A 63,328-nucleotide genomic window follows, 5' to 3' on the forward strand; every position below is an offset into this window, starting at 1 on the left:
GCATTCATTCATAAATTTTTCTGCATCATTTTTGGACAGAAAGTTTCAGATTTTTGCAATGTTACGTAGATGGAAAAAAGCTGTCCTTGAAACAGTCTTGATATGTTCTTCAAAAGAGAGATCAGGGTCCAGAGTAATGCCGAGGTCCTTCACAGTTTTATTTGAGACGACTGTACAACCATCAAGATTAATTGTCAGATTCAACAGAAGATCTCTTTGTTTCTTGGGACCTAGAACAAGCATCTCTGTTTTGTCCGAGTTTAATTGGGGACCCCTTCGAGATAGGATCCCGTTAACGGGATTGTTTGACAAGATAGCATGGCGCGAAATTCAAAACAGCAAAAATCTAACAATTTCAATTTCTCAAACATACGACTATTTTACACCATTTTAAAGATACACTTCTCCTTAACCTCTATGGGCAAGGCGGGACGAATTCGTCCCACCTACGTAACAGCCACCTGAATTCAGTGGCGCGATTTTTGAATCGTTTGAAATACTATTACTTCAATTTCTCAAACATATGACTACTTTACAGCTATTTAAAGACAAGACTCTCCTTAATCTAACCACACTGTCCGATTTCAAAAAGGCTTTACAACGAAAGCAAAACATTAGATTATGTCAGGAGAGTGCCCAGCCAGAAATAATCAGACACCCATTTTTCAAGCTAGCATATAATGTCACAAAAACCCAAACCACAGCTAAATGCAGCACTAACCTTTTATGATCTTCATCAGATGACACACCTAGGACATTATGTTATACAATACATGCATGTCTGTTCAATCAAGTTCATATTTATATCAAAAAACAGCTTTTTACATTAGCATGTGACGTTCAGAAAAAGCATACCCGCCGCAAACTTCCGGGGAATTTACTAACAGTTTGCTAAATTACTCACGATAAACGTTCACAAAAAGCATAACAATTATTTTAAGAATTATAGATACATTACTCCTCTATGCACTCGATATGTCCGATTTTAAAATAGCTTTTCGGATGAAGCACATTTTGCAATATTCTAAGTACATAGCCCAGCCATCACGGCTAGCTATTTAGACACCCGGCAAGATTAGCCTTCACCAAAATCCTATTTCCTATAAGAAAAATGTTCTTACCTTTCCTGTTCTTCGTCAGAATGCACTCCCAGGACTTCTACTTCAATAACAAATGTAGGTTTGGTCCCAAATAATCCATCGTTATATCCAAATATCCTCTGTTTTGTTCGTGCGTTCTAGACACTATACGAATGGTAAATAACGGTCGTGCGCATGGCGCATGGCGTGACAAAAAATGTCTCAATATTCCATTACCGTACTTCGAAGCATGTCAACCGCTGTTTAAAACCAATTTTTATGCCATTTATCTCGTAGAAAAGCGATAATATTCCGACCGGGAATCTGCAATAAGCTAAACAGCCGAATGAAATTTCTCCACGGGGGCGAATCGTGCACGCGCCTCATTCAATGGTCCTCTGATCGGCCACTTGGATAAGGCGATAATCTGTTTCAGCCAGAGGCTGCCTCGTCATCGTTCAGGTTTTTCCCGGGTTCTGAGAGCCTATTGGAGCCCTGGGAATTGTCACGTTACAGCTAAGATCCTTACTCTTCAATAAACAGATGCAAGACGCACGACTCCTTGTCAGACAGGCCACTTCCTGCATGAAACCTTGTCAGGTTTTTGCCTGCCATAGGAGTTCTGTTATACTCACAGACACCATTCAAACAGTTTTAGAAACTTTAGGGTGTTTTCTATCCAAACCTGATAATAATATGCATATTCTAGCTTCTGAGTTGGTGTAGGAGGCAGTTAAAAATGGGCACATATTTTTTCCAAAATTCTCAATACTGCCCCCAAGCCCAAACAGGTTAATGTAACCACATTGTCCGATTTCAAAAAGGCTTTACAGCGAAAGCAAAATATGACATTATGTTAGGAGAGTACATAGACAAAAATAACCACACAGCCATTTTCCAAGTAAGGAGATATGTCACAAAAACCGAAAACACAGCTAAATGAAGCACTAACCTTTGACGATCTTCATCAGATGACACTCCTAGGACATCATGTTACACAATACATGTATGTTTTGTTTGATAAAGTTCATAGTTATATCCAAAAACAGCATTTTACATTGGCGCGTGATGTTCAGAAAATGTTTAGCCTCCAGAACTTCCTGTGAATGAGCACAAATATTACAGAAATACTCATCATAAACGTTGACAAAATACATAACAATTCTTTTAAGAATTATAGATACAGTACTCCTTGATGCAACCGCTGTGTCAGATTTTAAAATAGCTTTTCGGCAAAAGCACATTTTTCAATATTCTGAGTACATAGCTCAGCCATCACGGCGAGCTATTCAGACACCCGCCAAGTTCGGGGCAACCTATACTCAGAATTAGTATTAGAAATATTGTATTACCTTTGCTGATCTTCGTCAGAATGCACTCCCAGGACTGCTACTTCCACAAGAAATGTTGTTTTTGTTCCAAATAATCCATATTTATGTCCAAATACCTCCGTTTTGTTTGTGCGTTCAGGTCACTATCCAAATGCATAACGCGCGAACGTAATTTGAGACACAAAAAGTCAAAATGTTCCATTACCATACTTAGAAGCATGTCAAACGTTGTTTACGATCAATCTTTATGGTATTTTTAATGTAGAATTGCAATAATATTCCAACTGGACAATAGCGTATTCATTTCAGAAGAAAAATAAGGAAAGGCGCGCTCGCATGACCGTGCATTTCCAATCCCTTTGTTGCCAGGCAGGCCACTCAGTAACTGAGCTCCTATATTCTGCCCGGTTACTGGATACGGATGAAACAACTTTCTGAGGGCTTTTGACAGCCAATGGAAGCATTAGGAAGTGCAACGTGACCCCTAAGTATTTGTAGTTTCTCTAGGGATTCAAAAGTAGAACTACAATTCTCAGACCTTCCCCTTCCTGGTTGAAATTTTCTCAGGTTTTTGCCTGCCATATGAGTTCTGTTATACTCACAGACACCATTCAAACAGTTTTAGAAACTTCAGAGTGTTTTCGATCCAAATCTACTAATAATATGCATATTCTATTTTCTGGGCAAGAGTAGTAACCAGTTTAATTTGGGTACGTTTTTCATCCGGCTGTGAAAATACTGCCCCCTAGCCCTAAGAGGTTTTAAAAGTAGAAAGTTTGCAGCCATCCACTTCATTATGTCTGAAACACAGGCTTCTGGCGAGGGCAATTTTGGGGCTTCACCATGTTTCATTGAAATGTACAGCTGTGTGTCATCCGCATAGCAGTGAAATTTAACATTATGTTTTCGAATGACATCCCCAAGAGGTAAAATATATTGTGAAAACAATAGTGGTCCAAAAACGGAACCTTGAGGAACACCGAAATTTACAGTTGATTTGTCAGAGGACAAACCATTCACAGAGACAAACTGATATCTTTCCGACAGATAAGATCTAAACCAGGCCAGAACTTGTCCATGCAGAACAATTTGGGTTTCCAATCTCTCCAAAAGAATGTGGTGATCGATGGTATCAAAAACAGCACTAAGATCTAGGCGCACAAGGACAGATGCAGAGCCTCGGTCTGACGCCATTAAACGGTGATTTACCATCTTCACAAGTGCAGTCTCAGTGCTATGATGAGGTCTAAAACCAGACTGACGCGTTTCGTATACATTGTTTGTCTTCAGGAAGGCCGTGAGTTGCTGCGCAACAGCTTTTTTGAAACATTTTGAGAGGAATGGAAGATTCGATATAGGCCGATGTTTTTTATATTTTCTGGGTCAAGATTTGGCTTTTTCAAGAGAGGCTTTATTACTGCCACTTTTAGTGAGTTTGGTACACATCCGGTGGATAGAAAGCTGTTTAATATGTTCAACATAGGAGGGCCAAGCACAGGAAGCAGCTCTTTCAGTAGTTTAGTTGGAATAGGGTGCAGTATGCAGCTTGAAGGTTTAGAGGCCATAATTATTTTCATAATTGTGTCAAGAGATATAGTACTAAAACACTTTAGTGTCTCCCTTGATCCTAGGTCCTGGCAGAGTTGTGCAGACTCAGGACAACGGAGCTTTGGAGGAATATGCAGATTTAAAGAGGAGTCCGTAATTTGCTTTCTAATGATCATGATCTTTTCCTCAAAGAAGTTCATGAATTTATTACTGCTGAAGTGAAAGCCATCCTCTCTTGGGGAATGCTGCTTTTTAGTTAGCTTTGCGACAGTATCAAAAATAAATTTCAGATTGTTCTTATTTTCCTCAATTAAGTTAGAAAATAGGATGATCGAGCAGCAGTGAGGGCTCTTCGATACTGCACGGTACTGTCTTTCCAAGCTAGCCGGAAGACTTTCAGTTTGGTGTGGCGCCATTTCCGTTCCAATTTTCTGGAAGCTTGCTTCAGAGCTCGTGTATTTTCTGTATACCAGGGAGCTAGTTTCTTATGACAAATGTTTTTAAATTGAATTCCTCAGTTAGGTTAGGCCTGATTGGTAGAGTGCTGCAGAGTTGGTTGTTCTTTTGGAAGGTTCTCCCATTTCCACAGCGGAACTCTGGAGCTCTGTCAGAGTGACAATTGGGTTCTTGGTCACCTCTTTGATCTAGGACCTTCTCCCCCGATTTCTCAGTTTGGCCAGGCAGCCAGCTCTAGGAAGTTTGGTGATTCCAAACTTCTTCCATTTAAGAATGATGGAGGCCACTGTGTTCTTGGGGACCTTCAATGCTGCAGAAATGTTTTGGTATCCTTCCCCCTATCCTGTCTTGGAGCTCTACAGACAATTTCTTCAAACTCATGGCTTGGATGTTGCTGTGACATGCACTGTCAACTGTGGAACCTTATATAGACATGTGTGTGCCTTTCCAAATCATGTCCAATCATTTGAATTTACCACAGGTGGACTCCAATCAAGTTGTAGGATGATCAATGGAAACAGGATGCATTATAGCGAAGGGTCTGAAAACGTATTTAAATAAGATATTTAGTTGTTTTTATTTTGATAAATTTGCACAAAAATTCTAAAAACCTGTATTCGCTTTGACATTATGGGATATTGTGTGTAGATAAATTAAGAAAAATGTGGTTTTAATTAATTTTAGAATAAGGCTGTGGAAAAAGTCAAGTGGTCTGAAAACTTTCCGAATGCACTCTACATCAGGATTCACACCAAATTAATCTCAGGTGCATCCAATTTCCTTTGATCATCCTTGAGATGTCACCACAACTTAATTGGAATCCCCTGTGGCCAATTCAGTTGTTTGGACATGATTTTGAAATTACCACACCTATCTAAGGTCCCACAGTTGACAGTTCATGTCAGAGCAGACACTATACCATGAAGTCCAAGAAATGTCCGTAGATTGAGATAGAATTGTGATGAGGCATATATCTGGGACAGTGGAGGCTGCTGAGGGGAGGACGTCTCATAATAATGTCTGGAAAGGAGCAAATGGAATGGCATCAAACAAATGGAACCCAAATACAGTGGCAAGAAAAAGTATGTGAACCCTTTGGAAATACAAATGGAAATTGGTCATAAAATTCGGTCTGATCTTCATCTAGGTTACAACAATAGACAAACACAGACTGCTTAAACTAATAACACACAAACATTTATATGTTTTCATGTATTTGTTGAACACACCGTGTAAACATTCACAGTGCAGGGTTGAAAAAGTATGTGAACCCTTGGATTTAATAACTGGTTGATCCTCCTTTGGCAGCAATAACCTCAAACAAACCTTTTCTGTAGTTGCGGATCAGACCTGCACAACGGTCAGGAGGAATTTTGGACCATTCCTCTTTACAAAACTGCTTCAGTTCAGCAATATTCTTGGGATGTCTGGTGTGAACTGCTCTCTTGAGGTCATGCCACAGCATCTCAATCAGGTGGAGGTCAGGACTTTGACTGGGCCCCTCCAGCAGGTGTATTTTCTTCTGTTGAAGCCATTCAGTTGTTGATTTACTTCTGTGTTTTGGGTTGTTGTCCTGTTGCATCACTTAACTTCTGTTGAGCTTCAATTGACGGACAGATAGCCTAACATTCTCCTGCTAAATGTCTTGATAAACTTGGGAATTTATTTTTCCGTCAATGATAGCAAACTGTCCAGGCCCTGAGGCAGCAAAGCAGCCCCAAACCATGATGCAACCACACTACACTTTACAGTTGGGATGAGGTTTTGATGTTGGTGTGCTGTGCCTTTTTTTCGTGCAGAAATTGTTTTTTTGCACAGCAGTGGCTTCTTCCGTGGTGTTCTCCCATGAACACCATTCTTGTTTAGTGTTTTATGTATCGTAGACTCGTCAACAGAGATGTTAGCATGTTCCAGAGATTTCTGTAAGTCTTTAACTGACGCTCTAGGATTCTTCTTAACCTCATTGAGCATTCTGCACTGTGCTCTTGCAGTCATCTTTGCAGGACGGCCACTCCTAGGGAGAGTAGCAACAGTGCTGAACTTTCCAATTTATAGACAGTTTGTCTTACCGTGGACTGATGAACATCAAGGCTTTTAGAGATAATTTTGTAACCCTTTCCAGCTTTATGCAAGTCAACAATTCTTGATCTTAGGTCTTCTGAGATCTATTTTGTTCGAGGCATGGTTCACATCAGGCAATGCTTCTTCTGAATAGCAAACTCAAATTTTGTGAGTGTTTTTTTATAGAGCAAGGCAGCTCTAACCAACATCTCCAATCTTGTCTCATTGATTGGACTCCAGGTTAGCTGACTCCTGACTCCAATTAGCTTTTGGAGAAGTCATTAGCCTAGGGGTTCACATACTTTTTCCAACCTGCACTGTGAATGTTTAAATTATGTATTCATTATTGACAAGAAGAATACAATAATTTGTGTGTAAGCACACTATGTTTGTCTATTGTTGTGACTTAGATGAAGATCAGATCAAATTTGATGACCAATTTATGCAGAAATCCAGGTAATTCCAAAGGGTTCACATACTTTTTCTTGCCACTGTATTTGGGTTATATCCTTCAATAATCAGTGGGTATATATCATAATATTTCATTCAAAAAGCAAAAAACAAATGACTGGAAGTCTACCAGAACGGTAGACATAAAAATAGTATCAATGAGTTCATCTGGCTCTGGGTAAGTATAAAAAGGACTTAATTGCCAAAATCTTCCTCTGTTTTTATCCTATTCTCTTCCTTCTTTCCACCTTCGTCATCGGTACTTCCTTATGTATATATATATCAGCATGCACCCCAGTTAGTTAATTAGCCTAGCATCAGTCCAGAGCCAGACAGGGAGGGCCCCTCTCTCTATGAAGTCAACTGGCAGTGTTGTTACCCCACTGTCTTCATAATGGCATGCCTCTGGGGAGAACAGAAACTTAATAGAGCCCAATGTGCCCCTCTATTTACCTGGTCTCGCTCAAATAGCTCCATCCATACTTAGAATTGTGGGAATAGTTGAAAGAGTGATGACAACAGGGAAAAGGAGGAAAGGAAAGTCTGTGAAAGAAAAATAAATCAGCTTCAGCCCCCACTGTTGAAGATGTTTATTCAGCAATGTCCGTAGCTTGTTACCGTTGCTTCTCTCTGTACGCGCTTGCTTCATTAATCAGCAGACTTTATTTCCAGTCTCTTTATTAAACATGCACTTGTCTCTGGGGCCAGACCCTGCCGCCCCCCGTTCTAGGGCTGGCTCCTCAGTGGGGGACTGAGGAAGTGGGGGTGAAATCAACCTATCCTCAGATCATTCATTGAGTGTACTAAACATTAGGAACACCTTCCTAACATTGAGTTGCACCCCCTTTGCCCTCAGAACAGCCTCAATTCATCAGTAAATGTACTCTACACGGTTTCGAAAAGCGTTCCACAGGGATGTTGGCCCATGTTGACTCCAATGCTTCCCACAGTTGTGTCAAGTTGGCTGGATGTCCTTGGGTGGTGGACCAGTTTTTGACACACTCAAACTGGTGAGCCTGGCACCTACTACCATACCCCTTTCAATGACACATCTTTTGTCTTGCCCATTCACCCTCTGAATGGCACACATACACAAGCCATATCTAAATTGTCTCAAGGCCTAAAAATCCTTATTTTACCTGTCTCCTCCCCTTCATCTAAACTGATTGAAGTGGATTTAACATCAATAAGGGATCATAGCTTTCCCCTGGTCAGTCTTTACCATGGAAATAGCAGGTGTTCCTAATGTTTTGTACACTCATTGTATACCTTTAACATTCAAGTTCAGCCCTGGTTTGAGACAATGACTTCCACAGCCAGTTGAAATTGAGCTGGCTGTATCTGGTTGTGTGAGAGTTGTTGCTGTCTTTAGGACATGAACCCTATGATCCTGTCATCCAGTGTTGTACTGCGTCTGTAGAAAGCATCGGTCCATCTCTCCCTCTCTCTATCTCCCCCCCCCTCCAGCTCTGCTCCAGATGCTGGCAGCTGCCGAGGCGGGCCGAGACGTGGCCTACTTCACCTTCGGTGACAGCGACCTGATGACAGACTTCCACACCATGCACTCCTTCCTCACATGCACTCCTTCCTCACACAGAGACAAGTCAGCGTAGGTAAGACACACACACACACACACACACACACACACACACACACACACACACACACACACACACACACACACACACACACACACACACACACACACACACACACACACACACACACACACAGTCCTTCTCTATATCTGATGTGTACTACCATGTCCCTAACCCTCACATGGTTGGTGCTCTCTCTATACTGTAATACTGAAAGGCATTTGATTATTAAAAAGGCTGCGTATCTGACTTATCTCAGACATTTTTATCCTGAAGCTTCTACAGGTGTTTCTTTACCTCTACTTTAAGCACATAATTGTTGTGGTCTCCTTCCCTTCACTTTAATTGATAGTTCTTCAAGTGTTACAGGTGAAACGCCCATGTAGCATCTGCACACCAACCATTGGGGTGGCAGTGTATCCTAGTGGTTAGAGCGTTGGACTAGTAACCGAAAGGTTGCAAGTTAAAATCCCTGAGCTGACAAGGTATAAATCTGTCGTTCTGCCCCTGAACAAGACAGTTAACCCACTGTTCCTAGGCTGTCTTTGTAAATAAGAATTTGTTCTTAATTAACTTGCCTAGTTAAATAAAATAAATTTGATCTCAATCAGATTCATGGGGATATGCATTTAGATCTTCTTGAGTTATACAGTGTAGTTTTGAAGTAATCTAAAGTGTTGTTTTGAATGATGTACAGTGAGCGTATTTTAGAGCAGATGGTGTTCTGTAGCGTAGCCTACCTGTCTATTTTGCCTAGTGGTGCACGCTGTTGAGTTTTGGCCACATGAAAGAAAAATGCGGTGTTGTTGTCTTACAGTAATGTTATACTATGCTACTAAATTCAGTTCTGTTATGTAGAATACATTGATTCAGCCAGACATTGATTCAGTTTGATCTAACTTTATTAAACAAGCACCATTCAACAGAGTAGCCTGTTCTATATGAGTAGAGAATAAACAGGCGCAAAATGTGATCCAGAACGTGATCCACAACGGGTTCCGCACATACGCAGAAGCTTCCGGATCTTTAGTCCGGGGAATAAACAGCCTGGAGTAGTCTGATCTGGGAAAAGTCTGATCTGCAGCTTCTCGTATTAAAAACACATCTCCCTCTCAAGCATTTCTACGGTACTCCCTCGGCTCACATCAGACCCTTTACTTTGAATGAATGAATGAATGAATGAATGAAGGAATGAATGAATGAATGACTGAAGTTTGTACTGTAGTCTGTTGTTTTTTGCTCTCCATGTCTAGTGTAATCCCATGGCTCTTTACATACAAAACTGAAATGCATTGGAGGATTTTGCACATTGCAAAGTCAAACACCTCGTGATGATATTGACTATAGTATGATGTATTTTTGGTGAACAATTGGTTTTACTAAATCACATAAACTGTACAATCAATAAAAATGACAATACAATGTTTGAACGTTTGTCCTCTGTTAGATGCTCAGCTGGTCTTGCATTAGGTCAGACACTTTGGTGCTTGGTGAATGGTATTATTATATATATATATATTATTATGTATATATAGTATTTTAATTTGATCACTCTATTGATGCAGTAAGAAATGCACAGTAGGAAATGCAAACTTGTAGTATATTCAAGGTTTAAAAAGGATTCTAATTTACACTATAAAATGTCAGACTTGATTTTCCCTAAAGAAAAATGTATCAACCCCTACAAAAATGTCCATGAATTATAATCTACACAATAATTAATATTTCCTTTTGCTGCAGGATTATTTTCCTGCTGTGGGAAACTGGTCAAATTAAGATCCAGCATTTGTATCTGTCTCTTGTTTTTAGGGATGTGTTTGGTCTCCTGGGTCAGTACTACAGCTCAGTGTGTCAGAGCTGCCTCACCCGCCATCCTGACATCAGCCTCTACTCCTTCATTTACCAGGAGGTCGGCTCTGGCTCCCCCTAGACCATAGACACACACACACACAGGCGCCACCCCCTATACCCCCCGTGCCACAGAAGCCAGACAGACCGTCCCCACAGACTGCCACTAAGGTCAGGTGGACGATGAGTCACCATCTCTCCCTCACCATACTGAAAAGCTACAGTAACACAGGTCCATAGATGATCTATTACCTTCTTGTGATTCATACATTTCTATTTATGACCATAAAAGTAAATGGAGGAAATGCCATTTGATACGTCATCCGCTGTCCACTGTTGGCTGTTAATTTCGAAGTTCATGGAGAAATACATTTTAATAGAATGGCAGAGGAAGTGTTTCAGTCCGCTATTCCCCGCGTGACATTCCAGTGAAAGTTAGTCTTTTAATTCTGCTGGTAGTAGCTAATAAACAAATGGATGGAGCTTCGATACGGTGAGATTGTGATTTTTAATGGTGAAGCAAAGGTTGCCATCCATCTTTTGAGTCTGTCATGTTTCCTTTTTTTTTACGCCCACACATATCCAGACTAATTGAATTGGTTGTCAGAAATCCAGTAAAAGGAAATAATGAATAGAGCAGTTCTCAGAGAGGAGAGAGCTCAGAGCAATCTCTAAAAGAGATTTGGATTTAAAGCTAGATTTTTCCAGTTGCTCTTAGGGAAATGATCATCAGTCTTTGGCTAGTTACCCTCTTTTCCACACTGGATAGAAGCTTACTGTATGCGGGAATGATCATGTGTGTGTGCCATGATCATTTATTTTCTTTAAAATATTTCAGAATATCTTGACCATGGACCTCGTTTAAGTAGATTAATGTTCAATAATTATATGTGATTTTTTTCAACTAAAAACAGTAGGTCTGCTGCGTCTGCATCTCAGACTGTATTAAAACATTCTTTTATTAAGATAGATAATACTGTATATCTCAACATCTTGAAACATTGAAAAGTGAGAAACTGGTTTTGAAATGTTTTGTGCGATTGATTACAATTTTTTACAAATTATTTCGGACAATAATTGTTTAATAATAATTGTTTCTGTCTTCAGTTTGTAGTATGATCCTAGGCACCAATACTGAATATAACATTGTACTGTCTTTCAAATGGCTTTTTTAATACTTCATAAGGTTTGTAATTTACACTATAAAATGACTTGATTTGCCCAAACAAAAAATGTATCAACCCCTACAAAAATGTCCATGAATTATATTCACAGAAACAACGGCACAGGTTATAATGACACCTTAACAACGTCAATGACTGACGGTTCTATTCCGGTGGACATTAGGTTATAGACAGGCCGAGTCCCAGGTAGTTCCAGTCCCCATACAGCTCAGCTTTAATGTTTTAAATCCTCTCAGAAACATCGTCTTGCCCTTTCACTGTTAGTTTAATAAGGTCATACCTTTTATATAAACTGTACATGACACCTCATTAAGTAACGACAAGATCTAGTCAGTCTCAGTCAGGCTGTTAGCTAGAGGGAGGATGAGGGTTGATTTCCCTGCCAGCTACAAATGTGTCTTATTTTCATATGAATCAAGAGCAGGACTGCATCCCAAATGACACCCTATTCCCTATTATGTGACCGACAGGCACAATTCGGTCTTATGTAGCAAAATTTGACAGCGTTTTTTTACATTGGATAAAAGTAAAGACTCAGAGCTAGAAAATGGTATATCATACACTTCAGTTGAGGAACAATGGGAAAGTAATTATTCTTTGAAAGTTGAAAACTTGTAACTTAACTTTTGAGAAAATGGTCCTTGAATATTTTGGTACTTACTGGAGAGCTCTTCTTTGTCTACACCCATTCAACATCGTTCACACCCTCTTAAGCTTTAGCCCCACCCATCTCTTTAAGGATTCACATGTGAGGCAATGTACTAAACAACCAAAGATGTCAAGACTAAAGGCTGATTTATACTACGGGTGTGTCGTAAATTTAATCTAGAGCGCCAGAGTGTGCTCTGCGTGTTTGTAAACTCAGAGAGTTGTCAGATTTTCTGTTTGTAAATTCAGAGCTTTTCGCTCTCGGAGTGTTCAGAGCGCACACTGGACGCTCATATTGAAGCTTATAGACCCCAACTGATGTATAGAACAATCTTAAAAGTATCTACTTTGGTTTAGACGCAAGCATCATGAAACCTCAAAACAAATTGATTTGACTTGGTGAAAATAGTTTTTTTGTACCTAACTTGCCTACTACTTTTTCCATGTGGTTTCTTCCTTCACAGACTCCATGAAATGATTACCTCTTCCTAAATATTTGGTCAGATGGTTCATTTTGTGTATGGTTTCCTAGAAACAAGGGTGCTCAATTTACCCCTTTGGCTCAACTTACCCAACTCTCCCCTACAGTGTGTGAAGTGTCTCTCAGTTTTTTGATAAAAGATGTTCAAAGCTGTCAAAGATAACAAGAGCTGATATTGGTGATGTTTTGTGAAGAAAGACACAAACACGACTCTTTCTACAGTTTTTATTGATTTTGGTTTAGTGTCTAATCAGTTGTGAAATATCCAAACACTCATAAAAGGATAGTATTATCAGAGAGGAAGAGGCAAGTGAGAGGTTTTATTCAGCCCAAAATCTGTCCACGAAAATAAGCCCACGAAGTAATTAATTTTTTTATGGAGGTCAATGAGAGAGTGGCGACAACAAAAAATGTAATTAAACATTTGCTACGTGAAGCTTATTTCATTGAATAGGTGTTTCGTAATGGTTAGGTTGTTACGAATGCATTTCGGCAACTTTGAAAAAAAATATATATATATATCGAGTTGTGCCTGTTGTAATAGGGAAAGATGGAGTACTCATCATGGATATAACCTGTTTTAGCATGGACAATGCCAATGAAGCTTCCACCATTTTTAAAGTAGTGCAGTCACTCGACTATCTTGTCCTTATAATAGACAATCTTTGGTATTATTGATGGAGAATGCATGATTTAGCTTTTCAAAGGCATTTGAGATATTAATAGATCATTTGTTTGTATGAGGAATAAACGCCCCGATCCTGTATTGTATAATAATTACTGTATACGAAACAGGATGAATATCCAACGAATGCTTCCCCAGGGTGTTGAGTATCGACTGCTCACCAGGTATATGTGAATGACAGCAATATCTCCCTCCATCCACAGGGAAGGGGGCTGTGTGTCTATGGAATTAGAGCCTGGTGTGGGGGTCTACCTCTGTAGCATGCTGATATCAAAAGGCTCTTTGGTGGCAGCCTTCACAAGGGAGACCCTCCAGAGCAAAGCAGAGAAGCTCATGGATTGTTCCTTATTTGATGGGACCCCATACGTCTGTGTCTGTGACCTTTCAGACACCATCTGTCACCAAACATGATCAAGTACATGTTTATCATGTAAGTGATCAGGGCCAGTTTTTGCACAGCATTATCATAAATTAAAGCTTGATATCTTGCTTACCATCTCACGTTTAGAGTAGTGCTAAACATTGATTAGGGGGAGCCCTGTACTGCAAAGGCTTCATATCTTACTGTAACTGCTAAGCTTTCGTGTCATAAAGAATCATTACAATGTTGAGATCATGTACAGTTGAAGTCAGAAGTTTACATACACCTTAGCCAAATACATTTAAACTTAGTCTTTCACAATTCCTGACATTTAATCCGAATAAAAATTCCCTGTCATAGGTCAGTTAGGATCACCACTTTATTTTAAGAAAAAGTCTGGCATTTTTATGGTGGTTTTGGAGCAGTGGCTTCTTCCTTGCTGAGTGGCCTTTCAGGTTATGTCGACATAGGACTCGTTTTACTGTGGGTATAGATACTTTTGTACATGCTTCCTCCAGCATCTTCACAAGGTCCTTTGCTGTTGTTATGGGATTGATTTGCACTTTTTTCGCACCAAAGTACGTTCATCTCTAGGAGACAGAACGCGAGTTTGAAGGTAGGCCTTGAAATACATCCACAGGTACACCTCCAAATGACTCAAATTATGTCAATTAGCCTATCAGAAGCTTCTAAAGCCATGACATAATTTTCTGGAATTTTCCAAGCGGTTTAGGCCTCTCAGCAAGGAAGAAGCCACTGCTCAAAAACCGCCATAAAAAAGCCAGACTACGGTTTGCAACAGCACATAAAGCTTGGTTGCAAATGGGTCTTCCAAATGGACAATTACCCCAAGCATACTTCCAAAGTTGTGGCAAAATGGCTTAAGGACAACAAAGTCAAGGTATTGGAGTGGCCATCACAAAGCCCTGACCTCAATCCTATAGAAAATTTGTGGGCAGAACTGAAAAAGCGTGTGTGAGCAAGGAGGCCTACAAACCTGACTCAGTTACACCAGCTCTGTCAGGAGGAATGGGCCAAAATTCTCCCAACTTATTGTGGGAAGCTTGTGGAAGGCTACCCGAAACGTTTGACCCAAGTTAAACAATTTAAAGGCAATGCTACCAAATACTAATTGAGTGTATGTAAACTTCTGACCCACTGGGAATGTGATGAAAGACATAAAAGCTGAAATAAATCATTCTCGCTACTATTATTCTGACATTTCACATTCTTAAAATAAAGTGGTGATCCTAACTGACCTAAGACAGGGAATTTTTACTTGGATTAAATGTCAGGAATTGTGAAAAACTGAGTTGAAATGTATTTGGCGAAGGTGTATGTAAACTTCCTACTTCAACTGTATTTGCTGTGAGTGTTTTGAATAAAGCTAAGAGAAGTCAAACACTGTGAGGCTAACTCCTGTAGGGAGTGCTTTTTGGGGGTGGACTGGCTTGTCAGAGAGAGAGAGAGAGAGAGAGAGAGAGACTTAGAGAGAGACACTGAGAGAGAGAGAGACACAGAGAGAGAGAGAGAGAGACACTGAGAGAGAGAGAGACACTGAGAGAGAGAGAGATGAGACACTGAGAGAGAGAGAGAGAGACACTGAGACACTGAGAGAGAGACACTGAGAGAGAGACACTGAGACACTGAGACACTGAGAGACACTGAGACACTGAGACACTGAGAGAGAGACACTGAGACACTGAGACACTGAGAGACACTGAGACACTGAGAGAGAGACACTGAGACACTGAGACACTGAGAGACACTGAGAGAGAGACACTGAGACACTGAGAGAGAGACACTGAGAGAGAGACACTGAGAGAGAGACTGAGACTGAGAGGAGGATGGTGTCTGGACAGACAAAGAGGGATCCTGAAACCAGAGCTCACCAACCCACCACTGCTACCGTTGAAGCAGCCTCAACCCAACCTGTATCCATAGAAATAGTGATTCTATTCATTCTATTTCTATGCCTGCATCATCAGCCGCTAAACAAACCAACTGTTATCTCACAGAAGTAAATACATTAACCATGACAGTTGTGCCACAGAAAATGTATTATATAAGACATGTTTACTATTGTGGGCTATTTATTCCTTTTGAGGTACAGTAGAGTGGAGTTGATTATTTAGTCCTTTTACAGATGTTTTATAGAGCCTGTTTTAACATTTAGTGTCGTTGCCTGGTTTGGCTCCCTAACATGGGCAAGTCAGAATACCCTGGAGGGGGTTGTGCAGGACAGTGGTAAGATTGTAGGGAGAAAGCAAAAGGCTATCCAAGACATTTACAACGAGAGCACGTAAGAGGGGTGAAGAAATCATTATGGATCTTACACATCCACTGAACTGCCAATATGTACTGCCATCTGGGAACAGACTCCGGTCTTTACCTCTTAAACCCCAAGAGAGCCACTAACAGTATTATACCGGCATCAGTATGGCTTTAAAATGAAAATGTATGCGTGACTTGTGTTTATCTTGTACAACACGGCTCTTTAATTAAAACGGTTTTTGTGACTTACATTTATCTTGTATATACCTTGTCAGGATTTGTATCAGTCATGTGAATGTTGCTGTTATATGCCTACTATATATTTAACCTTATTCAACTTGCCACAACTGAAGTTCATTCTGGGAAAAAAAGCAATTCAATTTTTATGTCATTTATACAGCTGTATCCCATAAGGTAATTGCTAACGTAGTTGTATTTATAGTGAATAGCCAAGATGTTGAAATTCATATTAATCTTATTTGCATAGCATTTGCATAGTATATTTGATAATAACTGATGAATCTCTACAGTACGTGGAGGATGGTTTCAAGCTTCCATTGGCTCCAGATAAGAGACATTATCAACGGAATATTGATCTGTTTCATGCAACAATTTTTATTTGGTTCCTTTAAATTATCTATCGATTCAAGGCAAAAGACATAAAAATACATAACCATATACAGTTGAAGTCATAAGTTTACATACACCTTAGCCAAATACATTTAAACTCACAATTCCTGACATTTAATCCTAGGAAAAATTCCCTGTCTGTTCTGGGATTGCTTTGCACTTTTCGCACCAAAGTACGTTCATTTCTAGGAGACAGAACGCATCTCCTTCCTGAACGGTATGATGGCAGCATGGTCCCATGGTCTTTATACTTGCGTACTATTGTTTGTACAGAGGAACATGGTACATTCAGGCGTTTGGAAATTGCTCCCAAGGATAAACCAGACTTGTGGAGGTCTACACTTTTCTTCTGAGGTCTTAGCTGATTTCTTTTTATTTTCCCATGATGTCAAGCAAAGAGGCACCTGAGTTTGAAGGTAGGCCTTGAAATACATCCACAGGTACACCTCCAATTGACTCAAATGATGTCAATTAGCCTATCAGAAGCTGCTAAAGCCATGACATTATTTTCTGGAATTTTCCAAGCTGTTTAAAGGCACAGTCAACTTAGTGTATGTAAACGTCTGACCCACTGGAATTGTGACACAGTAAATTATAAGTGAAATAATCTGTCTGTAAACAAAAGGACTTGTGTCATGCACACAGTAGATGTTTAAAGGCACAGTCAACTTAGTGTATGTAAACTTCTGGAATTGTGATACAGTGAATTATAAGTTAAATAATCTGTCAGTAAACAATTGTTGGAAAAATTACTTGTGTCATGCACAAAGTAGATGCCCTAACCGACTTGCCAAAACTATAGTTTGTTAACAAGAAATTTGTGGATGAGTTTTAATGATTCCAACCTAAGTGTATGTAAACTTCCAACTTCAACTGTACACTGAGTGTACAAAACATTAAGGACATCTTCCTATTATTTAGTTGGTCAGTCTGTCATGAATAGAGCAGGTGTTCTTCATGTTTTGTACACTTTATTTTTATTTTCCCTAGTTTTGTTCATGTTAATTGTTTCAATAACTAGGATAGCTTTATGCGAAGTGCATCACAATGTTATGGCATTAGCACCTACCAATTTCAAAACTTAGATACTGGTAGCTACAGTAACTGACAAGACTGGAAAAAAATGAATATCAAAAGAAATTATTCAGATGATACAGCTAATTAATCATCGAAGGGATTCATTAAGAAATTGGTATTTTGGCAAGCTTCCATCACTGCTACCTCTTGCTGGAGGGTTGCTAGCACATTGGATGACGGTACAGTCAAAGATACTCCAAGAAATGAGAAGATGCTAATCTTTTTGGCCAGTGAGTGGAGAAATGAATAATGCTTGGAGCATCCCTTGTAGAAAGTTGAGGAACTGCTTATTTAGCTCCAGAGTATGTAATGTCACAATTCCAAATATATACGATTTTACAGAGAACAAGTTGACTCATAGGCCAATTGACTCCTTGAACCAGAATCTCCCAGAATGCACTGCACAGCCCATTGACAACACACGGGCAACGTACTCAATGGGCGTCAATACAAATAGTTTGAAGTGCAGGGTATTTCGCTAAATCGTCTTTGGTCCAGTTCATCTTTGACATTGCAACATCAGCCAAACAGTTGTTACACAAGGTAGGGGTTAGCAAGAGTTGTTTTGGCCCTTAAATGAGTATCAACCCTATGCATATGCATAGTGTGACAATGAGTATGATACTAGTGAGTGCTATGCTATTGTAGGCTAGCCTGTTTGGAACACATAAACAATAGCATTGCTGATGGTTCGGATTTCCACTCCTCCTTCGTGTATTCTCCTCATTGTTGGACTCGAGGTTATAATCAGAATACTGCAGAATCAGTGGTTCTGAAGGAGGAAGTTGCCTTTGGACCAGGAACCATCTCAGCGTTTACAGCCAGGGCCACAGGAGAGACAAATTATACTCACACACTACCCGGGCAGGAACAGTGGCACCGTTCCTACCTCTGAAAATCCGCAGAGGATAAGAGAGGAGGATAAAGCAGAGGACAAAGAGGAAGACAGAATGAAAGTGAAATATTTAGGTCAGAGTTCAGACACGCTCAAGGCCATGCAGCGAAAATAGTTTGGTTTGGGAAATCACATCCGGCATTTGCTGAGTTTCTTTTTTTCTCATCTTGATGACAGTGAGGGAGGATGGATATTGACTGAGGTAGCTGGAGGTGAAGTATGAAGCAGCTGAGCGGTGATGGCCAAGCAGGAGGACCCAATACCATACATCTGAGTTTAGTATGACGCCTGGTTGAAGACATTCAGTAAATAAAACACACTATTTCACCAAGTGTAACAAAACAGCTGGGTGAGCAAATGAAATGGTCTGGCGTCTGCGTGGGAAAGATGACATATTATTGCCAAATTAACTTTTTGACAGTAATGATACGTGTACATGATCACATTCACATAATAATATGACACTAGTGCTTACCACTTAGGGGCTGCAAAAATAAACTGATTGTCAGCATTTCACAAGACAGTAGCATGATGATTATAACATTGAATTACCATTTTCGTTGTCAAGTCAAGGGGGGCATAAATGCAGGCTGCTTCCCAAATAGCACCCTATTCCCTATACAGGCTCTGGTCAAAAGTAGCAAACTATATAGGGGAAGGGTGCCATTTGGGACTCAGCCCAAAACTGTCCAATGGCACAGGCTGGATTTGAAGTCTAGTTTTGCATTGCCATTGAATAATCTTTCTCTCCTGGAGCTTGTTTTGAACCCCAGCAGTAGCACCTCGTTGGGCCTGTAATTGCACACTTGTTGCAACGTCTTCTCTCCATGCACTACATAACACCATCTGCTGTGTCCACACTAGTCGACCAATCATATCAGAAAGCGAAACAGATTCTCTATTTTCCTCCCTCTCTCTCTCTCCTCTGGCAGTGATTTCAAAGTGCCACAGGCAGCAGCTTATTACGGGAACACAAGGGAACATTATTTTAGCTTTAAAAATTGCATGAGAGTTTCTAATAGGATCAGGATGTTGGAATCCTAGGGTTCGGTAAGGCCGTGAGGGAGAGAACAGGTGTGCAGTATAATGTTGACTATATTGCCATGCAAAGCTATGGAAGTCAACCAAAGTTAACAGCGTAGCAGAGACAGCTGTGTTTCTGTCATATCAAAGCAGCCATTGACAGATGTTTTCTTCCACATTTCAAAGGAGACATTTTGCCAGGTTTTGGCCCTTGATAATTTTTTTAGGATATGATTAGATTCCCTACACATCTGTTTCAGAGGGGGAAATAAGACTTTTCAGTGGAGAAAGTTGCAGTCTAGCAAGGAAGTTTTGCAGAGGGATTGCTGTTTCGACTTTGTTAGATTTGGGTAGTTACTGGTCAGGTGCAGTCCTTTCCTCGCCATATTTATTTATCACTGTTAATGTTATACAGTGGGGTCTGTACCTTTGGCTGAGCAGGATTTGTGACACTGGCCTGTGGAGAGAATAGAGAGAGTGTGTGTGTGGGAGTGTGTGGCAAGGACCTCCACTGGCTTTGTAAACAGGGGGCTGAGTGGCTGTCAGGCTAGTCAGTGTTGTATTGGCAAAGTGGACCTCCACTGGCTTTGTAAACAGGGGGTTGAGTGGCTGTCAGGCTAGTCAGTGTTGTATTGGCAGAGTGAACCTCCAGGTCCTCTCCATGCACTAGGCTCATTAAGGAGCTGTCACTGCTGGGCTGGGGGTGGCAGGGCAGGGCAGGGCAGGGCAGCACACCATGCCACAGCCCCAGTGAACAGCTCTCTGCCTGGGGGTGAAGGGGGAGATGTGGAGGGGGGATGCCCTGGTCCTGGAATCCCTGGCAGCCCTAACATCTCTAGCTGTAGACACGTTGACTAGTAGTAGAGCTGTCGAGGGCTTTTGACATACACTACCATTTAAAAGTTTTGGGTCACTTAGAAATGTCCTTGTTTGTGAATATTTATTTTTTTTGTCCATTAAAATAACATCAAATTGATCAGAAATACAGAGTAGACATTGTTAATGTAAATGACTATTGTAGCTGGAAACAGCTGATTTTTATGGAATATCTACATAGGCATACAGAGGCCCATTATAAGCATCCATCACTCCTGTGTTCCAATGGCACGTTGTGTTAGCTAATCCAAGTTCATAATTTTAAAAGGCTAATTGATCATTAGAAAATTATTTTGCAATTATCTTAGCACAGCTGAAAACGGTTGCCATGATTTAAGAAGCAATAAAACTGGCCTTCTTTAGACTAGTTGAGTATCTGGAGCATCAGCATTTGTGTGTTCGATTATAGGCTCAAAATGGCCAGAAACAAAGAACTTTCTTCTGAAACTCGTCAGTCTATTCTTGTTCTGAGAAATTAAGGCTATTCCATACGAGAAATTGCCAAGAAACTGAAAATTGCGTACAATGCTGTGTACTACTCCTTCACAGAACAGTGTATAACCAGACATTACAAGAACAGGAGCATGCTGGTATTTTAACTGACCAGAGTACTGACACTGCATAACTGAACACAGGTGGAACACAAGACTGAGCAACATCATCTGAAACAATGAGAACATGAACTTTGGATGATTTCATCTTGAGCTTTAAGCCCAGGTCAGAAAACAGACCGCCACTGAGCTGCTTGATTGGCGAGGACGTGTCCACCCTTTTTGGCACAGTCATCATTTGCAGAGCAGGTAAGCCATGTTCAATTTCTACTGCTAGTACCCCAGCAGACCCAAGGACAGGGTCAGACCCCTCCCCAGCGCACAGCGCAGTAATGTCACAACTCATAGGAAGTGGCGAGCGAGGCTCTTCACTCTTAACAGGCAGCAACAGGCAGAGACTCCACCCCACCGCCATCCATCCGCTCAGCAGTATTGGCAAGGACTGCTGGCTAGCCACCAGCTCATCAACAGAAACCTGCAGCGCCACTAGGGTCTCGTCTCGGGCACCACAGCCTGTAGCACAGCTGGTACAGAGACAGGAAGCTCTGCACCCTCCCCTCCTTCAGAGGATAAAAACACTGGAACCATCATCGGCTCAGAAACTGCCACCTCCATCAGGAGTTCAGCACTGCAGCTCAGACTCACCCCCAGCAGAGAGCAGTAGATCAATGACAGGGCTCTCACCAGTAGACCGTCAAGGCTCATCCTCCCCTTCCAGCAAAGGAGATCTTATCATCGATACAGGCCTTGACTGTGGGGCCTCTACAGTGGGTGGCCTCGGACCTCCATGGAACACGCAGGTAGCCAGTATGTGTCCGTGCTTGTTGCAGTGGTAACATCAGTCTTTGCCACAAGGTAAGACTTCCCAGTCACATGCACAGCTTCTTCTAGGCTCCATTTACACAGGCAGCCCAATTCTGATATTTTTTTCAGCTAATTGATCTTGACCAATCACATCAGGTCTTTTCACTTCAGAAGTTTTTCAGAGCTGATCTGATTGGTCAAAATACCTATTAGTGAAAAGAATATCCGAATTGAGCTGCCTGGGAAGGTATCACAGTCACACAGCTCCTTCCCCAGAGACAGGCCTCGCCCCATCACCTCTAGCAGAAACCGCTACACTTGGATGACCTGCTCCAGCGGTGAGTTGGCCAGGTAAATGTCTGCCCAGTGCTGCCAGGCCTGTGGGAATTCCTCGGAAAGAGGCCCTGATGACCTCTGTAGCCCCTTTGAACAGGTCATCCTCTGTGGTCAGCCACCAGTCAGCAGTGTTTGCCAACTCGAGCCTCACATCACCTTCCTCCATCTTACAGCTTGACTGCACTCCTCACTGTGGCGGGGGTTTCCGGAACGTCTGACACCATTTGTGACGTCGATCAAAGACAATGTTCATCAAAATAAGTAGAGCTCTTTCAACGGGAAACCCCAGTCTCAATAATATGCCTGTTTAACCCGACAACATGCCAACCTTACCCTGACTCTGTCCCACAAACAAAGAAATGACAGGTGCCTAAATACAAATACCCATGATGCAACTGACCAATGGGAAAACATTATACATATCTGGTCAATGAACATTCAAAGCAAATATCATACATACATGTTTAAATAATTAACATATGTATTTATAACAGCACACATATCAATAACTGTGCTAAACCCATGCTTTAGATAAGCTACCTCCGCACTACAATACTGTATGCCATGTGTGTCAAACTCATTCCACAGAGGACAGTGTCCATTCTTCTTGTTCTTCTATAGTATAATGGCGTTCGCAACAATTTGATGTGCATTCCACAACCTACTGTTCGGGCGAATAATAAGGATCTCCAAAAAGTAAATAAAGTGGGTGAAAATAAATAAAATATCATGCAAGCTATCAAAAAATAAATGAACTAAACTAAAACAACACAGGCTCAAAAGACCCCAGTGAGGGCGGGACATTTCCTAACAACAATAGTCCTTGCAGTGCTTCTGCCGTGAAGTCTTGGAGCCCCAAAAACTTCTCGGCTGCAGATATGATGATGTCCAGCTTCTTAGACCCTTGTGCTGTACAATTAATCACTGTGGCTATAAACGCCACGCAATCTACATTCTTCACAATGAGTGTATCCAGATCACTCAATTGACTTCAAACACTAGTAAGTGGTTGCAATGCATCTACCGCCATATCTTCAACACTGTTGCCTCTTGCCCCTTCGACCGTCTTCACTGCCTCCATATAGGAGACCTGCTGTACAGCCTTGATCCTTAACACCTCTACCTCGTTCCACCTAACAGGGCACTCAAGGAAGTCCGGAGTATGATCCCCACCACAGTTACATCTTCAATATCATACTTCTCCCGTCTGCAAACATTTGACACGTGACCATATCCTTTCCAATTCCCACACTAATGGTTTGGACTTGCTTGATGAATTAACGTCACTGATTAGTAAGGAACTTCCCTCATCTGGTTGTCTAGGTCTTAATTGAAAGAAAAAAACAAAAACCAGCAGACACTAGGCCCTCTGTGGAATCAGTTTGACACCCCTGCTCTATGCGCTCTTGATTGTCAATTCTCAGACCAGGAAATGAACCCTCTTCAATAAACAAGGAAAACAAGGTAAGCATCTACATTTAAGGATAACCCTCACAATTTAATCATCAAACATCATTACATCGCAGTTGTACTTCCTGATCATAAATACATGAACATAAAGTTCACAGGAGGCTGCGGAGGGGAGAACGGCAGATAATAATGTCCGTAACGGAGCAAATGGAATGGTATCAAACACCTGGAAACCATGTGTTTGATATATTTGATACCATTCCACGAATTCCTCTCCAGTCATTACCACAAGCCCGTTCTCCCCAATTAAGGTGCCACCAACCTCCTGTGATAAAGTTCTATACTGGGCGACGCATGACCACAGGTTTTGTTCACACAAACCCATTGACGGCATTCAACCACACGTTTGCAGGTGATCAACAAGCAAGACATTGAAATACTATACATCGCTAATTCCACATTATATTCAGAAAGTACATGTCCGTCTAATAAACAGTTTCATCAACATTGTCTGGTTATTCATAATCAAGCCTAACTTTAGCTTAGGTGACAATCGTCACAAGCATACTGGAAGCGAAGAACATTGCCTACTGTGACATCTTCCCAGAGGCAACGCAGTGACCTGGCAATAACCAAACTCAACCATATGCAAATGAGAACAGTTCCTTCCAGTTTGTTTTAACACAACTTTTGATATGTGTTTCTTTTGGGTAACTGTAAACATGTGGAGACAATTTGCAGTTATATGGCCACTCTCCAAAAATTGTCATTCATTGTCCCCACTCCAGCCTGCTCAGAGCTAGTTTTCCTGACAAGTTTCCCTTCTAAAAGCAATAAAGTGAAGACACAGCCATCCCTCTACTCTGCAGTAGCTACAGGACCATCACCATCCCACAGCAAGGACCCCATCTGTGCTGTGTGGCAGGCTTATTTACACTGAGACATACATCCCACTTATGATACCATCCCTCCGTCTCTCCATCCCTCTAACGCCCCTTCACAACAAGAACACATCAACAAGGAGCGAGAGAAAGAACGAGAGAAGTAGATAAAAGAGATCTAGCAAGGAAAAGACAGAGAGAGATGGATAGAAAGAGAGAGAGACGGAGAGGAAAAAAATAAAAATGAAAAGGCTCCATCTACCCATGGTTTAGTGAGTAGTTGAGGCTACACTTCCCTTAACAGATTGGTGTATTAAACCTTTTACCTCCTGCTGTTCAATTACCCAAGTAACCTATAAACCTGGAGCCGAGCAGTGGTCTCAGGGGAGCCATCTTGGTGCTGTGATCTGTTTAGAGCAATAACACTGTGATTTAGGATCATAGGATGAGTTTCCTAGCCTCCGCCATGATGGAGTACCTCTCTCTCTCTCTTTTTCGCTCTCTCTCTCTTTCTCTCTTTCTTCCTTCTCTCACTCCCTCTCTCTTCCTCCTCTCTTTCTCTCTCTCTCTCTGTCACCAACCAATGCTGTCCTGTCCCCAGCCTCCTATCAAAGAAGGACTCATTACTTTAAAAGCGTCATCTTGCTATATACCTTCACTACCTCCACTTCCTCCTGCAGTCTTCACATAACAGCCCTCTGGAAGTAAATATAAACAACTCACTTGTAAACAGAGGCTACATCCCAAATGGGACCCTTCTTCCTATTGACTACTTTTTACTATGGCCCATAGGGCTCTAGTCAAAATGAGTGCACTATATGGGAATAGGGAGCCATTTGGAATGCACACAAAGTCTGAGGTAAAGCTCCTGAGCCATAGCCTAGCTGTGAAAAGCACCAATGTTACTTTATGGGCTGTATGGCCCATTGGTTTTTTAATGCTCTCTTATCATATCTCATAATTTGCCAGTGTGTTGTGGGTAAGAAGCTTATTGCACTGGGATCCCTAGTGGGCCATACTGTGTAATGTGTGCGTTTGATCAAAGACTCCCATGTGTCCTGCTTTCTATGAAGTGGCTCCCGAGTGGCGCAGTGGTCTAAGGCACTGAATCTCAGTCCCTGGTTCGACTCCAGGCTGTATCACATCTGGCTGTGATTGGGAGTCCCATAGGGTGGCATACAGCTTGCCCAGTGTTGTCCAGGGTAGGCCATCATTGTAAATAAGAATTTGTTCTTAACTAACCTGGAGCTTATAAGAAATCCTACTATGCTGTCTGATGAACCATCAAACAGGCAAAGTGCCAATACAGGGCTAAGAGTAAATTGTACTACACTGGCTCTGATGCTTGTATTATGTGGCAGGGCTTGCAAACCATTACAGACTACAAAGGGAAGCACAGCCGTGATCTGCCCAGTGACACGAGCCTACCAGATAAGCTAAATTGCTTCGAGGCAAGCAACACTGAGGCATGCATGAGAGCATCAGGTGTTCCGGATGACTGCGTGATCACGCTCTCTGAAACCGACATGAGTAAGACCTTTAAACAGGTCAACAATAACAAGGCTGCGAGGCCAGACGGATTACCAGGACGTGTGCTCCGGGCATGTGCTGACCAGCTGGCAGGTGTCTTCACTGACATTTTCAACATGTCCCTGATTGAGTTTGTAATAACAACATGTTTCAAGCAGACCACCATAGTCCCTGTGCCCAAGAACACTAAGGAAATCTGCCTAAATGACTACAGACCCGTAGCACTCACGTCTGAAGCCATGAAGTTTTTTTAAAGGCTGGTAATGGTTCACATTAACACCATTATCACAGAAACCCTAGACCCACTCCAACTTGCATACCGCCCAAACAGATCCACAGATGACGCAATCTCTATTGCACTCCACACTTCCCTTTCCCACCTGGACAAAAGGAACACCTATGTGAGAATGTAGTTCATTGACTACAGCTCAGCGTTCAACACCATAGTACCCTCAAAGCTCATCACTAAGCTAAGGATCCTGGGACTAAACACCTCCCTCTGCAACGGGATCCTGGACTTCCTGGCGGGCTGCCCCCAGGTGGTGAGGGTAGGTAGCAACACATCCGCCACACTGATCCTCAAGGGTGGAGCCCCTCAGGGGTGCATGCTCAGTCCCCTCCTGTACTCCCTGTTCACCCACGACATTGTAGCCAGGCACGACTCCAACACCATCATTAAGTTTGCCGACGACACAACAGTGATAGGGCTGATCACTGACAATGACGAAACAGCCTGTAGGGAGGAGGTCAGAGACCTGGCCGGGTGGTGCCAGAATAACAACCTATCATAATCAAGACAAAGGAGATGATTGTGGACTACAGGAAAAGGAGGACCGAGCACGCCCCCATTCTCATCGACGGGGCTGTAGTGGAGCAGGTTGAGAGCTTCAAGTTCCTTGGTGTCCACATCAACAACAAACTACAATGGTCCAAAAACACCAAGACAGTCGTGAAAAGGGCACGACAAAGCCTATTCCCCCTCAGGAAACTAAAAAGATTTGGCATGGGTCCTCAGATCCTCAAAAGGTTCTACAGCTGAAACATCGAGAGCATCCAGACTGGTTGCATCACTGCTTGGTATGGCAACTGCTCGACCTCCGACCGCAAGGCACTACAGAGGGTAGTGCCTACGGCCCAGTACATCACTGGGGCTAAGCTACCTGCCATCCAGGACCTCTACACCAGGTGGTGTCAGAGGAAGGCCCTAAAAATTGTCAAAGACCTCAGCCACCCCAGTCATAGAATGTTCTCTCTACTACTGCATGGCAAGCGGTACCGGAGCGCCAAGTCTAGGACCGAATGGCTTCTCAACAGCCCCCAAGACATAAGACTTCTGAACAAGTAATCAAATGGCTACCCGGACTATTTGCATTGTCCCCCCCCATCCCCTCTTTTACGCTACTGCTACTCTCTGTTTATCATACATGCATAGTCACTTTGACCATACCTACATGTACATACTACCTCAATTAGCCTGACTAACCGGTGTCTGTATATAGCCTCGCTACTGTATATAGCCTTTTTACTGTTATTTCTCACTGTCTTTTTACTGTTGTTTTTATTTTTATAAGGCCGCTAGTGTACTATGTAGGGAATAGGGTGCCAATTGGGACATTACCTCTTTTTAAGGAACATAGAAAAGGTGAGGCTTGACACAACCCAAACACACCAAGCAAGACATTATTAATCTCTCCTCTCCACTCGTTCTGGCCTTGTGATTTATTCTCCTCCCCTGGTCGGAGGACAGGACGTGTATCAACAGCAGAATAGCTTTTGTCTCTTCTCTCTCTGTCAACAACAACAAACTGGCTGGCTGTAGATGGAGCACTGGAACACATTGGCTACCGTTGCCGTGGCATTGGGGCGGTGCTTCCATCTTTTTGTGCACCCGTCAGTTGCTCATGCTTTAATGGATCACTATAATTGGCTGAGTCGTTGGTTGCCGGCCGGTGTTGTGGGCTAGCGAGTAGTGATCAGATGCTCTATGGAATGTGGTTGTGGGATGAGGACTGATTGATGGAGTAGCTAAAAGCTATGGAGAAGTGATGGTTGGCTGAGGGGTGGATGCGGAGATGTAATGTTGGCTGGGGAGAGGCTGGGGATGGGGGTTGGTGGTATGGAGTTGGCTGGGGGTGGGGGGCGTATGTGGAGGTTGGTTGGGGGACTGTGGTTGTTGGGCTGGGGAGCGGCTGGAGGGGCGGCTGTTGGTTGTGAGGATGGGGGTCTGCTGTGGGGTTGTGGTGGGCTTGGACTTTGGGGAGAGCCTCTGTTTGTCTCCTCTCTCGTCTGGGACAGAGTGCTGGGATCATCCACGGTCTGTAATGAAGCTCTACTCACTCCTTTTCTCTCCTCAGTCAGCCTCTCCTGCCCTGCTGCTGACTCTCCCTTCCTCCCTCTTACATCCCACTTCTTCCATCCCTTCCTCTCCCTCCATTCCTCTCCCTCCATCCCTCTCCTTCCATCCCTCTTCTTCCATCCCTCTCCCTCCATCCCTCTCCCTCATTCCTCTCCTTCCATCCCTCTCCTTCCATCCCTCCCTCTTCCTCCTTCCCACTCCTTCCACTCCCTCTTCCTCCTTCCCACTCCTTCCATCCCTCTCCCTCCATCTCACTCCTTCCATCCCTCTCCTTCCATCCCTCTCCCTCCATCCCTCTCCCTCATTCCTCTCCCTCCATCCCTCTCCCTCATTCCTCTCCCTCCATCTCTCTCCTTCCATCCCCCTCCCCATCCCTCTCCCTCATTCCTCTCCCTCCATCCCTCTCCCTCATTCCTCTCCCTCCATCTCTCTCCCTCCATCCCTCTCCCTCATTCCTCTCCCTCCATCTCTCTCCTTCCATCCGTCTCCCTCCATCCCTCCCTCTCCCTCACTCCTCTCCCTCATCTCTCTCCTTCCATCCGTCTCCCTCCATCCCTCTCCCTCATTCCTCTCCCTCCATCCCTCTCCTTCCATCCCACTCCTTCCATCCCACTCCTTCCATCCCAGTCCTTCCATCCCTCTCCCTCATCTCACTCCTTCCATCCCTCTCCCTCCATCCCACTCCTTCTATCCCACTCCCTCCATCCCTCTCCCTCCTTCCTCTCCCTCCATCCCTCTCCTCCCATTCCCACTCCCTCCATCCCTCTCCCTCATTCCTCTCCCTCCATCCCTCTCCTTCCATCCCTCTCCTTCCATCCCTCTCCCTCCATCCCTCTCCTTCCATCCCACTCCTTCCATCCCACTCCTTCCATCCCTCTCCCTCCATCCCTCTCCCTCCATCCCTCTCCTTCCATCCCTCTCCCTCCATCCCTCTCCTTCCATCCCTCTCCTTCCATCCCTCTCCCTCCATCCCTCTACCTCCATCCCTCTCCTTCCATCCCTCTCCCTCCATCCCTCTCCTTCCATCCCTCTCCTTCCATCCCACTCCTTCCATCCCTCTCCCTCCATCCCTCTCCTTCCATCCCACTCCTTCCATCCCTCTCCCTCCATCCCTCTCCCTCCATCCCACTCCTTCCATCCCTCTCCCTCCATCCCACTCCTTCCATCCCTCTCCCTCCATCCCACTCCTTCCATCCCACTCCTTCCATCCCTCTCCCTCCATCCCACTCCTTCCATCCCTCTCCCTCCATCCCTCTCCCTCCATCCCACTCCTTCCATCCCTCTCTTTCCATCCCTCTCCCTCCATCCCATTCCCTCCATCGCTCTCCCTCCATCCAACTTTTTCCCCCCCTCTCACAAATCATCTGTACACAGAAGAAGAAAGTTGGGGGGAAAGGACCTTAACAGCAGTATAGGTCCATATGAACTAAATGACAGTCTACATGCATGTAAACTGCAAACTTCTGCATTCTGGTTTACCCTCCCTTGACAAGTGGGATATTAGTGGCGTATATACAGTCTCTGTTCACCTACAAGTCATGACGACTATGATGCAATGTCCTTCAGAGAACTCACCAGTCCACAAATATGCATCAGTGAGACGGGTCTTGTGAGGCAAGCAGTAGAGGAGTCACTATGCACTGTCCTTAATGAGGAGCTTTCTATCTTAACTTCTCTCTCTGTCCTGGCGACTCGGATTGATCTATATAGTGGAGACTTATGCAACTGGCTCTCCTCTCTTCTCCTCTCTGAGCTGCTCTCCTCTCATGCTACGCTGTGAGACCAGGGCAGGCAGCCCAGAATCGTTACTCTGATGCGAAGATTAGAATTAAATGATTGTCTCCTTGTAATGCTTTTGTGGATGGTTGAGTCTCCTCTTAAGATGACAGCCTGGCACAACCACTTATTCTCCTGAGAGACTCTCAACTCTCATCTAGTCATGTGGCTGCTCGCTCTGCATCTCTCTCTATCTATCTTCTCTCTTTCTCTCTCTCCATCTCGCTCTCTCTTTCTCTCTCTGTTTCTCTCTCTCCATATCTCTCCATCTCACTCTTTCTCTCTCTCTTCTCTCCCTCTCTCTTTCTCTCTGCACCCTGGTCAAAACTCTCTTGAGGGATTGAGAGAGCGAGAGAGAGAGAGAGATGCAGAGTGTGATAGCTGAGTTGGTTTAGGGGGATATATATACAGTCCCTTATCCTGTTCAAGGCTGTATTCCAGAAGGGTGTCCTGTCTTGTTGTATCGTGGGCACAGTTTGCATAAACAAAATGTCTATCCAAATCTATACGAATGGTACAGTAAAATCACACAGTCTTCTCTATTCACTTCCAACTGAGTACAGTACTATTTTTTTTTTCTGAGGACGGGAAAACAGTGGAAAATAGGAATCAGACCTGATGATGATGATGGGTGTGAATGATACAGATGAAGATGCTAGTGGGTCCCTCATTAGGGGTTCTTATCTCCTTACTAATCAGAGCCCTGCTGGGGCCTTTCCTGTTGATGACTAAGACCCCCGCCTGCCTCACGTCACGTACCTTTCTACACACACACACACACACACACACACACACACACCGTGCTGTTTTACCAACCAGCCCCTCCCGCTGGTCACCAAGGGCCTCTATCTACCTCGGAGACCACTCAAATTAGCCCCGGTCATTTAGTAGGAGCCCGAACGCTGCGGCACACACACACACACACGCACACACACGAAAGCATAAATCACTCCAATGGCATCCTCGTCCTGCACCGTGTCCAACAGGCTAAGATTTACACCCATGTCTAAGCATGGCCTGCAATCTGGAACCACTCCACAATGTCAACCCTCAAATTGGTTATTGATTTTACGATGAGGATATGAATCATGTGTTGCCAACACTGTTTAGAAAGATGAGGATATGAAGCACATGTTGCCAACACTGTTTAGAACCATGAGGATATGAATCACGTGTTGCAGACACTGTTTAGAACCATGAGGATATGAATCACGTGTTGCCAACACTGTTTAGAACCATGAGGATATGAATCACGTGTTGCCAACACTGTTTAGAACCATGAGGATATGAATCACGTGTTGCCAACACTGTTTAGAACCATGAGGATATGAATCGCGTGTTGCCAACACTGTTTAGAACCATGAGGATATGAATCACATGTTGCCAACATTGTTTAGAAAGATGAGGATATGAATCATGTGTTGCCAACACTGTTTAGAAAGATGAGGATATGAATCACGTGTTGCCAACACTGTTTAGAAAGATGAGGATATGAATCACGTGTTGCCAACACTGTTTAGAAAGATGAGGATATGAATCACATGTTGCCAACACTGTTTAGAACCATGAGGATATGAATCACATGTTGCCAACACTGTTTAGAAAGATGAGGATATGAATCACATGTTGCCAACACTGTTTAGAACCATGAGGATATGAATCACATGTTGCCAACACTGTTTAGAAAGATGAGGATATGAATCACGTGTTGCCAACACTGTTTAGAAAGATGAGGATATGAATCACGTGTTGCCAACACTGTTTAGAACACAGGTGCCAACACTGTTAGAACATGAGGATATGAATCACGTGTTGCCAACACTGTTTAGAACCATGAGGATATGAATCACCTGTTGCCAACACTGTTTAGAACCATGAGGATATGAATCACGTGTTGCCAACACTGTTTAGAACCATGAGGATATGAATCACGTGTTGCCAACACTGTTTAGAAAGATGAGGATATGAATCACGTGTTGCCAACACTGTTTAGAAAGATGAGGATATGAATCACGTGTTGCCAACACTGTTTAGAACCATGAGGATATGAATCACGTGTTGCCAACACTATTTAGAACCATGAGGATATGAATCACGTGTTGCCGACACTGTTTAGAACCATGAGGATATGAATCACGTGTTGCCAACACTGTTTAGAACCATGAGGATATGAATCACGTGTTGCCAACACTGTTTAGAACCATGAGGATATGAAGCACATGTTGCCAACACTGTTTAGATATATTTATAGTAATACCATTTGGATTAGAGCTGAAATGCGGTTGATATCTGTTTAGGTACTGTAAGCAAATAAACGCATAGGTGCCATTAAAAATTGAGTAAGCATGATACAATGTATAGTATGAAATGACACTGAAAGAGATTCTCAGGCTTTACCTCTTGTCAAACCATAGAATTAAAAAACGTTATAGTAATAGTAACACACTGAAGATAAGTGTTTGAAGAGAATCTTTCTGACAGTAGAAGGCCGCATTGTGAAAATGATGTCTTCTACCATAACTTTTTTTATAAGCAGGAAATAAAGATACCTCCGACCAGAATTTCTGGAAAACCTGGTAATTTTGGGAAGGTTACCGACATTTTCCAATCCTATCCTTATCTGTTTTTGGGATGTGATTAGTTTCTATGGTTATTCATATGCAGAAAGAGCACTCAACCATTACTAGGGTTTATTTTCAATGCTTTATATGGATACAGTATCATTTCCATTCTATAGCAAACATTAATAATACAACTCTTTCAAAGTAGTCCAAGTCTTAAAAGCAACCAGTCAAAATGAAATAAATCAAATACTTTTCAGTGTAAGAATGTCTATGGATGATTGGATAAAGTGACAAGAGGTACATATCAGTACTTGTACTTCTATCTGACTTTTAAATGGAGTTCTGAGATCTAAGTTCTGAGGTGGGGATACATTACAATACCTGGTCTGCATCCCAAATGGCACTCTTTTCCCTATTTAGTGCACTTCTTTACCCATAGTGCAGTAAATAGTGAATAGGGTGCCATTTGAGATGCAATCCTTGACTCAGCTCTTGGCATATAACTGTAAAAGATAGCTATTAGTTAATAGGCCTTCACTTCTCGGCCAATTAGGCTCTGAGACGTTGTATAAAAACGGAGCCAGATAGGAACCTCTTCCTCAAGAACAGCTCCTTCAGAAATGCCAGGAAGGTTATTATCAAGATCCTTTAGTGAGGAAAACAGACAGCCATAGTCTGGCTTAATTGAACGATTTTAAGAATGGCAGTCTAGTGTGGTAGACAGTATTATTTTCTTTGAATTTACTTATAAATGTCACTGACTGAATTGTCTGAATAACTGAAACACAAGGCGACTGTGTGAGAATGTTTGCTATCTATCGTGTGTCCCAAATGACACCCTATTCCCTATTTAGTGCACTACTTTTGACTAGGGCCCATACAGCACTGGTCAAAAGTAGTGCACTATACAGTATGCCATTTGAGATGCACATCTAGATTCATTTCCGGAAAGAAATAGAAATGTCATCATGCTCAGTTTGCTTTTCAGAGATGACTGGCTGCATCATGACTGTTGTTGAAGCTCTGAATCATATTCATAAATCAATGGAGTTGAACAACATATTTAGATGACAGTTCTAGTTTTGGTTGGTATGAAACAGGATAATTGCCCATTGAATGGACTCATGGTTTCCTTGTGGCTATCATTTCTGATCCATGTGCAAATGCTCAATTAGAGAAGGTGATTCAAACTAAAGGGTGATCAGCCGTTGCAACATTAGAGCTGAATACTGTACAAATGATGACAAAGGACAGCCTATTGAATAAATGGTAATTATGAACAAACTGTGTGTGGGCTGGGCATTTGGACTCGTCTAGTTTCTATCCTGTCTGAGACAATAGAATAGAATAAAATAGAAAATAATAAAACAGAATAGAATAGGCTAGTACTGTATTAACAGTGTATGTCTCTCAGTAATGGACCTAAAAATACCCATTTGCTTTCAAATGGGTATTTTATTAAAATAAAAATAAATTGTATAAACTGCCTTAATTTTGCTGGACCCCAGGAAGAGTGGGAATGGGGATCCATAATAAATACAAATACAAATAGCAGCAGGGGTTATAGTTCAATTCTTGCATGGGCCACAAGTATTGAATATATGTGTCCCTGTCCATGTTGACAGTTCTGTTTGTTGCTTTGGGTAAATGAGTCTGTTACTCTTCTCCACTCCACTCTACTCTACTATGCTCTGCTCTAGAACACTGTTTCATAACAGAACCACATAATCAGCCTGTCTCCTAACAGGGTAGAGATGTAAACAACAGTGTAGAGGTCAGCTCTGAGCACTAGTCAGTCAATAGCAGTCAGCAGGTGAGCCTGTCTCTCTGTCTGCTGCGTGGCAGACACCGAGAGGCACTGATGTTCCCACATCACCCATCCACAGGTGGGCTTCCTACATCCATGGATCCTAACCTGTCCAAGTCCGTCTGGACTGGACTGGTCAACGGCTGCCTAGTCAACAGCTCAGTTGGTAGAGCATGGCACTTCCAGCTTTAGGATAATGGGTTCGATACGTAAACTATATGCACGCATGACTAAGACACTTTAGATAAAAGCGTCTGCTTAATTAAATATCATTGTTATTATTATTATTATTATTATGATTATTATTATAACACACACTCTACCACATTCTCAGAAATAAGGGTACAGTTAGGGTACAATATTGTTCTCTGGGGTACAAAAATATAAAAATGTTAAGGTGCATGTGTGGATAATCTAGTATAATGGAACATTTTGTCTCCGGTACTGGAGCATTGTCACCTTCCAGGACCTGTTTAAATTTTGTGTTGTCAAGTTTTTCTTTTCAGCTCTTCTCAGTTCATTTCAGGTGCTTTAAGGTGCCAGAATGTGGGGAAAGTGACATCCATCATTTTATGTAGTCATTTGTACAAATTCATAGAATTTATATAATTAAATACAATATCATATCTGAATGTTTCCAAACTCCGGTCTTCCAGTACCCCCAACAGTACATACTTTTGTTGTGGTCATGGACAAGCACACCTATTTCTACCTGTCAACTAATCATCAAATCCTTGACAAGTTGAATCAGTTGTGCTTGTCCGGGGCCACAACAAAAAGATGTACTGCAACAAAAATGTGTGCTGTTCGGGGGATTTTATTTATTTAACTAGAAATGTCAGTTAAGAACAAATTCTTATTTACAATGACGGCCTACACTGGACAATGCTGGGCCAATTGTGCACCACCCTATGGTACCCCCAATTACGGCCCGGTTGTGATACAGCCTGGAATCGAACCAGGGTCTGTAGTGACACCTCTAACACAGTGTCTTAGACCGCTGTGACACTCGGTAGTCCATTGGTATTCAAGGACTGGAGTTGAGAAATACTGTCATATAATATATCAACTTAGATAATTCTCTGGAAAGCTCCAGAGCTCATAGGCTTCCTGTCTGTTGTGCTAATGTGAGGTACAGTTTCATAGTGTGTGTATCTCTCTCACATAAAATAATTTAGACCCAATCAGATGCCAGTGGAACTAAGCCATCTGCTGTATTTGATGGGTTGGCTGACAACGTCACGAAAATGAAGCCTGCATCGATGTGGCCACAAGCCGCGTATTGTTATGATTCTGAACGATCAGATAGCTAGCAACAATGACAAGAAGCTGCCATTTAGGGAATCGTAGGTGGGTTGTTTAAGCTTGTTTTATCTTGTTCTTTATACCATGTCTTGTTTTGACTGATTTTATGTCAATGCTAATAACGCTAACATTGGCTAGCTAAGTAACCAACAACTGTAATGATGCATTTGAGAGACAACAAGTGTTCATTGTGCAAATGTATTTATGTTTTCAATAAACATTGAAACTAAATATAGTTTACATGTTGTCAAAAATCTAAGCCAACCTCGTCTGTTTTGCCCCATAGTTGCGCACGCATAGGTTTTGTGGCTTAACAACCAACCCGTCTATGGAATGGGTAAAACATTGAAATTGAATGAGTAGAATAGAGATACCCATTCAAGTCTATGTTCTGTGATGGGTGGACCGGCGTCCATTTTGAATATACCCATGAATGGATCTCCATTCTAGTTTTGATATTTCTCTGGGATAGAAATGTGACCTTATAATACACACAGATTGACTCAGGCAAAACAGGCTGGTTGTTATACCTCCAATTATTGTGGCAGTTGACACATAGATGTTCATTAGAGAGACTTACTACAGTATACTGTAGGCTACTCCCATATACTTTATATTTAATGGATTGTGTCCTTGTTTGTCCCAAATGGCACCCTATTCCCTATAGAGTGCAGTACTTTCATGTTAGAGCATTATGTAGGGAATAGGGTGCCATTTGGGATACACTCGCTCTCTTGCACCCCCATTCACAGCTGAGGATTGACCTAGGAATTGAGTGTGTTATTCAAAGGCGATGCTAGCCTCGTGATATTTTGGAATGCATTTTATTTATCGCAGTATTCTCTACACAGCAAAAGGTTACAATATATTCTCATAAATATCTCCAATACAATTCAAGTGTATATATCATATCGATTTTTGGATGAAAATAAATGTATGTATTTAACTACAAAAATAAATAAGCTTTTCAATGTTTTACTAGATTTGTATGTATTCACTGAAAATTCAATTGACTATATCAAATAAATACAATTGATACAGCACAAACTACAGTACTCTCCCTATCACTAACGATAACATGAGCATGGACTTAGGGCTCGATTCAATCCGTAGCGCTGAAGATCTGCATTGTAGCGTGGTTGAAATGTAAAGTTAATTTCCGATTGAGCTGACATATGCAGCGTTTACCGTGAATAGAGGGCGTCGTGAAAGGGGAAACATTGCCTTTAAATGTGAATCAAGCTATAACGCTGATATTCTGCGCTACTGATTGAATCAATGCCTTAGATTCCATAATATGAGTGGAACCACACATTAGACCATTATCAATATATAGAGAAAGCATTTATCCCAAATGGCAGCCTATTCCCTATATAGTGCACTACTTTTGAGCAAAGTCCTGGTCAAAAGTTGTGCAATATAAAAGGAAAAGGGTGCCATTAGTGAAGCAATCAAAATAAGAAACTCAAAAACCAGCATATCAACACCACTACTACATTCCCAATCATTTGCATACGTCACACAAACAGGTAACACATTTCTTCTTCCACAGAATCATCACATCCACTTAATGAAACGGTGTGAGACAATCCTGCACATAATCTCTACTACCTATACCTATGGAAATACCTTTAGAAATACTGTACTGTAAGCGTATCAGTCAAGCGTTTAAGGCAAATCTGTTTACGTTTTGTATGGACTCATTTACAGGTACAAATACAAGTAGACATTTTTGAATAGATTTTTAAGATTTTTTAAGTGCACTTAACGTGCATTTCTAAGACTTTTTTTCCTCATTGTGCATGCATAGGGAACTAGAGAGAGAAAGGAGGAGAGGGTGAATATGTGAGGTATAAAGTGAGAAGTACATCTGATAAAATACTTGCACTGTCACCTGGTTCACATTCAAATGTCCAGCAAAATACATTATTAACACAAAACAACAATAACATGTAACAGTAACAATTAACATTTAATCACTCTTGACTTCGATATTTGTGATAGTAATGAGACATTTACGAGGACAAACTGACAGGTTTCGAACATGAGACCATCATCAAAAACATGCAGGGTTTTGATTGTTACAATAAGACACTTCTCTATTACACACAAGAGGACATTACTGTATTATATGTTCTAACACGTTCTACATTCTACTGTGACCAAAATATTGCTGAGTACCAAAAATAGCTAAGATAATGAATAGATTTCAAATGAATTGCATGTGCAAGCCTTGCCTGCGTAAGCTATTTTATTATTGCACAGTATAGCCTTGAATGACTGTATTTTATTCTTAATGTTTCTACACTACAACAAGTATACTATAAAAACAGACACATAATGATTCACGTTACATTATCACCACTTAGTGAGTAAAGCTCAGTTCATCCTACTGAACTTAGTGAGTAAAGCTCAGTTCATCCTACTGAACAGATGCAGTAGGTAACACAGACGTTTTCATTACTCAAACTATTGCGTCACATATACACATATAGGACATGACAAATATGGTTCACAGCACAAATATACTGATACATAGCAACTGTTGCTACTGAATTAAGAATCATTGAAGTATTTTTTTTCCCAAGCAATGAGCTCCTGTATATCCGTCAACTGTTATTCTTCACATATCATGTATTTCATATAATTTCTTAACAAACGTAAGTAAAAAATATAGAACATTAAAGTGCCTGTCATCCTTTAGACTTTACCTGATAGAAATCCCTTTTTGCCATCGTCCTTATATTGACGATCTTAAACCTAGTTTACTTTAATCCCATTAGTTACAATATGATTGTTTGCATGACAAATGTGAAAAATAATGGTATATTCCGGTATATATTTAGGAGTTGTTTCAACAAAGCTGATGAATATATGTTGAGCGTACATACACTGAGATGATTTAGGAGCTAGTTCATTCATCCTCTCGGTGAAGAGGAGCTGTCCGTCACTACAGTGCTGAAATAGCAGGCATGGCTTTAGTTTCCTATTAGTAGACCAGATATCTCTGCTCTGTCTAGACTCCCACACAGTGTCAATGATGAATGAGAGTCTACATCTATGTTTTTTCCATGTTTAATTCTTTGTAGTCATTATAGCTACATTTTTTAACTCTTAGTTTTATGTACATAGCTACATAGTTAAGGCTTCATATTTTCTGATTGAATTGAGAAAATAAGTTGTAAAACAAAAACCTGATTGCACAAACATGAAAATGCACACAGGACAACTAGTTAACGCTCCTTTTACGACATACCGGGATGCGTCAGAAGTTGAGTGTGACTCTGAAGCTGTCATAATATGGACACTGTAAAGCTACATTGGTATGAATTACTTCCCTGTTTTCTGAAGTGTGCTTGGAAGCTTGCTGCCTGCTCCTTGGTTATTCTCAACCACCTTCGAGGCAGCAGGAGCAGCGCTGCTCTGAGGCTTATTACTCTTCCTGCACAGATCCCTCATCTCTACGAGGCCCTCGTCCAGAGCCTTGATGAACACTGCCGAGCAGGTCTCGGTGCTACCGTGGAAGCTGGTCACGCTGAAGAGGAGGTGGTCTGACTGGGGGTTGTAGCAGCACCCGTACCCGTTAGGAACAACCGGGCCATAGCAGCAGAACATCTCCACTGTGGTTGGGACCTGAGGAGGATGTATACCAGTTAATACCCATCTACCAGTGGTTAATACCCATCTACCAGTGGTTAATACCCATCTACCTGCCCCGTCATTCAGGGCAGGTGGGGCACCTTTTTGTTGTCTGTTTTGCATGTTATTTTGGCATTAATATGTGTTACATATCAGTTTGCAAACAATGTAAATAATAATTCTGTTAATAAAGCCACACACAAGCATGGTCTCTTTTTTGCTTTCTTGTGTAAGGCAGCTCCAAAATGCAGGTGTTTCAGCCTAGATCAGTGCTTTCTGTGGTGGAGGGGCAGCCAGCGAACAACACAGAGTGTAGGGATTGATAATGCCCATCCAAGAAAGCTCAAGATCCTTGGGTGCAGATAAAATAATGTCAAATCTACCGTAGCTTTGACTGGACTGATCATGTCAATATCATACTTTCAAAATCTTAGCTGGCAAGCTAGACAAGCAGTCATTATCATGAATCAAGTCGACAATCTACTGGCAAATCCTTTTCAATCCTTGTCATATGAAGAGAAATGAGATAAAACGTATCGGTGCTCATCGGCTATTGGACATAAACATTCAAATTCAACAATGATGGGTTGGAAGGAATCAGGGGCTAACTGCAAGCATTGCAAAGCAGTCACTAGCCTGCTATTCAGTGGAGAGGGTGTGTAGTCCAAGTCTGGGTTTAAGGGTCTCTCTTCCAAGCTTAAAAGGATAAACATTCACATGCAACACCATGGACCAGAAAAGGTTGAATACATTGGCCATGCTGTCAATCCAGCATGACTTCTGCCACGTTCAAAACAACTGGAAACTTGGAACTGGGAAATCTCAGACTTCAGTGAATTCAAGACAACTGGGAACTTGGAACTGGGAAATCTCAGACTTCAGTGAATTCAAGACAACTGGAAACTTGGAACTGGGAAATCTCAGACTTCAGTGAATTCAAGACAACTGGGAACTCATAAAAAAAACTAGCTCCGACTGGGAAAATATGTTTTGAACGGTCATCCAACTGGGAATTCAAAGTCAGGAACTCGCGCCTCTTTCTAGAGCTCTGACTTGAAGATCACTGACATCATGATTCGACCATGTTTTTTTTCGAGTTCCCATTTGTCTTGAAAGCATCATAAATTCAGAGAATGCCAGACTTTGATGACAAAGTTTGATGACAAAATTTGCCCACAACAAGGACCGCCGCACCACCTTCCTGTTCAAGTGAGCACAGCAGGGGGTACTGGTACGGAGTCAATGTGTGAGGGTACAGGTTAGTCGAGGTAGTTCAGGCAATTTGTACATGTAGGTAGGGGTAAAGTGACTAGGCATAGATAATAAACAGCGAGTAGCAGCAGTGGGGTTGGGGGGGGTCAATGCAAATAGTCTGGGTGGCCATTTGATTAACTGTTCAGCGGTCTTATGGCTTAGGGGTAGAAGCTGTTAAGGATCCTTTTGGACCTATACTTGGCGCTCTGGTACTGCTTTCCATGCGGTAGCAGAGAGAACAGTCTATGACTTGAGTGACTGGAGTCTTTAAAAAATGTTGGGGCCTTCCTCTAACAACACCTAGTATAGAGGTCCTGGATGGCAGGAAGCTTGGCCCGAGTGATGTACTGGGCCATACGCACTACCCTCTGTAGCACCTTATGGTCGGATGCCGAGCAGTTGCAATACCAGGAGGTGATACAACCGGTCAGGATGCTCTCGATGTTGCAGCTGTAGAAATTTTTGAGGATCTGGGGACCCATGCCAAATCTTTTCAGTCTCCTGAGTGGAAATAGATGTTGTCATGCCCTCTTCACGACTGTCTTGGTGTGTTTGGACCGTGTTAGTTAATTGGTGATATGGACACCAAGGAACTTGAAGCTCTCGACCCGCTCCACTACAGCCCAATCGATGTGAATGGGGGTGTGTTCGGCCCTCCTTTTCCTGTAGTCCACGATCAGCTCCTTTGTCTTGCTCACGTTGAGGTAGAATTTTTTGTCCTGGCACCACACTGCCAGGTCTTTGACTTCCTCCCTATAGGCTCTCATCATTGTCGGTGATCAGGCCTACCACCGTTGTGTCGTCAGCAAACTTAATGATGGTGTTGGAGTCGTGCTTGGCCACACAGTTGTGGGTGAACAGGGAGTACAGGAGGGGGACTGAGCACGCAACCCCTGAGGGGCCCCCGTGTTGTGGATCAGCGTGGCAGATGTGTTGTTGCCTTACCACCTGAGAGTGGCCCACCAGGAAGTCCAGGATCTAGTTTCAGAGGGAAGTGTTTAGTCTCAGGGTCCTTAACTTAGTGATGAGCTTTGTGGGCACTATGGTGTTGAACACTGAGCTGTAGTCAATGAACAGCATTCTCACATAGATGTTTCTTTTGTCCAGGTGGGACAGGGCCGTGTGGAGTGTAATTTTGATTGTGTTATCTTTGTGGATTTGTTGGGGCAGTATGCAATTTGGAGTGGGTCTAGGATTTCCGGGATGATGGTGTTGATGGTGTTGTGTGAGCCAAGACCAGCCTTTCAAAGCACTTAATGGCTACAGACGTGAGTGCTACGGGGGCGGTAGTCATTTAGGCAGGTATTAACGCTTTGCCTGTTTGATGGTTCATCGGAGGGCATAGTGGGATTTCTTACAAGTGTCCAGATTAGTGTCCCGCTCCTTGAAAGCGGCAGCTCTAGCCTTTAGCTCGGTGTTAATATTGCTAAAATTGCTACTGCCATCTACTTAGGTATACTCAGGTATACTTTAACTAGGGATTTATAAGTAGTTATATAAACTGTTACTGATTACTTCATAGATGATATATATGTAGTAAATAGTTATAACACAATTGGTTGAAATAATGTTATTGTCATCTAGCTGCTTGTCAAATACTGAGATTAGAGGTATGCATGCATGATTTTGGATAAAAGCGTCTGCTAAATTGCACATATTATATAGTATATATTATGGCTGCACTAGCAATAGCCACATAGCAAAGCAATGACTAGAGGGTATACCTGACTCGTGGAGAGAATGAACTGGTTACTGGCCACATAGGTTTCATCTGTGAAGATCTCCGGCGTCTCCATCTTGAGCTCTTGTGCGATCTCTCTGAGTCCTAGAAGGTGATTGTCTATTCCCAACCCTGTAATAGCCTGTGAAACACCAAGAACCCTTAGCGCTCCATGTATTTAAGCTAGTTAGGGCCCAATTCAATCAGATCTGTTTTAGCCAACATCTGCATAGCTTTTGGCGGTGTCTGAGGTGGAACTGCGTTAGAGCTGTCAAATCCACAAGTGGCTACCGGCATTATAACTAAAGCGGACATTGCCACTGGCAGCACAGAGTTGCATTAAGAGAAATCCCATGCAGCCTTGTTTACAAGTTCGAACACTGGAATGTGAGATGTAATCTACACCTCGATTAGGCTGATAGAAATCCTCATTATTTAGTTTAATGATTTTCAATTTGAGCATCATTATTTCTATATAGGCTACACTCTCTCATTCTGAACTTTTAATGCGGGTGTGGCTTCGTGACAAGGATCACAAGAGCAGCTGCTCTGATTTGACAGCTCCAATGCCGTTCCACCGCCAACAACGGCAAAACATCAGCTATCGCCGGTTAATGCTTGATCTGATTGAATCTAGGCCTTAAATAAGATGTTTCTCTTTATCAAATGGACTTATGCAATGGATAATTTATTCAAATATCTGCACTTACTGTGATTGTGTAATTTGTCTGGGCGTTAATTGCATCCCACAATCGTTTCATCTTTTCAGAATCCTGTAAAATTGAATACAAACAAGATCACAATAAATAATTACATTAAGTCTTATGAGCTAAATATGATTACTCCACCTTGAACATGTTATGAGAGGAGACAAGGAGTCATATGAGAGATTATGCTTGAAATATGTAGAGGGATCAGCTGCTTTTGTGTGTGTGTGTGTGTGTGTGTGTGTGTGTGTGTGTGTGTGTGTGTGTGTGTGTGTGTGTGTGTGTGTGTGTGTGTGTGTGTGTGTGTGTGTGTGTGCTTCTGTGCATTGCTTGTGTGTTTATGGCTGGAACAACGAACTCTCGACTCTGGTGGGAGGGAGGCGGTGGCACCAGTTAAGAGGACATGATGAACAGTATAATGGGAGTAGCCCAGTAATTGGGGGTCTAAGTAAGAAAAATGACTCACAGAGAGAGATGCCTTCTCGTCCGTCATGGCCTTCACAAAGGCCAGAGCCTCGGAGGTAGCTGAGCGGATGTTGTCCACCCGGCCCTCATGGAAACGACGGATAGACGCACTTTCATAAGTGGACACCAGCCTTCCATTGCATCTGAGAAATCAAAAAGAAAAAATATATAATTACTGTATATCAATGGAGACACTTCCATAAATTCACTTATGTGTGACCAACGAAACAAAGTTCCTTGAGGTTTTTGTTGTTTTAAAATTACTGTCATTAAGTATTAAAATGAATAGTGTGCTGATACAGTATAATAAGTCTTAATTTGTCAAAACAACCAACCACTTGTCATTTTAGATACATTTCATACAGGTGTACTGTACCTGTAGAATGCCAGTTGTAGAGCCACCTGTATGTATGCATCTGGGCTCATCTTCTGTTTCTTGATGAATTCTTTTCCATAGACCTCAAACTTGTGCACATCCATGTCCAGATCTCTAACCAGCCTGAGGAATAGAAAACATGGATGAATATGAAACAACGTTTGGATTCAAAATGCTGGTTATTGTAGTGAGGGGGTAAGATTAAGGGTAGATTACTAGATGCCAGGGCTATGCTATGCTGTGTGTGTGTGTGTGTGTGTGTGTGTGTGTGTGTGTGTGTGTGTGTGTGTGTGTGTGTGTGTGTGTGTGTGTGTGTGTGTGTGTGTGTGTGTGTGTGTGTGTGTGTGTGTGTGTGTGTGTGTGTGTGTGTGTGTGGGTGTGTGTCTTATCTCTGTAGTCTCTCAGCAGAGGCCTTCAGAAGGCCCTGGATGTGAGGTGTGGTCTTCCAGAGCAGTCTGGCAGGAGTAGGAAGCTCCGACACGCTGGTGGCCCTCCCCATCTTGGAGGGACTTCCAGTCCTGTGGAGAGAGCACGTCACATGACTTCCTTAGAATCATGTATTATTATTTATAAATGTATTATTCATCAACAGCATGCTGCTTTATGACAAACCTCAAATAATACATTAGCTGTAAATGTGAAAGATCTGATTTAAGATGTAATGTAATAAACTGACTGTTAACTATATTGCACAGAACCCACAATAGAACCTTGGGGGATACCAGTTGTCAACTCCACATAAATCTACCACCATACGGATGCATTCATGTTTTGTTCTTTTGCTTACATAAATTTCATCAGGTATTCAGTACATGCCACCAGAACGATGCCCTCGAAGGGTGAGTGCTCGCACACCGTTCCGCAGACTCCGTCCTCCCCTACAATAAACTGAAAGAGAGGAGGGTTACACATCCTACATGGAACTGTCTACGCTTCTATCTACTCCATTCCACGGGCTCCGGGCCTTTATTTATAAGTGCTGATCTAGGATCAGGTCAACCCCATCCATATTATCTTATTCTGTATTATCTTCTGTAAAAGGAAAAACTGGTCCTAGATCAGCACTCGGAGTCTGAGACACTTTATGAATATGGGTCGTAGTGCCATTGGCATGGCCTTACCTGCATTGGCTTGTCATACCAGCGGTTCGCCCCCATCTTCTCATGGCCTCCTCCATGGAGCATCAGCAGGGCTCGGCTGGTATCCCCAACCTCCATCCCACTGGGGTTGTCCAGACACAACACACATAGACACTTCTCAATCACAGCCAATGACTCTCTGTTTACTGAATCTAAGGGAGGGAGGGAGGAAGGGAGACAGACAGACTAGGTCAGTTTATGCAAACATATATGTTTTCATAGTCTTGCCGTGATTTATTTTGAGTTATTACTATGAGGATATAATCACTTGATATCTGCGTTATTATTATAGTTATGATATAATGCAGACTGTAAGGTGTCTGAAGTGAAACCTTTGATCAGCACTTCTCTAGCCTGGGCCCATTCTGTTCTTCCATCAGACGTCAGCAGACCAAATGGAGGCTGTCTCTCCTCTGAGTTCTCCGCCATCTTCACTATCTTCTCCAACTGGGTTAAGATGTCCATTTCTTTCAGCTTTTTCTTATTTACCACTAGGTCCAACACAAAGAACTGAGAAGAGGAAAAACAAAAATGTTTGGATTAGGATTAATTTTATTGTCCCCGAGGGGAAATTTGTTATGAACATTAAAAGGTGTTAGAATATTTACAGGTTAAAACATACATCTGATTTGATGTGCTTTATTATAGGACCTCAAAATAGATTAATCTAAAATCCTGCTGTACATCGGTCCATACGGTAGCATGCTAACTAAAGTCCTGCTGTACATCGGTCCATACGGTAGCATGCTAACTAAAGTCCTGCTGTACATCGGTCCATACGGTAGCTGGCTAACTAAAGTCCTGCTGTACATCGGTCCATACGGTAGCAGGCTAACTAAAGTCCTGCTGTACATCGGTCCATACGGTAGCATGCTAACTAAAGTCCTGCTGTACATCGGTCCATACGGTAGACAGCTAGCTAAAGTCCTGCTGTACATCGGTCCATACGGTAGCATGCTAACTAAAGTCCTGCTATACATCGGTCCATACGGTAGCAGGCTAACTAAAGTCCTGCTATACATCGGTCCATACGGTAGCATGCTAACTAAAGTCCTGCTATACATCGGTCCATACGGTAGCATGCTAACTAAACTTCTGCTGTACATCGGTCCATACGGTAGCATGCTAACTAAAGTCCTGCTGTACATCGGTCCATACGGTAGCATGCTAACTAAAGTCCTGCTGTACATCGGTCCATACGGTAGCAGGCTAACGAAAGTCCTGCTGTACATCGGTCCATACGGTAGCAGGCTAACGAAAGTCCTGCTGTACATCGGTCCATACGGTAGCAGGCTAACTAAAGTCCTGCTGTACATCGGTCCATACGGTAGACAGCTAGCTAAAGTCCTGCTGTACATCGGTCCATACGGTAGCATGCTAACTAAAGTCCTGCTGTACATCGGTCCATACGGTAGACAGCTAGCTAAAGTCCTGCTGTACATCGGTCCATACGGTAGACAGCTAGCTAAAGTCCTGCTGTACATCGGTCCATACGGTAGCTGGCTAGCTAAAGTCCTGCTGTACATCGGTCCATACGGTAGACAGCTAGCTAAAGTCCTGCTGTACATCGGTCCATACGGTAGACAGCTAGCTAAAGTCCTGCTGTACATCGGTCCATACGGTAGCTGGCTAGCTAAAGTCCTGCTGTACATCGGTCCATACGGTAGCATGCTAACTAAAGTCCTGCTGTACATCGGTCCATACGGTAGACAGCTAGCTAAAGTCCTGCTGTACATCGGTCCATACGGTAGCTGGCTAGCTAAAGTCCTGCTGTACATCGGTCCATACGGTAGCTGGCTAGCTAAAGTCCTGCTGTACATCGGTCCATACGGTAGCAGGCTAACTAAAGTCCTGCTGTACATCGGTCCATACGGTAGACAGCTAGCTAAAGTCCTGCTGTACATCGCTCCATACGGTAGCAGGCTAACTAAAGTCCTGCTGTACATCGGTCCATACGGTAGACAGCTAACTAAAGTCCTGCTGTACATCGGTCCATACGGTAGCATGCTAACTAAAGTCCTGCTGTACATCGGTCCATACGGTAGACAGCTAGCTAAAGTCCTGCTGTACATCGGTCCATACGGTAGCATGCTAACTAAAGTCCTGCTGTACATCGGTCCATACGGTAGACAGCTAACTAAAGTCCTGCTGCTGGTCCCACAGTTGACAGTGCATGTCAGAGCAAAAACCAAGCCATGAAGTTGAAGGAATTGTCCGTGGAGCTCCGAGACAGGATTGTGTCGAGGCACAGATCTGGGGAAGGGTACCAGAAAATGTCGGCAGCATTGAAGGTGCCCAACAACACAGTGGCCTCCATCATTCTTAAATGGAAGAAGTTTGGAACCACCAAGACTCTTCCTAGAGCTGGCCGCCTGGCCAAACTGAGCAGTCAGGGGAGAAGGGCCTTGGTCATGGAGGTGACCAAGAACCCGATGGTTACTCCTACAGAGCTCTAGAGTTCCTCTGTGGAGGTGGGAGAACATTCCAGAAGGACAACCATCTCTGCAGAATTCCACTAATCAGGACTTTGTGGTAGAGCGGCCAGACGGAAGCCACTCACTCCTCAGTAAAATGCACATGACAGCCTGCTTGGAGTTTGCCAAAAGGCACCTAAAAACTCACAGACCATGAGAAACAAGATTCTCTGTTCTGACGAAACCAAGATTGAACTCTTTGGCCTGAATGCCAAGCGTCACGTCTGGAGGAAGCCTGGCACTATCCCTACGGTGAAGCATGGTGGTGGCAGCATCATGCTGTGGGGATGTTTTTCAGCGGCAGGGACTGGGAGACTAGTCAGAATCAAGGCAAAGATGAACAGAGCAAAGTACATGGAGATCCTTGATGAAAACCTGCTCCAGAGGACCTCAGACTGGGGCGAAGGTTCATCTTCCAAGAGGACAACAATCCTAAGCACACAGCCAAGATAACGCAGGAGTGGCTTCGGGACAAGTCTCTGAATGTCCTTGAGTGACCCAGCAAGAGCCAGGACTTGAACCCGATTGAACATCTCTGGAGAGACCTGAAAATAGATGTGTAGCAACGCTCCCAATTCAACCTGACAGAGCTTGAGAAGATCTACAGAGAAGAATGGGAGAAACTCCGCAAACACAGGTGTGCCAAGCTTATAGTGTCATACCCAAAAAGACTCAATGCTGTAATTGCTGCCAAAGGTGCTTCAACAAAGTACTGAGTAAAGGGTATGTATGTTAATGTGATTATTTACTTTTTTTGTAATAAATTTGCAAAAATGTATAACAACCTGTTTTTATTTTGTCATTATGGGGTATTGTGTGTAGATTGAAGAGGAATTTTTTTTTAAATCAATTTTAGAATAAGTCTGTAATGTAACAAAATGGGGTCCGAATACTTTCTGAAGGCACTGTATGTGAGAATGCTCAGCGTTCAACACTATAGTGCCGTCCAAACTTATCACTAAGCTAAGACATTGGGACTGAACACCTCCTGCAACTGGACTTCCTGATGGTCCGCCCCGAGGTGGTGAGGGTAGGCAACCACACATCCGCCATGCTGACACTCAACACGGGGGCTCCCCAAGGGTGCGTGTTTAGTCCCTTCCTGTACTCCCTGTTCACCCATGACTGCATGGTCGCACACAACTCCAACACCCATCATGAAATTTGCAGAAGACACAACGTGGTAGCACTCCCACATTCACATCGACAGAGCTGTAGTAGAGCGGGTCAAGAGCTTCAAGTTCCTCTGTGTCCACATCACTGAGGAGTTTTCAGCTGCAGCATTGAGAGCATCTTGACTTCTGTATCACCGCTTGGTATGGCAACTGCTTGGCATCCGACCACAAGGCGCTACAGAAGGTAGTGCATACAGCCCAGGACATCACTGGGGCCGAGCTCCCTACCATCCAGGATCTACCAGGCGATGTCAAAGGAAGGCCCTAAAAATTGTCAAAAACTCCAACCACCCAAGTCATAGACTGTTCTCTCTGCTACCACACGGAAAGTGGTACCGATGCACCAAGTCTGGAACCAACAGGACCCTGAACAGCTTCTACCCCCCAAGCCATAAGACTGAAAAATAGTTAATTAAAAGGTACACTATGCAGAAATCGCTCCACCATTTCCTGGTTGCTAAAATTCTAATAGTTCACCTAATTTTATGTTTATGTGACAAAACATTCAAGTATAGAGAATCATTGTACCATCTAAACCGTTGTGAAATATCTTTTCCATAATCAAAAATATAGTATTTTCAGCTGGAGCTGGTGTAAAAAACAGAAAGTAAAAGATGCAAAAATGAAACTTAAGAACGGGAAGCATAGAAATAGTGCATATTAAACAGATCTACCGCTTCTTACACTTGCTTTCAATGAGAATGACAGATCTAAAACTCACCTTTCTATGTGAATTTGGTCGGGTCGTCCAAAAAGTATATTGGAGCTTTAAATAGTTAACCAAATAGCTTCCAGGACTATTTGCATTGAGCCTTTTTGCACTAACCTTTTTGACTCATCACATACGCTGCTGCTACTGTTTATTATCTGTCACTTTATCCCTACCTATATGTACATATCCATCTCAATTACCTCGTACCCCTGCACATGGACTCAGTACTGGTACCCCGTGTATATAGCCAAGCTATCGTTACTCATTTTATATTTATTATTAGTTTTATTATTATGTGTTTGACTTTTCTATTATTTCTCTCTTTTCTTTCTATCTGCATTATTGGGAAGGGCCCGCAAATAAGCATTTCACTGTTAGTCCACACCTGTTGTTTACGAAGCATGTGACGAAGAAAATTGTATAATTAGATTTGATATAATGCACTATTTTTGACCAGGGTCCATAAGGATAGGAAAAGGGTGCCATTTGATACGCAATCTTAGGGCTCAATTCAATCTGTAGCGCTAAAGACCTGCGCTACAGCATAATATAAATTTAAAGGCAATGTTTCCGCGTTCGCTTAGACTGCATTCACGGTAAACGCTGCATACGTCGGCTCAATCGGAAATGACCTTTACATTTCAATCACGCCGCTATGGATTAGTCTCTCTCTGACCTGGTTCTTGCATGCCACGATGATGTACTCCTGCTCAGTCGACCCAGGCTTGTGGATGACGAGGGTATCCCTCTTGTGGCCGGGCAGACGATATGTGTTGAAGAGACGGTAATACTGCTTCATACACAGAGGGGTCCCAGCCAGCTGGCCCCGAGCAAAGTCCACAGGCAACACCCGCCTGTCAGACCCCAAGGCCCAGGAGACACACAGACACAGAGACTCAGACAACCCTCAGCTGCTCTGGAGAGGACATTTATATTCTACATGGTATGTGTACTCTGTTTCTGTAGAAATAAATAAATACTTGTTTGTTTTATTTTCTAGATGAGGTCTGTATACTCTGTTTCTATGTGTTATTTGTGTTTATGATAAATAGTCCACAGGCAACGCCCACGTGTCAGGCAGCAGGCCCAGGAAACACACAGAGACACAGAGGCATGGGACCTCAGACAACCTCAGCTGCTCTACAGAGCTGTTTTATCCACTTACATTCTAGATCCTTCAAACTCAACTCTGAACCTCGAAGCCAGTTCCACTGCATTTTTTAATTGTTCTCTTCTAATCAGGGACTGATTTAGACCTGGGACACCAGGTGTGTGCAATTAGATATCAGGTAGAACAGAAAACCAGCAGGCTCTGGACCTCATAAGATAAGAGTTGAATACCCCTGTTCTAGATTGTCTGTATATTGTGTTTATAAATAAAAGTGTTATTTTCCCCCTTTATATTCTAGAATATAGATTATCTTCATACTCTCCTTCTACAGTATAGAATAGAATAGAAGCGCTATAAGGTGGACAAACTGTATTTAAGGGCACTCACGTGTCAATACGTTCCTTGTACTCCAGAACTCCTGTGATGAGGTGAGCAGCGAATCTGAGAAGATGGAGAATAGAAAGACTGATTTAGCACCCAGCACACAACATCAATAAGACTGGCACAATACAAAGTGTACATGTAACAGTAGAGTCATTTAATTACTGGCATCCATTATTAAAATATACTCTTCTTATGCAATTTACAACATACAATATACTCTACACTATACTCTACAATATACTCTACAATATACTCTACATTATGCTCTACGATATACTCAGCGATATACTCTACAATATACACTATACTATGCACTATACTCTACACCATACTCTACAATATACTCTACACTATACTCTACACTATACTCCACACTATACTCCGCACTACGCTCTGCATGATACTCTACAATATACTCCACACTATACTCTCCACTATATTCTACAATATAATCTACACTATACTCTACACTGTACTCCACAATATACTCTACACTATACTCCACAATTTACAAAATACTACACTCTACCATATACTCCACACAATACTCTACAATATACTACACTATACTCTACACTATACTCAACAATATACTATACACTAGAGTCTACAATATACTCCCCACTATTCTATACAATATACTATATACTACACTCTGCCATACACTCCACACAATACTCTGCAATATACTCTACACTATACTATACACTATACTCTACAATATACTATACACTATAGTCTACAATATACTCTACACTATACTCTACAATATACTATATACTACACTCTGCCATATACTCCACAAAATACTCTACAATATACTCTACACTACCCTCTACAATATACTCTACACTATACTCTACACTATACTCCACACTATACTCTACAATATACTATATACTGTATACTATACTCCACACTATACTCTACACTGTACTATATACTATACTCTACCATGTACTCCACATAACACTCCACAATATATGCTACAATATACTCTACACTACACTCTACGATATACTCAGCGATATACTCTACAATACACTCTACACTATACTCTGCACTATACTCTACACTGTACTCCACACTATACTCTACACTATACTCTACAATATACTCCACGCCATACTCTACAATATACTATATACTATACTCTACCATATACTCCACATAATACTCTACAATATACTCCACACTATACTCCACACTATACTCTACAATATACTATATACTATACTCTACAATATACTCTTCTTCTTACACTTTTCTCCATATATGTACAGTATATATGGGAGGGAGGTAGCCTAGTGGTTAGAGCAATGGGCCAGTAACCGAAAGGTGGCTAGATCGAATCCCCGAACTGACAAGGTAAAAATCTGTCATTCTGTCCCTGAAAAAGGCAGTTAACCCACTGTTCCTAGGCCTTGATTGTAAATAAGAATTTGTTCTTAACTGACTTGCCTGGTTAAATAAATAATTAAAATATGTATTACTGAATTGTAACTATATAATAGTTCTGCATGTGGATATTTTATTTATCCATATTCCTAATTTAAATATCCACATACACTGATTGACAAACAGTTACAGGCTGTTACTTTAACATCTCCATCTGCTCATGATGCTTCAAATGCCCCCTCCCCCCCTTCCTCATTGGAGAGCTATAATTACATTTCTACTAGATTATAGGGCTATGCTGTGTGTGTATGGGTGCGCGTGTGTGTGTGCGTGTGTGTGCGTGCACGTGTGTGCGCGTGTTGTATGTGTTTGCGTGAGTGTGTGTGTTTCCGTGCGTGCGTGTGTATCTAGATAGGGAGCAAAACACAGTGCCACGTCAGCCCTGGTGTTTTCTGTCATTTGTCTCAGTGTTTATGTGTTCAAACCCCAGATCAATATACAAAGTGGGCTACACCACACAGACACACAAACATACACACACAGATACTTATTACCCCAACCACACATTCACCACCACACCCCTGGATGGAGGCTGAGGATGGGGAGGAGGAGGGCAGCCAGCTAAGCAGGCCACCAGTCTCAGCGGACTGCTTAGATCTTTCACTCCCAATCTAATAAGAGCCTCTGTCGGTCTATTAGGAGGCTGTTCTGAAGGTCCTGCTAGTTTTCACTTAGCTCACTGTGAGCTGACAAAAGCCAATGTTGACTTACAGTACACAGTCTGTATCTGGATGGTCTTGCGTGTGTGTGTGTATGTGTGTGCGTGTGTGCGTGTGTGTGTGTGTGTGTGTGTGTGTGTGTGTGTGTGTGTGTGTGTGTGTGTGTGTGTGTGTGTGTGTGTGTGTGTGTGTGTGTGTGTGTGTGTGTGTGTTTGTGTGTTGTCTGTCAGGCTGGCAGACCACAGCTCATTTAATAAGCAGCAGAGATGTAGAGAAGAGATGATGCAGACTGGCTACTGATACTCTCCACATATTGCAGCTTGTAAATCTGGTTTGGTTTATGCCTGCTGAAAACATTGTTGTAAATCTGGTTTGGTTTATGCATGCTGAAAACATTGTTGTAAATCTGGTTTGGTTTATGCCTGCTGAAAACATTGTTGTAAATCTGGTTTGGTTTATGCCTGCTGAAAACATTGTTGTAAATCTGGTTTGGTTTATGCCTGCTGAAAACATTGTTGTAAATCTGGTTTGGTTTATGCATGCTGAAAACATTGTTGTAAATCTGGTTTGGTTTATGCATGCTGAAAACATTGTTGTAAATCTGGTTTGGTTTATGCATGCTGAAAACATTGTTGTAAATCTGGTTTGGTTTATGCGTGCTGAAAACATTGTTGTAAATCTGGTTTGGTTTATGCATGCTGAAAACATTGTTGTAAATCTGGTTTGGTTTATGCCTGCTGAAAACATTGTTGTAAATCTCTCACCAAGTTTGGTTTACAGTACAGGACAGGAAGCATAGTAGCCATGTATTGCATTGCACCAGCACCATTGTATATTGCAGTATAATACAATATTGTACTCTGTATATTGTATTTACCATTATATAGTTGGACAGCTTCTAGTTGTGGAGGGATTCAGGATGAGAAAATGCAACAACAAAGAAATGATTAACTATCTAAATAAGTAAGTACCTAGTTCAAACAGTCAAAATCATCTCAATGTACATAGTCTCTCGTCAGAGTAGCTGATTTGGTTTTGGGTGCCGAGATTACTACAGTATGTACATTACGCCCTGTTGTCAAGTATAATCCAACTGGTTGTCAGTCAAACAGCACTAATCTTATTCACACTGAGGAAGTGAGTCTGTCACATACTTGACTGAGTCTTTCACATACCTGAGGGAATATTTCACATACCTGAGCGAGTCTTTGCGATCTTTAAAGTTTTGTTTTGGGAAGACCATGGCAGGATTGGAGTTGACTGGTAGGGCCAATCTCTGATTCAAATACATATCTTCTAGCCAGTAGTCATAAACCTGAGAGAGCGAGAGACAGAGATGGCGAGAGAGAGAGGGAGAACAGGCACAAGGCCTCCACTTTGTACATCCATGTTGACAAGGTGCCAAATACTGCTCCTGCAGGTTTTTAAACTGTGGCTTTGTTGAACTGGCTTTAAACACATTACTGAAAGGGTATTCTTAGAAGGGAATCTCATGGGCATCAGTGTGAGAAGCCATCACTATCTTGAGTGCACTGAATATCATAGCAAGATGGAGGGGAGTAGAGGAGGTGAGAGGCTGCAGCAGGAGGAGTGGGAGTTTGATAGAGAACAGAGAGAAAGAGAGGACAAAAAGACTACAGGAGGAGAGGAGGAGAGAGGCTGCAGCAGGAGTGGGAGTTTGATAGAGAACAGAGAGAAAGAGAGGACAAAAAGACTACAGGAGGAGAGGAGGAGAGAGGCTGCAGCAGGATGAGTGGGAGTTTGATAGAGAACAGAGAGAAAGAGAGGACAAAAGGACTAGAGGAGAAGAGGAGAGAGGCTGCAGCAGGATGAGTGGGAGTTTGATAGATAACAGAGAGAAAGAGAGGACAAAAGAACTCGAGGAGGAGAGAGGCTGTGGTGGAGGAGTGGGAGTTTGATAGATATCAGAAAGCTACTTTAATTCAGGACTGACTGATCATCTAAGTGGCCAGTGATGGATCGGTCCTGCAGACACCAAGTGGCAGATCTGATAGATCTATGGCCACAGCTTTAGTTCTTTCCTCCTTCCGTTGCCAGCTGTTATTGATGGTCCAAGTGTATTGGGCCATTTATGGAGTTGATAGTGTCTTCAATCACAGTGTGGAGACTCTACAGTCTTTATGGACAGGTCTCCAATGGGTTATCAAAGGAGATTGTTTAGCTTTCCGTTATCGACACACTCCTGATATATCACACCTTTAGGTCGTGTTTACTTCTACTTGTGCTCTACAATGTTTCAACCTGAAGTGATGTCGAAGTATACTGTACACTCTTAGAAAAAAGGGTTTCAAAAGGGTTATCTGGCTGTCCCCATAGGAACACCCTTTTTGGTTCCATGTAGAACCCTTTTGGGTTCCATGTAGAACCCTTTTGGGTTCCATGTAGAATATTCTGTAGAAAGGGTTCTACAGTGCCTTCAGAAAGAATTCATACCCCTTGACTTATTCCACATTTTGTTGTGTTACAGCCTGAATTCCAAATGGATTACATATATTTTTTCTCACCCATCTACACACAATACCCCAGAATTTCAAAGTGAAAACATGTTTTTAGAAATTGTAGCAAATGTATTGAAAATGAAATACAGAAATATCTCATTTACATAAGTATTCACACCCCTGAGTCAATCATTTGTAGAAGCACTTTTGACAGTGATTACAACTGTGAGTCTTTCTGGGTAAGTCTCTAAGAGCTTTCCACACCTGGATTGTGCAACATTTGCCAATTTATTATTTTCAAAATTATTCAAGTAGATTTAAGTAAAAAATGTAACTCGGCCACTCAGGAACATTCACTGTCTTCTTGATAAGCAACTCTAGTGTATATTGGCCATGTGTTTTTAGGGTATTGTCTGGCTGAAAGGAGAATTCATCTCCCAGTGTCTGGTGGAAAGCAGACTGAACCAGGTTTTCCTATAGGATTTTGCCTTTGCTTAGCTCCAGTCAGTAAATGTTTTATCCTGAAAAAACTCCCCAGTCCATAACGATTACAAACATACCCATAACATGATGCAGCCACCACTTTACTTGAAAATATGGAGAGTGGTACTCAGTATTGGATTTGCCCCAAACATAACCCTTTGTATTCAGGACAAAAATTTAATTATTTCAGTATTACTTTCATGCCTTGTTGCGAACAGGATGCATGTTTTGGAATATTTTATTCTGTACAGTCTTCCTTCTTTTCACTCTGTCAATTAGGTTAGTATTGTGGAGTAACTACAATGTTGTTTATCCATCCTCAGTTTTCTCCTATCACAGCCATTAAACTCTGTAACTGTTTTTTAAGTCACCATTGGCCTCATGGTAAAATCCCTGAGCGGTTTCCTTCCTCTTCGGCAACTGAGTTAGGAAGGACGCCTGTATCTTTGTAGTGACTGGGTGTATTGATACACCATCCAAAGTGTAATTAATAACTTCACTGTGCTCAAAGGGATATTCAATGTCTGCTTACTTTTTTATTTTTTTTACTCATCTCTGCGAAACATTGAAAAAGCTTCCTGGTCTTTGTGATTCAATCTACGTTTTAAATTCACTGCTCGACTGAGGGACATTACAGATAATTGTATATCTGGGGTACAGAGATGAAGTAGTCATTAAACAATTATGTTAAGCACTATTATTGTCCTGCAACTTGTTATGTGACTTGTTAAGCACATTTTTACTCCTGAACGTATTTAAGCTTGCCATAACAAAGGGCTTGAAGACTTATTGACTCAATACATTTCAGAATTTTATTTTTTAATTCATTTGGAAACATTTGGAAAAACAGAATTCAACTTTGACATGATGGGGTATTGTGTATAGGTTAGTGACATTAAATCTAAATGTAATCCATTTTAAATTCAGCCTGTAACATAACAAAATATGGAAAAAGTCAAGGGGTGTAAATACTTTCTGAAGGCACTGTACATGGAACCCAAAAGGGTTCCACCTGGAATCAAAAGGGTTCTACCTGGAACTAAAAGGGTTCTAATTGCAACAAAAATATTCTAGATAGCACCTTTTTTTTCTAAGAGTGTAGAAGTATAAGGGTATACTACTTTGCATGCTTCACACATGTGGGAACTAAAAGGTAAACTGGCATCCCATCTCACACCAAATCTGACTTCTGTTTCAGAACAATAGAAACCTAACAAGGATCACACTCCCACAGTGGCTAACAGAATGTATTTGAATGTTTACATTTACTGAGGGTCTTATCTGCCTCCCAAATGACACCTTATTCCCTATAGTGCACACTACCTTTGACCAGAGCCCTTGCATTATATAGGCAATAGGGTGCCATTTGGGACACAGTGTTTGTCTGAGTGAGGGAGGGAGTTTACCCAGTTGTATGTCTTGTCACTCCTCTCCAGTAGTTTCTTCTGCAGCAGCTCTCCAGTGCCGCCTGGCTCTCCAAACTTCACCACGATGGCTTTAGTCTTCTGATATTGTTCCTCCTTCACCAGGTGTTTCATACAGCTCAGGTACATGTCCAGAGTCTGCTTCAGGGGTGGGACAGGCACCTTGGGCAGGACCTAACATTGTGAGATCAATCAATCAATCAATCAGACCCTCTGTAATGGTTGGATTGGGATAAATATTGACTCAGTGATGCTGCACCCAAAAGGACAAAATGTGTTCATCATTATAAGAAGCTGTTTTCCTGCCTGTAGGCATGTATTCATTCGTCTGAGCATTAAAATACCTAATTTTCTTCCTGAAGTTTCTCTTTAAAGCTTGTATTCTTAGAACCTGAGTGAATTATTCATTCGAACTGCTTGAAGCCAAGTCGAGAATTAATTTTACAGCGCCCTGTGGGATACGAAAACGCTCCTTTTGATCGAAACAGCTATGGTTATTTTATATTGAATAAAATGCTAATGGAAAGTGCTGTATATGGAGTGGGAGTAAGTGTGTTGAGTGTTGACTAATTATTTGTCCTAATTTGGCCTGATATGTTTGAATCCGTTCTGTCATTCTTGCCAGTGTAAGAATGGGTTACCTACACACTAAAATAAAAGGGTTCTATATAGTGTCAAATAGGGGTTAAAAAATGGCTTGTAACCATAGTGGAACCCTTTTTGGTGCTATATAGAACATTTATGGAGAATGGCTCTATAAATAATGTTTTCAATCTGAAATGTTCTTTGAAGAACAATACAGGGTTTTTAATTAGGGTTTAATAGCCATAATGCATTGTTAAACTTCTGCAAGACTTTACTACTGTTTTTATTGATGGGTTGAATAAAGTGTGCCAGCATTTAGACAACCGTTCTCAATTGACACAAGGCCATATCTGAGTCTATAACAAGACACAATCACTGGCCATAGGCATAAGTAACACATTATAATACAACACAACAGATTAAACAAACTGGAATGACACTCTCACTCACGGTTGCACAAACCACGCCCACAACATATTCTAATGAACCAACTGCCCTACATGTTAATCATCACTAAAAGAGGAAAGAACCCTTATCTGAACTGCAAATAACCATTGAAGGGCTCGAAGGGATTATTTGGGTCATTATGGTTCCACATAGAACCACCACCCTTCCCAAAGACCTTTAAGGAACCCTTATTTTTAGTGTGTAAATCAAATGTGAAATAGGTATGATTGAATGGATAGGTTGGTGATATTTTACCTTGGAATTAGCCCCAAGCGAATGGCCACTCTTGGGGGAGATCCATTAGAATCGTATCGTTAAGAATTCAATTTTGTTTAATTAATTGATCCCCAGTGGGCAATTGAAGTGTCACACCACGGGCTTGTGCTTCGTTCATATTCGCCTTAACCTAAACCAATGGTGCTGTGTAAATTCTAGTAGCATATAGCTAAAGTGCTCTGGCAACAGAAACGTGAATTGTTGAGACGTTTGACTTCCCGGATTGCTTCTCGGTATTCTTTACAATTCGCAGAATGTGTATATCTTCCAACAAAAAAATCCTCGATAAATTGGCTTTTACATGATAAAGGTTTAGACAGAGAACAATAATTTGGGCGCAAGTATCACGGCTTCCAAAGCTCTGTGTTGGATCATACATTTGCATTACATCAAGTCTGAGAGGGTATTTTAATTTCCCAGTTTTGTTAATACCAGTGTAATAAAAGCCTTCAAGTTCTCTAGTTTCTGCCCCTAGCGGTCAGTACAAGGACCCAGCGTTTCAGCATCCATGTTCTTTCCAGTCCCATGGCAGCGCCTGTACCTGTTACACTTGGAATAGCTTTCAAGCTTGTTGCTGCATACTTTTTCTATTGATAATCTGTGCGTTAGTTCTGCAAGACACTCATGAAAATCACTTCTCATTACAATTTGTTACGAAATATTACAAGTAAGAAGCCAATTTGTATCAATAAATGCATACTTTGGAAAGCAATTAAGGCTACAAAAAGGACTGTGGTACATATCAAGGTAAGAAACGAATTCCCTAAAATAGTGTCTCGGCAACGGTACTTTGTCAGTCACAAGCAACATTGTGATAAAACAGCAGCAATGGAAACTGAGTGAAACAAGTAAAGCAAACAGATTTTAGATTATGCTAATTATCCACCAATAAATGACTATCGATTCAGTTATTGTTACTCACTTTTGCGACGACCTGAATAACATAGACCTATTACAATTCACCTTATAATGTTGTCCGATAAAGCCTACATTTTCAGAATATACCCGTATAGATAAAGCAAAGATTTGATTTAGAAATAGTTGATAGCAAGTTACAGCCAGACACAATCCTTATTAAACAATTCATTACCCTCAGTGTTTTAAAAAACTATAATGTATCGGGCTACATGATCTAGTGCATAAAGAGTATTAGTATATCGATATATATATATATAACCTAAGACTTTCATACATAGCTTTCCCTTCGGCCTTTCGGCGGCTCTCTCTCCAGGATGGGCATGTTGTTATCCAGTCAGGATCGGTCAGGAGGAATACAAACTCACAAGAGTTGGTTGAAGTTCAGCCTTCTGCATGAAGCCGGTACATCCAAATCATTCAAAACAAATGAAAAAAAGGGATTACTTTAAAATAGGATTGCTACATTTGAACTGTCACTGTCGAGTTCGTATTATAAATGTTATTTAAAAACCAAAATCTTATCACCAGGTGTTGATATGGTATGTATTAGTGTTAAATATAATATATTATTGTATTCAGCATAGATACATTATAGATACATAACCACAATCACAATCTTTCCATAAGTATTAATCGAGGAGCTGTCTCCTTCCAAGTCATCCAAACTAAGCACATCGTGCACCTGTTAACTTACTGAACTAGGCATATTTGTGAATGATGAGAATCAGAGAAAAGATTTCCGCTTACCTGAGAAATGGATGCCCTCCTTCACTCCTCAATAGGTCAAAAAGGTTTGCAACAAGATGAAATAGTGTCCCGCGTACGTGCATAGAACTAACATAACTAAATCCTTTGACGCGAACGAATGATCGTTCCCCATTCTGTCTCACTCTTCATGATATTCACTCCTAGCTCACACCCATTGCAAGGCTTTGACTTTTAAAGCGCGCTTGCTTAGTAAAGATGCTCTAGGTGTTTGTCTGTCTCTACCTACCCCGCAAGCAGCAAACTCCTCCCATCGAAATCTATTCGTGGAACATATTATTTGACAGCTTGGCTTGCTTCCCCTGCCCACCTCTGACAAAGTATGAAACTGATCTTGAGATAGTAGTAGCTACAAGCGGGTTAGCCCGTATGACTTTATTGTTGAGTTTAGAGTGTGTCGGGGGAAAGAAGGGGCTTTTTCTGAGTTTGAGAGCTGAAAATCAACGAATAGCTTGACTACCTACACTTGGTTGTGGAGAGGACAATATCGTTAGAACCGTTCTCCTTGTGGGGCGTCTGCTGCGAGCTTTCACAGCGCGTGTCAACTTTCAGAACCACGGACAGCGCTGAGCACCAGCTAGTTGCACCATGACTTTACGCACCACCAAGTAGACGTTTACATGACGTTACAGGAACTATATCATTCTTAAATAATAAGAATACGATTCGCATTTCTCTCTCTCTCTCGCTCTCTCTCTCTCTCTGCCCCTCTCACTCACACACCCATAAAACACGCACTCTCTCTCTTTGTCTCTCGTGCGTAAAGCTTTTGATGAATGATGTCATCTATAAACCCCACAGTGAAACAATCAGTTGGTTGAAGTATCATATTCAATACCCGTATTTCAAAAGGGCAAACTATTCGTTGGTTATCTTTACAGTATGGGTTGAATAACAATCCACCCCTGTAACTGTCATTTTCTCTCAAATCTCTGATTACAAAGCGTTTACACCTAAATCAAAATTACGCACAGAAATTGTAATGTTTGTAATAGAGATTGTTAACTAATGTCTGTAACTAAACTGTTGATTCAATCAGGATCCGACGGGGTCTTGTCTATTCTCTTCAACATAGGGATTGGGTGTAGGACAGCCAACATTAAGGATTTCTATCAACCAGTTAATTTGGTAACATTGCTAACTAGCTACCATTACGCACCTAATCAAACGCTCTTCGTTTGATTCAGAACTGAATAACAAGTAGGATTTAAAGATGATTTTATAATCTCCCTATAAATAATTATGACACACACAAAACACGTTATATTTAAATACAATTTTATTATAACTATTATCGATATATTAACATATATGTGCTCAATTTAGGAAGTTGTTAATGAGCTATGACGGATAATCACTTCATTACGTTTTGACAATACACCGTTTCAACATACACGCATACATCACGCACACACTCAAATATGCATAGGCCCAAATACAATTGAATCATTTACTATGTAAATATCCACATATGTACAACACGCATTTGTTTATAATACACTACATTTTACGAAGAAAAACAAAAACATCCCAAAATGAAATTACAAAAATACAGAGGTCACAATTAGGCAACGTTTCGATGTTAGATATGGAAAAGGAAAACAAAACAAAAGCAAAATACAAATGATAGTCAATATGTCAACGAAATTAAGAAAGGAAATCAATGGTTGCCAGTACTAAAAAAGAGTTGTTGTTTTTGCACAAAAGGCTAGTTGATGCGTTGGCAGTTGGACGTGTATTTATAATATCAATATAATCTTGTACATACATTTATCTATTTACTTTTTTACAATACTGTGCAGTAGTAATGCACACATAGTCAACTGTATTTGATAGACCTCTCACAATAGTACTCCATTTAGACGACCATAAGAAACAATACATACAGAGAAGACTTGTTCAATTACGATTAAATTAAATCAACTTTGGAAACTGGTCACACAAGTATGATTGGGTGATTGGGTATTTCTATATTGCACATGAGTATTTTACAGAGTGAAGTGACTGTCTACCCTCTTTTGGCAGGTCCATAAGTCCTAACTCTCGAACTCTCAGTGTATTCGGGGACGTTCTAAGTTGTACTCCATTCTAGCTATAGTTCTATGTTGTGATAAAGTATTCTAGCTGTACTCTGAGTATTCTAACTGTACTCTGGACCAAAGGATTCCTCTGAAGAGGCACGTGTTTGTGCTCTAAACGGGTCAAACCCTCCATTCTCATCCACCACCACCACGGGCAAGCAGTTTCCTGCCGAACTATAACCCTTCTTCTTGCCTTTCCGCTCCTCCATCTTCATGGTATCATACAGACCCTCAGGTTCATCATCGTCCACCAACAGGTTATCTCTCTCGGAGTAGGACGGCTTCATTTGGCACACATTCCGGAGCAGCAGAAGGGCCGGTGCGTACAGGACATTGACGAGGCCCATGCCCAAGTTGAGTTGGACAAACCCATAGTTGTGCACTATGTTCCCCGCCACGATAGGACCCATGGCATACGCGACAGAATAGGAGATGTCAGCTAAAGCGTAGACGCTGCCGTACACGGACACATGACGCACGTCGACCAGAAAGGCAAGTGTTGGCAACAGGGCAGTGTCCACGAGAGCGATGCCGAAACATATGCCGCATAACGGGGCGATTAACTGGCCGAATGTTTTGCATGCTGGAACGGTGCACGAGCTGGCCCCGATAATGACCATGCCCAAGGCTCCATAGAACCACTGCAGGTTGGGGTACTTAGAAGCCAGTTTGACGGTCATGTAGACACCCAGAACATGTGGGAAGAAAGCAGGCAGCCAACATAATCCCATTTCCCACTTAGTTGAATGCATGGTGCTCTCCATCCAGTTGGCTATGGTGGGCTCCAGAAAG

The 63,328-nt window shown here is 41.9% G+C and overlaps 2 protein-coding genes across 3 annotated transcripts in view; both read right to left on the reverse strand.

The window, feature by feature from the left end:
* Window positions 1-36,633: 36,633 nt before the first annotated feature.
* LOC106609157 (choline O-acetyltransferase) lies at window positions 36,634-60,691 on the reverse strand. 2 transcript variants are annotated; one of them, XM_014207645.2, is made up of 15 exons: window positions 60,438-60,691; window positions 59,965-60,076; window positions 57,447-57,638; window positions 54,295-54,413; window positions 50,985-51,038; window positions 50,163-50,340; window positions 45,458-45,635; window positions 45,108-45,277; window positions 44,774-44,874; window positions 44,376-44,504; window positions 43,987-44,109; window positions 43,612-43,753; window positions 43,149-43,211; window positions 42,443-42,580; window positions 36,634-39,458 (listed from the first exon to the last, which is right to left on the reverse strand). In XM_014207645.2, the coding sequence occupies exons 2-15, from the start codon at window positions 60,010-60,012 to the stop codon at window positions 39,156-39,158; spliced, it is 1,938 nt and encodes a 645-aa protein (XP_014063120.1). In that variant the 5' UTR covers window positions 60,013-60,076; window positions 60,438-60,691; the 3' UTR covers window positions 36,634-39,155. The 2 variants fall into 2 exon arrangements, with proteins under 2 accessions (XP_014063120.1, XP_014063117.1); XM_014207642.2 differs by having other exon boundaries at window positions 59,965-60,079; window positions 60,438-60,690.
* Window positions 60,692-61,716: 1,025 nt separating this feature from the next.
* The window catches only part of LOC106609148 (probable vesicular acetylcholine transporter-B), a 4,069-nt gene continuing 2,457 nt past the window's right edge, over window positions 61,717-63,328 (reverse strand). Inside the window, exon 1 of the mRNA XM_014207632.2 lies at window positions 61,717-63,328. This exon is cut by the window's right edge and continues 2,457 nt beyond it. Coding sequence (XP_014063107.1) covers window positions 62,596-63,328 — 733 coding nt within the window. The 3' untranslated portion in view covers window positions 61,717-62,595.

Source organism: Salmo salar, chromosome ssa01 (assembly GCF_905237065.1).
Source record: "Salmo salar chromosome ssa01, Ssal_v3.1, whole genome shotgun sequence".
In the NCBI taxonomy this organism is placed as follows: Eukaryota; Metazoa; Chordata; class Actinopteri; order Salmoniformes; family Salmonidae; genus Salmo; species Salmo salar.

Excerpts from the sequence above, each read along its gene's own strand:
- LOC106609157 (XM_014207645.2), bottom strand. The coding sequence starts at position 60,012 with ATGCCCATCCTGGAGAGAGAGCCGCCGAAAGGCCGAAGGGAAAGCTAT. Across the intron at positions 51,039-54,294 it reads GATCGCAAAGACTCGCTCAG|ATTCGCTGCTCACCTCATCA; the intron begins GTATGTGAAATA and ends CCATCTTCTCAG. Across the intron at positions 43,754-43,986 it reads CTACAACTGGCATTCTACAG|ATGCAATGGAAGGCTGGTGT; the intron begins GTACAGTACACC and ends TTGATTTCTCAG.